This window comes from Triplophysa dalaica, chromosome 24, assembly GCF_015846415.1.
Source record: "Triplophysa dalaica isolate WHDGS20190420 chromosome 24, ASM1584641v1, whole genome shotgun sequence".
NCBI classification, from domain to species: Eukaryota; Metazoa; Chordata; class Actinopteri; order Cypriniformes; family Nemacheilidae; genus Triplophysa; species Triplophysa dalaica.
This window is the reverse complement of record NC_079565.1, coordinates 9,602,626-9,671,994: the sequence shown is the minus strand read 5'-3', so window position 1 is coordinate 9,671,994 and position 69,369 is coordinate 9,602,626. Positions and strand designations below refer to the sequence as shown.

The 69,369-nt window shown below is 37.4% G+C and overlaps 8 protein-coding genes and 1 long non-coding RNA gene across 14 annotated transcripts in view; 4 read left to right on the top strand and 5 right to left on the bottom strand.

Annotated features, from left to right (window-relative positions):
* LOC130414678 (transient receptor potential cation channel subfamily M member 1) overlaps window positions 1-1,903 on the top strand; it is a 20,281-nt gene extending 18,378 nt beyond the window's left edge. Inside the window, exons 25-26 of the mRNA XM_056740692.1 lie at window positions 1-110; window positions 187-1,903. The exon at window positions 1-110 is cut by the window's left edge and continues 23 nt beyond it. Of these exons, the coding sequence (XP_056596670.1) occupies window positions 1-110; window positions 187-1,672 (1,596 nt within the window). The 3' untranslated portion in view covers window positions 1,673-1,903. The remainder of the gene's footprint in view (window positions 111-186) is intronic.
* A 659-nt stretch (window positions 1,904-2,562) lies between these two features.
* Window positions 2,563-9,047, bottom strand: LOC130413862 (ras-related protein Rab-8B-like). The gene is made up of 7 exons (XM_056739368.1): window positions 8,682-9,047; window positions 6,535-6,595; window positions 5,894-5,954; window positions 5,724-5,801; window positions 5,460-5,549; window positions 5,233-5,349; window positions 2,563-4,320 (listed from the first exon to the last, which is right to left on the bottom strand). The coding sequence occupies exons 1-7, from the start codon at window positions 8,803-8,805 to the stop codon at window positions 4,228-4,230; spliced, it is 624 nt and encodes a 207-aa protein (XP_056595346.1). The 5' UTR covers window positions 8,806-9,047; the 3' UTR covers window positions 2,563-4,227.
* An 811-nt stretch (window positions 9,048-9,858) lies between these two features.
* On the top strand, window positions 9,859-11,390 carry rps27l (ribosomal protein S27 like). Its single transcript, XM_056739369.1, has 4 exons — window positions 9,859-10,096; window positions 10,742-10,850; window positions 10,966-11,076; window positions 11,185-11,390. The coding sequence occupies exons 1-4, from the start codon at window positions 9,992-9,994 to the stop codon at window positions 11,211-11,213; spliced, it is 354 nt and encodes a 117-aa protein (XP_056595347.1). The 5' UTR covers window positions 9,859-9,991; the 3' UTR covers window positions 11,214-11,390.
* A 349-nt stretch (window positions 11,391-11,739) lies between these two features.
* dnaja (DnaJ heat shock protein family (Hsp40) member A) lies at window positions 11,740-15,189 on the bottom strand. Of its 4 annotated transcripts, XR_008905551.1 has the most exons (9): window positions 14,918-15,139; window positions 14,612-14,798; window positions 14,120-14,300; window positions 13,803-13,907; window positions 13,461-13,688; window positions 13,141-13,371; window positions 12,959-13,059; window positions 12,347-12,840; window positions 11,740-12,240 (listed from the first exon to the last, which is right to left on the bottom strand). XR_008905551.1 is itself a non-coding variant. In XM_056739366.1 (8 exons), exons 2-8 carry the CDS (start codon window positions 14,741-14,743, stop codon window positions 12,625-12,627), a joined length of 1,194 nt encoding a protein of 397 aa, XP_056595344.1. In that variant the 5' UTR covers window positions 14,744-14,798; window positions 15,034-15,189; the 3' UTR covers window positions 11,740-12,624. The 4 variants fall into 4 exon arrangements, 3 of the variants coding, with proteins under 3 accessions (XP_056595344.1, XP_056595345.1, XP_056595343.1); XM_056739366.1 differs by having other exon boundaries at window positions 11,740-12,840; window positions 15,034-15,189; XM_056739367.1 differs by having other exon boundaries at window positions 11,740-12,840; window positions 14,922-15,140.
* A 16,497-nt stretch (window positions 15,190-31,686) lies between these two features.
* On the top strand, window positions 31,687-36,480 carry acsbg1 (acyl-CoA synthetase bubblegum family member 1). The gene is made up of 13 exons (XM_056739907.1): window positions 31,687-31,819; window positions 31,977-32,249; window positions 32,718-32,806; window positions 33,048-33,168; window positions 33,243-33,323; window positions 33,401-33,550; window positions 33,624-33,800; window positions 33,878-34,056; window positions 34,138-34,371; window positions 34,826-35,043; window positions 35,115-35,254; window positions 35,323-35,569; window positions 36,228-36,480. Exons 1-13 carry the CDS (start codon window positions 31,811-31,813, stop codon window positions 36,302-36,304), a joined length of 1,995 nt encoding a protein of 664 aa, XP_056595885.1. The 5' UTR covers window positions 31,687-31,810; the 3' UTR covers window positions 36,305-36,480.
* A 177-nt stretch (window positions 36,481-36,657) lies between these two features.
* On the bottom strand, window positions 36,658-42,696 carry idh3a (isocitrate dehydrogenase (NAD(+)) 3 catalytic subunit alpha). 2 transcript variants are annotated; one of them, XM_056739909.1, is made up of 11 exons: window positions 42,591-42,696; window positions 40,885-40,947; window positions 39,533-39,616; window positions 39,246-39,360; window positions 38,973-39,160; window positions 38,049-38,182; window positions 37,780-37,882; window positions 37,638-37,702; window positions 37,470-37,554; window positions 37,196-37,348; window positions 36,658-37,095 (listed from the first exon to the last, which is right to left on the bottom strand). In XM_056739909.1, exons 1-11 carry the CDS (start codon window positions 42,615-42,617, stop codon window positions 37,012-37,014), a joined length of 1,101 nt encoding a protein of 366 aa, XP_056595887.1. In that variant the 5' UTR covers window positions 42,618-42,696; the 3' UTR covers window positions 36,658-37,011. The 2 variants fall into 2 exon arrangements, with proteins under 2 accessions (XP_056595887.1, XP_056595888.1); XM_056739910.1 differs by lacking the exon at window positions 42,591-42,696 and adding an exon at window positions 42,078-42,132.
* Window positions 42,088-69,030, top strand: cib2 (calcium and integrin binding family member 2). Of its 2 annotated transcripts, none has more exons than XM_056739913.1 (6): window positions 42,088-42,146; window positions 51,665-51,699; window positions 63,091-63,202; window positions 66,346-66,493; window positions 66,678-66,873; window positions 68,194-69,030. In XM_056739913.1, the coding sequence occupies exons 3-6, from the start codon at window positions 63,134-63,136 to the stop codon at window positions 68,213-68,215; spliced, it is 435 nt and encodes a 144-aa protein (XP_056595891.1). In that variant the 5' UTR covers window positions 42,088-42,146; window positions 51,665-51,699; window positions 63,091-63,133; the 3' UTR covers window positions 68,216-69,030. The 2 variants fall into 2 exon arrangements, with proteins under 2 accessions (XP_056595891.1, XP_056595890.1); XM_056739912.1 differs by lacking the exon at window positions 42,088-42,146 and adding an exon at window positions 48,340-48,778.
* lrrc61 (leucine rich repeat containing 61) lies at window positions 42,869-46,799 on the bottom strand. The gene is made up of 9 exons (XM_056739911.1): window positions 46,480-46,799; window positions 45,611-45,706; window positions 45,389-45,535; window positions 45,247-45,307; window positions 45,069-45,154; window positions 44,910-44,975; window positions 44,703-44,771; window positions 44,467-44,592; window positions 42,869-43,960 (listed from the first exon to the last, which is right to left on the bottom strand). The coding sequence occupies exons 1-9, from the start codon at window positions 46,505-46,507 to the stop codon at window positions 43,854-43,856; spliced, it is 786 nt and encodes a 261-aa protein (XP_056595889.1). The 5' UTR covers window positions 46,508-46,799; the 3' UTR covers window positions 42,869-43,853.
* Window positions 56,203-58,167, bottom strand: LOC130414166 (uncharacterized). Its single transcript, XR_008905583.1, has 4 exons — window positions 57,935-58,167; window positions 56,860-57,029; window positions 56,498-56,628; window positions 56,203-56,335 (listed from the first exon to the last, which is right to left on the bottom strand). It is a non-coding gene; the product is annotated as an uncharacterized LOC130414166 (long non-coding RNA).
* Window positions 69,031-69,369: the final 339 nt, after the last annotated feature.

The following is a 69,369-nucleotide window of genomic DNA, read 5'->3' as shown; positions in this document are numbered from 1 at the left end:
CTGAAGATGCTGTACGAGTTTGAGGAGCAATGTGTGGAGGAGTATTTCAGAGAAAAAGAAGATGAGCAGATGTCCTCCAACGATGAGCGAATCAGGGTTACAAATGAAAGGTATTTCCAACTATTTTGTCCACATTTACTTTCTTTGGCAACATCAAGATCTATATTCTTCTTTATCCTTTTATAGAGTGGAGAACATGTCCATGCGACTTGAGGAGGTGAATGAAAGGGAGAACACAATGAAGGCCTCGCTGCAGACAGTGGACCTTCGTCTGTCCCAACTGGAAGACATCAATGGTCGAATGGTAAATGCACTGGAAAGACTGGTGGGAATCGACCACTCAGAACTGAACCGGACACGCTCAACAGCCTCTTCCACTTGTGACCCCTCCTCTCTCCAACGTCATAGCAGCATCAACAGCGCTGATGGGTACAGCCTCTATCGGTACTACATGGGTGCTGATGACCGTCCACTCGAGGAGAAAGAAGGGGATCTAAGTAAACCAATAAGCACTACAAACCTGAACACAAAGGAATACGGGCAAAACCTGGAAGTAGATCTTCCAGGTGTGAAAAGACGTCTTGGGTCATGTGTGGACATCCGTATATTCCCCTGTGAGAAAGGGGCTGGGAATGTCAATCAGGTTGAAGGGACACAGTCAGACTTGACAAACCCTGTAGAACCAGAGATTCAGACTGATTCTTCAAATCGTGCTCCTCTGAAAGGAGCTCTGATGATGGAGAAAGCTAAACTTGAGTCGACTTTTTCCTTCCCTCTAGAAAAGGTCCAAGCACACAAATACTATCCAGCAGAAACCCAGAGCACAACCCAGTCGTCTGTACGGAGGTGCCGGAGCACGATTTTGCTCGATCAAGCAAGAGAAAGAGATGAGGTTCAATGGGGCGAAGGACTGGATGGCTCTCCATCTAGCAGACGTTGGAGTTCAAGCTGTGATCACAAGGTGCACTCCAGTTTTTCCAATCAGACACCAAAGGTATCAACTGTTAGGCCCTTGGTGGATCAAATTGACACGTTTAGCAACAGCGCCAGGGTAGAGCAACATTTAGACCTGCCTAGGCATCAGAGCCTGAGACTGACCTCCAGATACAGCAAACAGGAGATGGGTATGCGGGATGGGGAGAGTTCAGCTGGAGTCATGGGTAACAAAAATACTCAGCCGATAATGAAAGATGGGATCTTATTAAATGAACGGCAACACTCTGAAGAGATGACTAGCGAATATCAATCTCCAGATGCAGATCAGGCACAACAGAAAAATGGGAGTGAAGAACAAAGTGAGAGGACTGAGGAGAACCAAAACCTGATAGATACAGAACCGGAGCTGACAAAGGAACCAGAATGTGGACTTGAAGAAAGTCTTGGAGAGGAGAGAAGTCAAGAGAAGAATCCTGGAGAACAGGTGGAGAGCAATGAAAACGGTACTGGTAGCCAACTGTTTCAGCCTGAAGATGCAATGTTTCTTCCTGGAAGATCCAAGAGTTGGTGCACAAAACCTTGCAAGTCTTTAGGGAACAGCTTGAAAAGATCCCACGGATCCAGCAGTGAAAGGGACCTCGCTGGAGCATGTGAAGACTCTGCTGATCCAGGAAACGTTGCACAGATGACAACAGAAGACATAACATCAAGCGAGCCACACCAGACAAAGAGCTAAAAAATATATAATAGGCTCAACAAATAAAATCTTGCTTTAGATTCCATATATGCACATGTAATACTATAGACATCCACAATGAATGTTTGCGAAGGTGTCTGAATCAATGTACCAAGTATTGTTAATGGTTTATTAATTGTGTGCGTTAAGAGTAGTTTATTAGTGTGTAAATTTAAGGTACAAAATAGTATGTATTATGAAGTATATCATAGCACTGGTCGAATATGGACATTTTTCACAAGCCTGTGATGATGCTTTCAACGGTCATGAGTATCGTAAAAACAATTTTAGTTTTTTATATTTTCGTTTTAAAAATGTATGTACATTTCTTACACTATACTTCAATTCGCATTATATTACTTTTGCATCAAATAAAAAAAAAGGTTAACTCTCTTTTGACTGCCGTTATCAGACTCTCGGAATTCTTTATTTTTAATTTTGTTGAAAGTAGTGAAAACACAATTGTTGAGTTTTTCTTTTGCTATATGAGCATATGAGAATGCCAAAAATATATTTCACCGCTATAGAAGTTTACCCAACCAAAAAGGCCTCCCGCCGCAGTAAAACCCGGAAACGTGATACATATCCATTGTTAAAAGTGCAAAATGATAATATACAAGTAAAAAAAATATGTATGTGGACAAAAGGTGTCTACCTCAAAATTATTAGCAATATCAAGCTTGGAGATGTGTGCTTTGTACACTTTTGGATAAGATAACAGCGACATCTGCTGTTCTGCAAGATGAATTGCTTAAAAGGTTAGGTAAAGAACTTAACAAAGTTGCTTAAAAGGCAACTAGACAAGCAACGAGATAACACAGCTTAAGTTTGATTGTACAAAGTATAAAATTGTACAGTTAATATAAAACCACACATTTTCTTTGTTATGCTTTACACAAGCTTTTAATAAATGGCTTTTCTTCGATAGCGCGTCCCTTTATACAGAGTCCAGTATCACACTGTTATCTAAAAAATGAGGTCATACAATCACAGATACAAAGGAAAAATGCATGAATAACAATAGTCCCATCTGAATATCAGTAATCATATGCTACATTTGTCAAGGTAAAATGACGATCATCAGAAGAACATTTTTTTAAGGTATGACAGTGACTCACCAGTCTAACTCAGATTAATGGATTAAAAGGTCCCTAATATCAGCACAAGTAGTTGGAAGAGTTTCCAAATGAAGGCATTTATTGCTGTAACCTTTTAATGTTGTCATATTTACATTTCATGTAACCATTAGTGCATTTTAAACAGGAGACCAAAATACCCAACAAAACCAAAAAAGTCCAGTCAGTGTCAACAGTGCCACCTTTTGTCATTTGACTGAAACAGCCACAAATGTTGACTGTGCAAGCAACACTACTTTTTGGCAACTGCACATGTCTTGTAACTACTTTTTGGCAACTGCACATGTCTTGTAAGAGCATCCAGTGATGTAATTTATGTAAACAGTAAATAAAGATCACTTGTACATTGAACATAAAATCCAAAGAAATAAATATCAAACAAGAAACAGTTCAGCTAATAAGGTAGTTTGTTGAATACTTTTCATAGGCATGCATTTATGACCTTCATATTCATTGAAAAGGAAAAAATTATGATAATAGATAACTGAAACAATGACCTAATCTTTATTATTCCTCACTTGATTTTCTTTAAATTAATATACTATTTGTCATAATACACAAACTGCAAAACTGCTAAATAAATATTTGATGATCTCAACTGCATCATAACACATTTAAGAATGTAACAAGTCTCAATCGATTAAAGACATTTACATAATTTGCACAAATCACTGTCACACTTTATTAAAAAGCTGTGCACTAAAAACGTTTTCTTTGTATGTTGAAATAAATTCAATGTTTTCAAAATGTTATACTAGTGTCTGTGTGGTATAAGCACAGATCTTATGTTTGACCCTCTTTTATGTGTTACCTAGCCTGTAGATGTTCCTTTACCCATCATGCTCGGCGGTCATTATGTTCTATCGTTGAAACCTTTCAGTGGGTGGACTGACCTCTGTCTGTGCTATGGACATGTGCCTGTGAGGAGAGCTCATTGAAAACACATGTAAAGTCCGTTTTGCTAAACACAGTGTAAACATAACTAAAAAAGATCATACAGACAAATTGCTGACCCACTAATTCAGGCAAGACTAACTTCCACTAATTTAGAAATACACATAAATATGTAAGCAGCAGTTTTACGACAGCATATGCAAAATCAGTATACAATCATTTAAAAACATATTAAGACAAACTCAATCATTTTTTCACATCTGTTATCTTTTGACACAATCATTTTTACAATTATCACCACACAACAAAGAAAAAGTTTCTTTTATGACTCTAACAACAGAGTGAAGCAACCTAATCTTTCAAAATGCAGCACTTCCTTTCTGGTCCGTCTTAACTCAGTCAGCCTTTGAGCCTGATATTGTGGCTGTTGCAGTGGCTCGTGTGATATATTATACCAGCAGAGCATTTGTGCCTGCCACTCAGTCACATTGAGTGAACATTTCCATTCCATTCGGCGCAAGAGAGTTACAGCAGTGAACACTTGAAGATGCTGCGCTTTTTGGAGCGTTTTTCTGAGATCTTTAACAGCCCTCCACCATCCGCATTACCACTGTCATTCTTGTGAATTTAGATACAGATGGTAGAAATGTTATTAACAGAGCATACAGTACATTTAAATTTATAAAGTACAGTACATTAGGGTACAAAAAGCAATGCTATATTGTGAGCTACAAAGCTAAAATGCATTGTTGTCAGTTTCGCAATGTGTGACAACCCTGAGGCTTAAAGCGATAGTTCAACAAAAAATTAAAATTCTGTCATTATTTACTCTTGTATCCTCTTGTCACTTGAAACCTTGACTTCCGCAGAACACAAAAGAAGATATTTTGAAAAATGTCGGGAACAGCACCCCCACTCACATCTATTGTATATATGGACAAAAACAAATGCAAGTGAATGAGGGCCAATTAAAAACATTCTTCAAAATATCTTCTTTTGTGGTCTGCGGAAGAAATCAAGTCCTACAGGTTTGTAATGAGGGTGAGTAAATAATGAAAGGTTAATAGTTTGGGCTAAAGTATCATTTTATTGCCTTTATGAAACAGTTAACATCTTATAAAAATCATAAAGAGACATACGTATAGTTATTATTTGTTGTAAAACATTTAATTAAATAGACTACGAGGAATATAGTCCAAGAGTGCATTTGGTGCACTCACCTAGATATTTGCATATTAAAAAGCTTTATTTGAAGGGTTCCATAGTAAAAACACCATATACGACCAGACAGGCCTGTATCAGGGTGGAATCAGAGTATCATATCTTAAGAAAGGAATAGCTCTGTACAAGTAAACAGTAATGTGATGTTTTAAATCAACAACTTGGGTGCTGTTCGCAGCGATGCTAATAGTAGTTTTTTGAATATGTCATAGCTGTGGTTTATCGTGTATAAAGCATGCTCACTGACCATGGTACACCCAGTCCCAGAAATCTCCATTTTATAAGATACAGTTACACAAAATGACTTACCATTTTTCTGTTGAGTCGGGCCATAATGTCCCCGCCAAGGGTGAAAAAAGACTCCTCGACATTTACACTGGATTTTGCACTTGTTTCTAAAAACTTGATCCCATAGTCAATTGCCAACTACAGAAAATATGAAGATGACAACAGTTTTACCAATAAACTCTCACACTACAAAATATAAGTACCTATTTGAAAATGTAAAGCTACAAAAACAATTAAAAAATTCTCACTTTCTCTCCTCTCTCTTTAGACACTTGTCTTCTGTCGTCCATGTCACATTTGTTCCCGAGAATCATCCTCTCCACGTCAGATGATGCGTGCTGAAATAAGCCACAGGGAAGTTCAGCATTCTTAAAGTAACACAATAAATGTCAAATCATGTTTTAATTTATATTCTGCTCCAACAAACATGTTGGCAGATTATTAACATATAACTCTAAATCAACAAAAACAAGAATCTTCAGTTCAATATTAATTAGCATGTTGTATGTTACCTCCTCGATATTACGAATCCAGTTCTTTATGTTTTCAAATGATTTCTCACTGGTGATGTCATATACCAACATAATGCCCTGAAAGCCAGCCGAGAAACATCCATGTGCTTAAAATAAAATATGATTGTATTTATATACTTTTCTAAGCAGAACTGTCAATATGGTCTTACCATAGCACCTCTGTAGTACGCAGTGGTGATTGTCCTAAATCTTTCCTGTCCTGCTGTGTCCCTGTTAAATCCAAAAGAGATCATAAAAAATAAGCCCTGCATCTCCGGTGACACGCAAATATGTATCCTCACTTCGTTCCTTCCTTCAGTAGATCATGCAGATAGAGATAGATAGAGTGGCACGGATATACAATACTACTGTCAGCACATCCTAACTTTCATTAGTCACCTAAGTGCTGGTCAGGGTGGGTGAGCATTACTGCCTACAGGAAGTTCAGACATAGTGCATAATGTCATTTCCTGCTTCACATTTGTGACAAGAAAAGGACCAACGATCTTTTAGCAATCAAATGATATTTTTTGGCCATTAGCAATATAGAGGAACCAAGAGCTAACCAACATGCAACATGAGTTTTCCAGTTTTGTCCAAAGCATGTTTGATATACCCGGCCGGAACAGTGCCCACATTCATTTATAAAAAAGTTACAAAAAGATTTCCTTAGAATATTAGCATGTTTAATATTTCTGAAAAGCAATTTAAGTGCATCGACAGTTCTGCATATCTTTAAAGTCACTGACTCGTGAACGAAATCCATCAAAAGATACACAGCACTACATAGTCATGACAAACAAACGCTTACCATATTTGGAGTTTGATTCTCTTCCCATTTAACTCAATAGTTCTGATTTTGAAATCAATTCCTGTCAACAGAAAAACAGAGTCAAATCATCGGTTAGAGAGATGTATGGCAACACATGGACCCCATGACATCATCAATATTGCACTGCAGAGAGTTCAATGTGCCATTATCAGTTTTTGGTGTTACACTGCTTCTTTTACCATTTTCTACTTAAAACTAGTTCAAATCTATTGATTCACTTCTAAAGCAGGATTTTCTAAAAGTCCTTTTATATCAGACATGTCATTGCCATGTGGTGGGGACAGATAGGTGTTTTCCTGCATTCGTCTACTATCTTGTCTCAGATTTCTCCCTGTGACTCTTTTCTTATGAACCATAAACTCACAAAGAAACGATGGTTGAAATTGTGGGTTGTTTTAAACAACAACAAAAATAATTTTATTGAAATTGTATTACTGCTACATTTGTTACTTTATTCATCAAGGTATTATTGCCAAGCAATGGTTTTGATATCGTGTCATAAGGTATTATGATGTGCAATTAAATTATATTTCATTCATACAATGATGGGAAAAATAAAAAGTTTCTTTAACTCAACTAACTCATTTTATTAGAGGTGAAAATAAAATAAAAATCATTCCAAGGCAACATTAATCTGAAATATAGTAAAATGATAGCCTAAAAGAAGCCTTTAAACTATATTAGCCTATTATTATTTTTTAAATAAATAAATTCATTGTTTGTGTGTTGACAGGTCTATAATAAACCGAGGAGTACCATTTCATATTTGGGAAAATTGCTGGGAAAAACCTTCACACACACAGTGACAGGAACTAGAGTTGGGCACCATATAAGTGCAAGGAAACATGTTGTGTGGGCTCAACTGGGTTCATGGACATCCTGCCACGAGAAACAGATGCCAGTCAAATACTCGAATACATTGGCGGAACAATGCTGAGATGGGTTGAGTGAATGTCACGAGACCGTGATTCAGTCTCAAACAGTATAGCCCTCTGTTCACAGTCAATTGTACTATGAGACTGCAGTTCTGACCCTGCAAAACAACAGTACTTCTCTCCAGCACTGCCATCAAAACATGCAAAACAACTGCGATGAAAAAAAACAATGACAGCTTTGCCGTGTGGTTTCTTTTTCCCAGAATGCACCTGCACAATGAGTTGCAAGTGAAACGAAACTCTAAAAGTCCCTCAGACCCCCATTGCAAGACACCAGCGCTTAACAAAAGCGGTGGGGGTGGTGACGTTTTAATCAGATGGAAAAGCTGACAAAGGAAATGACTAAACTCTGTGCGAGCACACTCAAATAAACATCCGTGCAATGTTCAAGACTTATTTGCTATTTTATACGCTTTTTTATTTAATAAACGTTATCATGCATGCATTTATGCATATCTTCTATTCCGTACTATGACTTGGTTAAGGTTCAACCATACACGATATTGAAAACATAACAGGCAACCACCTTTCTTTCATTCTCAGACAATGAAAACTGTCATCAAAAGGCAAACAGCATCCGGCTATGACCACCAGCCAGCTGTCAACACTTTACATACTAAAACCTCCCTCTCATCGACATTAACAGTTGCACATGAGACTTTGGTCGACAAGCAATGACAGCACAGCACACAGTATGCATAAAACCCTAAATAAAGTGTTTATGATTTCTTTTGTGTGGACTTGTGTATGAACTTTCAAGGCCATTAGTGAACAGGATTTGACAAGTTAAAATTAGATTTACCTGCGGTCACCAAAATACCACTCACACCTTCAAAAAGCCAACTGCATTGTTTTCAATGTACATATACAATTTCTAAGCACATTCTAATTTGTAAAAAAACATATGCTTTTTATTTATACATTTCCCTTTCAATTTGTATACATTAGCAACCCAAACATCTTTGGCACAAAGGCCTCTGCATTTCTAAATCCAGATGTTTTAATATTAGACAAAACCACGTGGATTTAAATAAAACCAGTTATTTGCTGATGTGCTTTTTCAATGCACACAAAATAGCAATTTTAATGTTAATATCTCAATGTCTGACTGTGAGCATCAGGACACTATTGTCCTTGCGTATAACAGGACCCCATGCGATACCTTCAAGCCCAGATTACCGGTGAACTGACCGATTGTGGAGATAAACGTGGTGTTGAAGGCGTCCTCGCTAAATCTGAAGAGGAGACATGTCTTCCCCACTCCGCTGTCTCCTATGAGCAAGAGTTTGAACAGGTAATCGTAGGTCTTCGCCATTTACGAAGCCGGTATTCCCTCTATGAATGACAGCGTGCACAGCTTCCCTTGTTCATGGTACCGAGTACTGACAGTAAGGCATCCGTTCTGCGCGGAGGCGGGGACTTGCGGACTGACGTCATATCTACACCACTTGCTTGATTGGTCAATGTAGTTTCTTGGAGGACTCGATAGTCTTTTACAGTCAGTCACACAGTAATAGTCAAATGGTGGTTACCCGTCATGTGTACAGTATTTGCATCCCAGTTGTGAAAGGCAAGGTATGGGAATATTAGATGCACAGTTTTAAATGGAGAACGTGGTTCTAAAGTATATCTTAACACTGCTTTTTTTAATAATGTTTTAATTAATTTTGCTTATGGATTCTCTTTCAAACAGTGTTTTTGCAAAAATAGTTATCGTAGTAAAAGTCAAATTTTAAAGTTGACCTGCTTTGGTAGAGAAAAGCATGGATCAAATAAGATCTCATCTCTACAGGATCTTTAAGGATACAGGACTCTTATTTTATCCTTTAAGAGTGGCCTTAAAATTGTGATAAATATCCTTTAACATTATTTTAGGTTTCACATAATTATCATTAATTTAAACAATTAATTTGAAATTTACACTTACTGCGTGCAAGTTTTTTCATTACGCCGTTCTTGCTTATCTAGCAAAGTAGCACTAGTGCCCCTAGAGGCTGCGAGGCACACAATTCTGACTGGCTCAGATTTACTAAATGTTAAATAATTAAACAAATATATAATAAAAAATAACAAAACAAATATGATAAAAAACGGTATTATATTGATTGCGTCAGCTTTAAAAAAAAAAAAAGAAGTCTACTTTCCCTCGAAGTTTGTGGGATCGTTGTAATCAAGGTTGCCAGTACTACAAAAAATAAGCAATATCCCTATTTTATTACTACTACTGCGATATTTTTTATTCAAAAGTATTATTATTTTATTATTATTGTTGTTGTAAATAATATTGTTTCTACTTTTCAAATATACGATTATTTATGGGGGGATAGGAATAATACTGACATAACGTTATTGTGTGACGTAATAAAAGCAGTCAAGGGCTGCTGTTGCTCTCAAAGCTCTTAAACACTGTATTACTGTAATAATCTAATGTAAATCCCGGTGATGATGATAGTTTACAGATAACGCATTAAGGCGTGTTTTACAGTGGATCATGCCTGGGCATGTCAGTTGTTTCCCATATGAGCGACGTGTTTGGCAACCCTGCAGTCAGTCGAGGAAAGCTGCAGAGATACGAATGCGAAAATTATCAACTTTCAACAATGCCTGTAAGTATCTGCAGTCCTTTCAGTCGTTCACTTAAACGACTTCCTCTGCTATCGTCATTTAAATCCAGTTATCTGTTATTTTATGTGTGCAGTAAGTAAGGGAAAGTTTGTGATGACACACATGGCGCTAGGCAGGAATTCAGGCCGTAATGTTTTATTTCACACGTGTAACTTTAAACTATTGCGATGCAGCATGCGACACGACAATGAAAGCCGGAGTAATGTTTTATTTGTCTTTTTGGATGAAAAACATGACGTTTTTAAGACTAACAGCTGACAATAGTGAAACTCAATATGGCTGTTCTTGGTAAACAATGTTTTACTCTCAGGCATCGTGTAGTAGTGAGTCATGATCTTAAACCGTTTATTGTAATAGTATTCTATTGTATTTTATATACATTGTTAAAATGCCATCGCGCATATTTGTACAAGACTATCTGTGAGTTGATATGTTGTGTTGTTGCTAATAGGGTAATCTTTTAACTTGCATTGTAGTTTAACTCAACGAATTGAAGATTTTTTTAAATCACTGTAATCTTACTCTTAATAGGAACATGTACATTTGCATTTTTACTTCCTGTCATCTTTTGTAATATTTTTATGATTTATCATAAAATTATCATATATTTTCTCTTGCAATAACAGCTGGCCAGAGATCTGCTCCACCCGTCCTTTGATTTTGAGAGAAGACAGCACAAAAAGAAAAGACTTGTGCAATGTCCTAACTCTTACTTTATGGATGTAAAATGTCCAGGTATGAAATCAGCACATATAGAAACAGCGTGTGGCTTACTGTGCTTCAAAGTATTTCACTTTCATTAAGCTAAATTGACTTTAACTAAAGATTGCACTTTTTTATCTCCACGCAGGTTGTTATAAAATCACAACTGTGTTTAGTCACGCACAGACAGTTGTGTTGTGTGTGGGATGTTCCACGGTGTTGTGCCAGCCCACCGGAGGGAAGGCCAGGCTGACTGAGGGTGTGTATTTATGACTGTGGATATCTGGATTACAGCTTATGTCAGTCATTTATGATTGGGGCTTTAATGTTATGAAGCGTGAAACTGACACTTTTTTATTTGATATAGGATGCTCCTTCAGAAAAAAGCAACACTGAGGAGAAGGGATGAGGAATAATGCTTTGAATACAAAGAAATTGTGCAACTTTTCAATGCCTTAGTTTTCATTGATTACAATGAATGAGCTCTAAATGTGATTATGATTGATACATGGCAGGTTCTTTCTATCATGTTATCGGTTCAGTTTAAATAATAAAGTTTCCCTCTGCATAAAACTGCTGATTTCAGTCCAATATTTTATAACGACAACAGTGGAGTAATTGTGACTCAAACTTGCAGGTTATTCACAATGGCCCCTTAAGCTTATGTAGCTACTTTTGTTTTTGTATTTGAAATATAAATTTTGTCGACATGAAGGATTAAACTTGTGTGACTCTTTTTACTGAAGAACAAAGAAATTTGGAAAAATATTGGTCCCTCTAAACATTGACACCCATTGACTTCTATAATTGTCTGGACACAAAACCAATGACATGTTAGTGGTTACCAACGTTTTTTACCAACATTCTTCAAAATATATTTTGTGTTCTTTAGAAAAAAGAAAGTGATACCAGTTACAATCCGTCATGTAAGCAAAATTTCTGTTTAATGTACAAATTGTGTTCTGCAAAAGAAAGTCAAACAGGTTTGAAATGACAAGAGTATGAGTAAATGATGACCAAATTTTGAGTTTACTATCACTTGAACACTATACTTGATATCTCTGGGATCCAGATTTTGTTTTCCAATTTTTTGTCTCAGAAAAATCTCAACATTATGGTTCTTTAATTTGGCAAATGTAAACTTGGGGAATATATATTTGTGAAAACAAAACATTTTCAGATAGCATTTGAAAGCCCATTAGGCCACGATGGGGCACCTTCTATACCACGGGTGAGGTGAGACCCTTGAGCAAGGTACTGTTCCCCGCAACTTCTCCCATTATCCACAGCAATGGCTGCTCACTTCTCTGTGTGCGAGTTACTCAGTCCTCTGTGTGTTTACTTGGACGGGAACACCATTGGCCTCGACACAGGCTAAATATGTATAGAACCATAACCTTTGTGTACAAATAGTCATGTTCAACTGGGTTGTTTGTGACAAAGGGAAACAAAAAAGAAATTGTGAACACAGCACATCTAAACATACAAAAATAAACACATTGCATACGTGCAAAAATAATTAACATTACCATTGAATTAAATTCTGTGGTACAAGTCTTTCCATTAACTTAACAATTTTTCATCTTGATAAGCTGCAAAACGGCTGACATTTCTCTTCATAGGATGCTATAAACCGAAGCACAATATTGTGTCAGAGTGGTCCATCTCCATTCAGTATTGGGGAAATCCTTGCTGTACAAATTGCTTGTTATAACCCCAATTGAACCATGGTAAAATGCAGTTTACATCTGCAGTCACGTTTGAAGAATATACGGCTACGCAAATGATCCCATTAAATATGACGTGTTTACTGAGTCTGGCACTGCACACCGCCACCTCTGGGTCGTTCGTCCTCTTCATTGGCTTCACCACTGAAGCTTCTCTTTTGGTTCTCAATGTCTATTTCACAGAGGTCAACCTCTTCCATATCATCCGTCAGCATGATATGCTCTCTGACTGGAAGTAACCTCTCCAGGTCAGGCAGCATGTGCTCAGGTAGCCAGTGTTTATCTGGGAAATCAATCTTGAGAGAACAAACACTTCTGTTAGATGTGAAGGTCTCAACACAAGAGCATTTGATCACTGACTGCTAATAAAGTCAAAATTATTCTTTTAGAAAAATTACTAAACTGAGAACGTACCTCAAACTGTACGATGAGAAGACCTTTCTCATAAGGTTCTTTGTAAACAGGCATCCCCTCATTATTAATACATTTAAGGTCATTTGGTTTAATTACTTGACCTACAAAAAAAACAATATTTTAATATCTGACCGTTAAATAAATTCCTTATCTGTGATGAATATCTAGCAGATGAGAAATACCTGGAGATGAGTGGATGATGAGTGTTCTGTCATCTAGCATACGGATAGTCTTCTTAAAACCACAGAGGGCCTCTGCTAGCTTGATATTCATCTTCATGATCAGGTTATTGTCTTGTCTTCGGAAAACAGGATGTTGTTTCAACTCCAGAACAATGATGACATCACCGTGCTCAAGTCCTGGCTCTTGATCTCCTTCTCCAAGGAATGTGATTCTCTGGCCATCCTTCATGCCTGTAAAAAAAAGTTGGTATTCTCCTCAAACACTTCTCTCTAAGTATATATACAGTTCCTGAAGTCTTTAGGCCGAAGTTTTTATTCACCTTTGTCAATGTGGACTTCAAGAATTTTCTTCTTGCGTTCTACTTTGTGTCCGTTGCAGTTCTTGCAGCGGTCCTTGGAATTGAATCGTTCGCCCTGTCCTTGGCAGTCGGAACACATGCTCTGAATCTGCTGGATCATCCCAGGTCCAACCTGTTGTACCTGGACCTGCACGCCCCTTCCTTTACAGGTTGTGCATTTTTCAAGGCCACCCTTCTTGCCTCCATACCCTGCATTACAGATCTTACATATGAGATGGATCTAATATTTTGGGACTACAACGAAACATCTCACATTAAATGTGCTTCTCATTGGAAGACCAGGAACATCTGTACGTAACATACCTTCACATTTCTCGCAGATAACATTCTTTTGAAGACCAAGTTTTCTTGTTGAGCCATTGTATAATTCCTCTAGCGTGACTGCGAGTTTGTGAACCACGTTCTTTCCTAAATAAGGGGAAAATATAACATGAGACTCATGTAATAAACGTGTAGGAAATTTGTTTCAAAAAAGTGAAACACTGCTTAAGAAAAAACAGCGATATACATTCGATTTTATTTCGTTGACCCATTTCTAAATCTATACTGTACATATAAAGTTTAAACGTTACAAAATATAACCAAAGCCCATCACCTGGTACACAACTGAAGTGGCTCACCTTTCCTTTCTTTCTCCATTCTGCCTCCGCCACCAAAGAACATGTTGAAAATGTCCATGGGAGATGAGAAGTCGCCTCCTCCCATTCCTCCCTCTTTGATAGCTTGCTCGCCACCTTGATCATAAAGCTCTCGCTTTTTAGGATCTGACAGGACCTCATAGGCTTGTGATATAAGTTTGAACTGTGGAATTGAATAGATCCATATATCACCATTAACATACAATCTCATCAAAATACAACGCAGGAATAAAAAAGCATTTTTCTCGTTTCAACATTTTATTCTTTATCCAAAGTACACACACAGTTTGAAGCCTAAACTGTTTAAATGCACGTGCATTATCAGGGGTTTTAAAATCTCAATGCAATGTAAAACAGCTTGTAGTCAACTCAAGTGCTCGGTACTCTTCCAGAAAGTTCCTGTAATTTCTGTCGCTGTCACTTACAAGGCAACGCGAAACATGATATCCGCATGTGGTCGACATATCAACTTACTTTCTCGCCTTCGTTGGGGTTTTTATCCGGGTGATATTTCAACGCCAGTTTGCGGTATGCTTTTTTAAGCTCGTCCAGTGTGGCTGTGGGGTTGACGCCGAGCAGATCGTAGTAACCGGTTTCTCGAACCATTTTCGATCGGACTCTGCTTCAATACACGGAAAAATCCTATCAATATGCCTGTCCGCTGCAAAAACACACAACAAAAGCAAAACAAAATAAACAAAACATTTATTCATGCAACCTGACCTAAGTTAAATGACACTAAGCAATATTAAAGCATTTTAAATGGTAGTTTAGCTGTACCTACGCAAGTTGTTTTAACACAGCGCTCTTCAGAACTACAAGTTATATCTATAGAAAAGTGAACGGAATACGTCTAAAAAAGCCTTAATGGGTGTCAAAAGTGTGACGATACTCACACAAATAAATAAAAAAAGGAAAGCCGGGTCGGTTCGTTTCTCGCTCTCTGTAGCTGTGGTGTTGAACGGCTGCAGCGCTCTCGTGCTCTCTCGATATTTATATATGCACATGCAGCGGCGGTCCAGAATGTTCTCGAGCGCGAGCACCGGAAGTTACGCTTCCTGAGAAACTGAGTGAACAACGATAGGTCTATTAAAAATGGGATGGGATAAAGATAAGCTGATTTACATGGCATCGAAGCCATTTTTGTCCGATGGCTGACTTAAGTAAAGCATTATAGCTGTTTTTATTCAAAGTATTGTTTTATAAGTTCTGAGTGGTTCTTGTCCCGTGTCAATGTAACATCTGTTGTTACAGTTTTGGGCCGACAATGAGTCGTTTTAGGATTAAGAAGCACACGATGTTCTGTTATCTAGCTAGGACCTGGGTTCCCGTCTGTCGGTCTCTCGACGTTGTGTCGAACCAACAGATGGGGTTCGCCCTTGAGAAACTATCAATTCGACTGGTTTTGAAAGAGGCCAATGAAATTGGCGAATTAAATTTTCATGCCAGACTCCGACGGGTGTAAAAGGGAGACGGCGCGTCACCTTATGTTCTTCGGAGCCTTTGCTTATGACTGAACAGCAGATCTACAGATAGCAAAATACTGCTGGATTCTACGACGTGATGAATGGACTGCGCCTTCCTGCAGCAACTTCCCCTGGGCGTCTCGGCAGTTCCACGACATGATGGCTGCCCTGGATCAGTTCTGCCCGCACTGCGGGCGGTTTATGATTTAGACGTTGCGTCACAGGCGGCTGTGTTCCCACGGGACTCAACCGCCACCTCGTTTTCTTCCTGTTCTATTACATCAGGGGCTACGGCGAGCACCGAGGGAGAAGTGAGGATTACTGTGAGCGCTAATCCGTCAGCCACTGGCTCGCGGACCGTTCGCACCTCGTCTTATCTGACCATTCCCCAAAAAACAGTCCGACCGTCTCGTTCCTCAACCACGTATCGTAAACGGTGCGTGATGATGAGATGTCCCTTGCAGCATAGGGGGGTGACTTACTGGCATCTGACTCCTACGATTCCTTGCACCTCCCTCCTCCGGGAATGAGCTCAGGAAGAAACGGATGTAGGAATGTCAGCCATGTTATCCCGGGCCGCACCGCCACTCCCAGTGCTCGCGGCTGTATACATGGTGCCTCGGGGTTGAGCGTGGCTCCAAGCTGCGCCTGCCCCCGGTGCAGTGTTTCCCCGGAAGTGCATGAGAAACTCAGTAAGACCTGGAAACGCCCCTTTTTTGTCGCGTGCACATCAAACTTGTTCTGCCACCCTTTCTTTCCTCGATGGTGGGGCAGCTAGAGTATACTTCAATCACCCCCATGCACCACAAACGGCTGCCACCTGGGGGGCTCGATCTAGACTCCCGTCCAAAGCATGTAGGTTGCGGCATCTCTGGTCTCGTGCTTACACTGCTGAGGGCCAAGCTGCCCCCTCTATCCACGCTATGGCCATCCTTCAGGTCCAGGCCAAGGCATTGAGGGAGCTCCACGATGGTAAGACTGCCCCATTGCTTATGCAGGAACTCCGCATCCCCATCGGTTTGACGATGTTCACACTTATGGCCCAGGGGAGAGACCTCTGGCAGAACCTTACATAGATGAGTGACGCCGAGAAGGTCCGCCTCCTCGACCCACCCATCTCACGAGAGGGTTCTGTTTGGTGTTACAGTTGAGCAGAAGTTCTACAGACAGAGGCTATCAAGCAGAGCCTCCACGCGGCGACTTGACCACCGTCTGGCTGTCGAGATCCCGTGAATCTTATGCTTCCCAGCAGCCCTGGACCTCTTCCACGCCCTCCCACTCAGGCGGCACACAGGAAGACGGAGACCATCACCCCGTCAGTAGCCACGGCGGACGCAGAAGCTGCCCTCATGGGAAGATTGTGGTGACGACCGATGCCTCCCTGCAGGGCTGGGGTGCAGCGTGTAACGGATGGGCCCCTGCCTGCGCTGGCATATCAATTGTCTAAAGTTGTTGGCTGTGCAACTTGCAATAAAGAGGCTACAAACTCTCGTGCAGGACAACCACATGCTTGTCCGGTTGGACAGCACATCTGCCGTTGCGTACATCAATCATCAGGGTGGCATACGCTCACGGCAGCTAACACGACTAGCCCGACGCCTCCTCCTGTGGAGTCACCAGGTGACCTGAACCAGACAGCCGACACGCTCTCTGATCAGTCTACGCCTGGGGGAGCGTGGAGACTCCACCCCCGTTTAGTCCAGCTCATTTGGGTGCAGTTCGGGCAGGCTCAGGTAGACCTGTTTGCCTCCCTAGACACCACCCATTGCCCGCTATGGTATTCCCTGTCCGCGGCCGCCCTCTGCACGGATGTTCTAGCGCACAGCTGGCCACGGGACAAGTAGAAGTAAGCCTTCCACCGAGTGAGCCTCTGTACAAGGTCAGGGAAGAGGAGCATCAAGTTGTCAGGGGAAGGGCACGTTGTGGCATCCCAGGCCAGACCACTGGAACCTCCATGTCTTACTCCTCGATGGTTAAGACCATTATACGCCTATAAGTGGCGCCTCTTGTGGCCAACCCTATCCGTGTTGTGTCCAGTACGCACACTGCGTCTCTACTTGAACCGCACGCAGAGCCTCAGGTCAGCTCTGATCAGATCTTTGTTTGTTTTGGAGGTCAGCAGAAGGGGAGGCTGTCTCCAAACAGATTGTAGCGCACTGGATTGTGGACGCCGTCACAACGGCGTACCAATCCCAGAATCGCCCGTGCCCGCTATCAGTGAGAGCTCACTAGTGGGCACTGGCGCAGGGCACCTCTCTGGCAGACATCTCTGGCAGACACCTTCGCAAGGTTTTACAACCTCCGCGTGGAACCAGTGTCAGCCCGCATCTTGTATGGCAACATGTGGACCTCCACCTCGCGGCTGACTACCTCAGTCCGCATATTTTTTCCGATGAGCTCTTCACTGACGGTGAGACCATGCGGGTGTCTCCACTAGAACTCCTCCCGATGGTAGGAAGTGGTCTCTGTAGTGCGTTCCCCATTCAAGGAGTGCACTTACCCAGTGGGCTTGCGGCACTGGCCGGCTTCTCGCTGTTAGGGAACTCCATCTGTCGGTTTGACACAACGTCTCGTTCCCTCCATCAGGGAACTGAGGTTACATCCATAATCGAGAAGTTTTCTATACATCGGTGGTTTCTGCAGGTTTATTGCCTGCGAAACTATATCAAATTAATCTTAAATCAGTCCTCTCTTGTGAATAAGCTGTACTGAAGCCAAGCTGATGGGTCAAGGGTTTATTTCCCACCAAATGTATACATTAAATGGAATCCAATTAAAGAGCCTGAATGCAATTTAAATTGCGTTGGATTTGCAATCAAATATTAAATGTTAAAGGGATACTTTAATAACAAATAAAAAATCCCCCATGTTTAACTTCTTGAAGAATAATGCAGTCAGAGTTATAATAACACGTATCATTTTTTTTTGCAGCTTAAGGGCGGAAGTCCCAGGGACTGCCCAAAATTATGATATGTAGTCTAGCAAAGGCTTGAGTGTTTTTATTTCAAACCCATTGTTTTGGACGTTTAATTTTCTGGTATCTAGACTACAAGGTAAATCTTAAATCGGATTGCTGATCAGAAAAGCTACTCAAAATGGTTGGTCACAGCTTTAGTTCCCACTAAATGCACATACTGGTTAAGTGCAATACAAATCCAAAATGCATTGTAGGTTGTTTTTCTTATAATGTTTATGTAAAGTACTACGAAATGTCTTTTGTTTATATAGATCTATTCCACACCAAAGGATTTTTTTTTTTTTTATTTGTTAATGCTATTTGTTAATTATGACACTAGATGGCAGTATCGTGTAAGAAACAGGACAGATAAAAACAGTGGGTGCGTCTCAATTCTTATTTGATCAACCTTGGCTGTTTCTCAAACGCAAGGTGTCCTGTGCAGGTTGACTTATTGTGTAATTTAGTGCACCTAATATGTTACTTTAAAGCATTAGATTATTATTTCAGGTTGAAGATGTTTACTATTTCTGGATAAATTAGTCTAAGAACACAAGAGGGCAATATTGGTTACGATAAATTTCACACCAAAAAGGTGAGAGGTTTGTAGTTGACCATTTTTTTAAAAGACAACAACAATCTTTTTAGAGCGTTTTCACACTTTATCAGGGGTCTGAGCACGGTTCGCTGGGTTTTTTGGCCCATATGTGAACACTGCAAAAGATCAATCCACAATTAAACGCTAGTTTCAACATTGGTAAACGCATGCTCTTATTAGTAATAGATAAAGTATTAATATTTATAAATCAAGCACAAGAAAAATAGATTCAAATATAACATCACTATATAGCAGAATCATTATGAAAAAGGTTTTAGTGAAAGATGTAAAGAGACATATAATTTTTAACATTTGTTTGATATTGTGCCATTTTAAACATTTTAAACATGTTAAACAAATTCTGAGAGACATTTTGTTTTGGAGTTGAAATTAACCAACATGGTGATCAACATTTGTCACAATGTAGACAATGTTTAGAAACTGTAATATATTTTAAGATTATTAAATATAAATACATTTTTATTATTTTGTAATGTAAAAACTAAAGGGGGGTCAGTCATCTTTCCCCAACTGGTATCACTTTCACATGATAAGGTGTTTCAAATGGCAGGATATAAGGAATTGACATGAACATTCCACTGCAGTTTGCAGCTTCGGCCCAAAGAGAATAATGACCTTTGTTGCTTCCATGTTTTCTCATGTAACACACATTTTTTTGTGCTGAAGTTTATTATAGAGATGACATTAACCGATTACATAATCATATCGAACTTGTTCAACTTCATATAAAAAGTTTTTACTGTCTAAAAATGACAAAGAGTCATTTTAAATAATATATGGCAGGTTTATAAAGTTGCATTTGAAGGTTGCTTCTGAAAGACTGTATGTGTTGGTTTGCCATATAATTCAACACTATATGGGGAAACCATAGTTGCAATTAGCTGAAACATAACCATCATATATGGGTGATATCAGTGTCATTTTACAGTTATGTAATATTTAAAGTTATAGTGTTATTAAATTATGTTATTCTTTCAAAATAGCTTTGCTTTGTCCTTCTTTTCAGAAATGTTGAATTATATCCTTCCTGCTTCATGTTTTTGCAAATAGGTAGATGTACACATCTTTCTACTGCCTGTAGTTAGTAGGATTGAAAGTAAATATTACTATTAAATGTTTGAACTTTAAACAATAAATGACAGATTGATAAAGTTTCATTAAAATAATTTTGTAACATTGTATGTGTTGGTTTGTCTCATCATACAACACTTTATGGGGAAAACATAGTTTCAATTAGCTGAACCATTATGTCACTTTTATATATTTATCAACATGAGCATAAATGTACTTGTTGATTTGCCTTAACATTCCTATACCTCTGGTAAATTGATGAGTTAAAGTAGGCTTATGTATAAAAAATGAATGACTTGTAAAGCCAAGTTATTAAAAAGGCTTGTACATTAGTGCTGTTATAAAGTGTTCTGCACTGTGGACAAAAGCTTGTAAATGTACTCCCACGTTTTAAATAAATTCTAAGAGACATTTTGCTTCAGAGTTTAAAATAAGCACCGTGGTGATCAACATTTGTCAAAATGTAGACAAAGTTTAGAAACTGTAATACATCTTAGAGAAATTAAATGCATTAAAATATTAAAGAGTTCTAAAAATCCCCTTTATGTCGAATATTACTGGGTTTGTTTTCATCATATGACTGGTTAAAATATTGTCACAACAAATATTTGAACTATGAATTACATAGAAATCATTTTTTATGTATTCTTTTTGTAAAAACTAAGGGGTCTTTCTGTCATTTTCCCCCAAACGGTATCACTTTCACATGATAAGGTGTTTCATATGGCAGGATATAAGGAATTGACATCAACAACAGTCAACATTTACTTTAATTGTCTGGAAAAGAGATTTAATGAAAATGGATTTTTTTTCTAAAATAAAATGTGTCTTTTGTCATTTGTCATTTGGGACACAACTAAAATTTTACAGCTTGTCAAATTACAACCATACTATAAAGAATGTATATTGTCACTTTGTCGTTAATCTTAAATGCTAATGTGAATCTGCAATGCTGAAGTGGTTAATGATTCAATGCAATAGATACATTTAAGCACTGACTAGCAGTCTTCGTTTGTACTTTTTTAGAAATGTTGAGACAAACAACGCCTGCTGCATGTTTTACAAAAAGGCAAATGTACACGTCATTCCACTGCAGTTTGCAGCTTCGGCCCAAAGAGAATAATGACCTTTGTTGCTTCCATGATTTCACATGTAACACACATTTTTTTGTGCTGAAGTTTATTATTGAGATGACATTACCCGATTACATTATCATATCGAACTTGTTTAACTTCATATAAAAAGTTTTTACTGTCTAAAAATAACAAAGAGTACCTGTGTACCTGAGTGTTTGGTCAGGAGTTCCTGCATCTGAGTCCCTTTGTGCACCGTGACACATAACCATCATGTTTGGGTGATATCGGTGTCATTTTTTCAGTTATTTTAAAATTATAGTATTATTATATTATTCTTTCAAAACAGCTTGGCTTTGTCGTTCTTTTCGGAAATGTTGATTTAACATTCTGCCTGTTTCATGTTTATACAAATAGACAGATGTACACGTCTTTCTGCTGCCTGTAGTTAGCTTCAACCTTTTTAAACAAATTAAATGTGCACCTTCGTTGCTTCACAATTAAATCGTTTTTACTTTGTCCAAAAATAATCTGTAGTATAGAAAGAAAATATTATAATTAAATATTTGAACTTTAAACAATGTATGACAGATTGATAAAGTTTCATTGAAATGCTTTTGTAACATTGTATTTGTTAGTTTATCATACAACACTTCATGGGGGGGAGGGAATAGTTGCAATTAGCTCAACCTTTGTATCACTTTTATATATTTATCGACATGATAAATGGCGCAGGTCCGACGCAGAACCATAGATTGAGCTTTAGTGCTCACAGCTCTCTTTTTAGAGCACTCAAATCCTCCTCATTGTAGACCTAGTTGTTATTATTCGAGCGCATGTTGCTGGTTTTCACTTTAGTTTCTAGGTCATCGTTCAACCTTAAATGTTTTTGTGTTACCGTCATTCTCATGCTCAGTGTACACGAATATATTATTGTTAGAGAGCACAACTCTCGTACACTTATAGGAACAATTTTTAAAGCGCACAGCTCTCATACAAACTGTACACGTTTACTAATATTATTTTTTAGAGCGCACAACTCTCTTACTCCGTGTACACGTTTACTAATATTATTGTAATAGCGCACGGCTCTAAAGTCAGTGCACAATGGACACGACAATATTGTTAGAGCGCACAACTCTCATACTCAGCCTAAACGAACATTACTGTTAAGTTCAGCCGTTAAAATCAAAATCCTGAAATGAAACCCTCAGTTTGAAAGTAGGCTACTGAAAAATGTAAAAATCACAAACAAAGTTTTAAATATGTCTAATTCAAATAAGACTCAGAAACGTTCACTGCTTTTAATTTGTTTTAATGTTTTCAGACTGAAAAGTTTTGACAGATTCATATTGATAATTTTGTTATCACAAAATATAAACAGAAAACGGCTAAGTTAACAAATGAAATGGCAGAAAGTCTTCCGAGAAGAGCTTGTGAAAGTTCAGGCGATACAGCCAAATGCGCCTCGACACCATATGTTCCGCCCTCCTCTTGGAATATGGCCCTGTCGCAATAACAACAAAGTCGTTATTTAGCACATTTAATTCTTTACTGTAACCAAAATAACAAACACGAGGAATTTTTTGTCACTTACAATTGTTACTTATTGCGCTCCAAAGGTGTCTCCTGCCAAAGTCTGTTCATGGTTCGCCTCCAAAGAATCTCTGAGAAAAACTTCCCAGATATCGCTGGAGGTGGCGAAGCACCGGTCCGACGACTATGCCCAGGTCTGTCGGCAAGAAATTGAAAGACCAACCAGCACCCCGTCCTTCAATATGGATGGAGAACTGAGGATACAAGTCGATTTTAACTGAAATCAGATATGGCTGAAGGTGGCGAAGCACCGGTCCGACGGCTATGCCCAGGTCCGTCGGCAAGAAATTGAAAGACCAACCAGCACCCCGTCCTTCAATATGGATGGAGAACTGAGGATACAAGTCGATTTTAACTAAAATCAGATATGGCTGAAGGTGGCGAAGCACCGGTCCGACGGCTATGCCCAGGTCTGTCGGCAAGAAATTGAAAGACCAACCAGCACCCCGTCCTTCAATATGGATGGAGAACTGAGGATACAAGTCGATTTTAACTGAAATCAGATATGGCTGAAGGTGACGAAGCACCGGTCCGACGACTATGCCCAGGTCCGTCGGCAAGAAATTGAAGGACCAACCAGCACCCCGTCCTTCAGTCTGGATGAAGAACTGAAGATACAAGACGATTTGAACTGAAATCATAGCTTCAGATTTGACAAAGTACAATATTCAATTCTATAAGGTAGATTTATGGAGCCAGAATGAATTACTCCATTCGAAATAGGTTCTCTTGTATACACTGTAGATCTCATTGTTGTCAATTTTAAAAATGAATCTTTCCTTGAAGGTTTAGCTTGCCTTACCTTTCATTGTGCTCCGATATTACACGTCCGACATCGTTGGCCATTCTTTGTCGAAAGATTGTTCTTGTCTTCCAGTTCGGGTTTGCATATGTGCTTTTCATTTGTCAGACAAAGTAAGTTCTGCATGAAAATAATAATAATAAATAATAATAACCCTTTCTCTCAACAGGTAGTGGTCTAGCTTTAGTTGAAACCAGTAACTTTGTATTGGCACCTAATGTATTATGGCTCCTGGATGACATATCGCTTGTTTCTCCCTAAACTCTTTGTAAGTCGCTTTGGATAAAAGCGTCTGCTAAATGACTAAATGTAAATGTAATGTAATGCATGTTGATGGTTGCTTCCTCTCCCCTCCCTCTCAAACATGACACCGGCTTTGAGTGTAAAGCCATCTCTCATACTCAATGTACACCTATACGAATATTTATGTCAAATATTACTGGGTTGTTTTGATCACATCAGTGGTTATAATATTGAATTACATAAATCACTTTTTCCCCCCAAACGGTATCACTTTCACACGATAAGGTGTTTCAGATGAGGATATAAGGAATTGACATTAACAACAGTCAACATTTACTTTAATTGTATGGAAAAGAGATTAAATGAATATGGAATCTTTATCTAAAATAAAATGTGTCTTGTGTCATTTTGGGACACAACTAAAATTTTACAACTTTTCAAATTACAACCATAATATTAAAAACGTATATTGTCACTTTGTCGTTAATTTAGTGACTGGATCATTGAGAGAAAAGCCTCACTCCCTTTTGTCCCGCTACATTAATCTTAAATGCTAATGTGAATCTGCAATGCTGAAGTGGTTAATGTTTTAATGCAATAGATACATTTAAGCACTGTCTTCGTTTGTCCTTTTTTAGAAATGTTGAGACAAACAACGCCTGCTGCATGTTTTGCATAAAGGCAAATGTACACGTCATTCCACTGCAGTTTGCATCTCGGCCCAAAGAGAATATGCACCCTGTGTTGCTTCCATGATTTCACATGTAACACACCCATTTTTTTGTGCTGAAGTTTATTATAGAGATAACATTACCTGATACCAACTTCTTTAACTTCATATAAAAAGTTTTTACTGTCTATAAATAACTTTAATTTTAATTTTAAATAATATATGGCTGGTTTATAAAGTTGCATTTGAAGGTTGCTTCTTAAAGACAGTATGTGTTGGTTTCAATCTCAGTGTACACTTGTACTCATTACTCAGTCATTTTTTATAGAGCTACATAAATTTCCTCTAAAGTCAACTCATCAAGTGTTTGTCTTCCTCATTCAGTTCATGTATTTTGTCTCTTATATTCATAAATAAAGAATCACAGTCAGCTTTCTCATAATTTGACTTATAAAGGTTAGGCCAACTATAGAGAAGCAAAATTTCATCCTGAATTACTTTTTGATAATCCGTTATAAAATCATTCATCTTAAAGCTTTTCTGAATACATTTCATCAGCGCCGAACAAGTTAAAACACATTTTGGAAAGTAAAACTATACCAACCGTAGGGAGAGGGAGGGAACCTTTTTGGAGTGTGCTGTGGTCACGGAAGCTGAGCTGTCCATTGATGTATTCGTTATTGTTAGAGCACGTTCGACTTCCATGCGTGCCTTGTATTTCACGTCTGGATTTCTCCAACTTTTTCACATTCTGACGTTGATTCAATGTGACTTTTGAACATCGAAACTATTTTATCACACATGAGTGTTTTGAACTAAATTGACATAGACGATGAGGAAGATGAGGATGGCAATTTGGTTGTATGTCCTGGACCCAGTTTTTCAAAAGTAATCCTGTGATATTTTCGATCACGGATTGGATCAAATCTTGGAAATGTTTTTTTTTAAAGCAAAAGAGGGATTCCGAACAAAAATCAGATCATGTAATCCGATCTAACATTTGATCTGGATCAAACCTGCCCTTTGGATTTTTCAAAACTTTTGACTCGGTTTGGGATCTATTTGATAAAAAAAAAGGATTATCCTGATCCCATCAGAAGGGTGGATTCAGTTGTGATTTTTCAAACCAAATAAAATCAGAGAGGTTTTTCTAAGTGAATGAACACAAAAGCAATGTTTACTGATGATATATACATCATATAACGTTCCTCAGCTACAAAACAGGCTGGTGACGGCTATGAGTTGCTTCTAGAAAAAAAGTGCAGATGGAAATACATCTCCTAAAGGCAGAGATGGAAAGAGCTGCTATCTGTCCTGTAAATTATTTTTGACTATTGGATAGTATTATTTTTGTTTTGTTATTTAACATTTTAACAAAATAAGGAATGTAAAATGTTCTGTTTATTACAGTGTTTCTGTTTCTCACAATTAAAAAAAACACTGGCGATTTGTGGCCACGGGTATTTTTCATGTTGTTCTTTGCTAAACCAGGTTTGATTTAAGGCTCTGGTAAACATGATTTGGTAATCCTGAAATTTGGTATTTAGATCACAGTGATCCAATCCAATGTTCCTTTAAAAAACTGGCATGAAAGCAAAATGGATCACATGATCCTGGATAGCAAAACATAGCATTTCCAAATCCGGATCAATTTGATCCAGATTACATTTTTTGAAAAACTGGGCCTTCATTTTATTATTGTTTTATTTGTTAATGAGTTTTCTTTGTGGTACTTATTGTGTCCATGTTTATATGTAAAGACTTTAAATAAAAAGTTGATTAAATATCATAAAATGTTGATGTTTATTTGAATGAAAAAAAATATTGAATACTACGTTTTTAAAGGCTTTATTCAAACGGTCGGTACAGCATGATTAGTCAAGGATCCATATACAAAGTTTGGCAAAGGTTGGAGTAGCCTAGTTCCCTCTAAATATAACCGACATGCAATATGGCAACGCAAGTGACCATTGTCATAGCGAGTGTGCTCAATAGCCTGTGTTTGGCTTGAAACACGAAGGGGCAAATGTTACGCTACACTGACAAACATTTAATTGAATCCATCATGACAATTGTTGTGTGCGGCGATGTACATGTTATAGTTATGCCACAGATTGAAAAGCGGGATGATTTGTCTTCCAATGAATCCTGGACAGTCATGATCTTCCGACTCGTGCTTCGAACTCTTTGGCAGGTTCTGAAAAGAAAGTTATTTTTCTGAGACAAAGTATGAACAAACTTTTGACAGAGGAGAGTTTAAAAGCTCATGAACACAATACATTGTGTAACACAAGAGATCAAATCAGTGGAGCCTTTGAGAAAAAATTTAGAAGAACATTAACACATTGACTGCAAAATTATTTTTTATGAAGAAAGGTTGACAAAGTAAACACCAGCAATCTTTACAACAGCAGCGGGGCGCAAAGAATGATGATCTGGCTGATCGTTTTCCGACTGAACACTGCACTTCTGTGACTGATTCAATTTGACTCTCAAACATTATAACTTTTTTATCCGGTGCTCAGGATGTTTTTGGACTCTTTTTTTTATATTACCGAGGAAGAAGATGAGCATGTTCATTTGGCCTGGACTTTCACAACCTTTCTTTTGTTTTGTTAATTCCCATGTTTTGCACAGTAAACGTAATTTTACAATCTTTGAAAACGTTTTTTGATAGGGTGTGATCTATTTGTGTGATATTGTGTTTCAGCATGAAACTGTCAAAAACCTTAATAAACCTTCAATAAAAAATGCAGCTAATGATTTGGATGTTTTGTGTGTTTCTCTTTCTCTTCAGCAAGAATCGGTCAGGAAGGCTCGGTCACACAACCTCTTTCCTATTTTATTTGGTCATTCCACTGTTATGTGTTTTCTATTTGGTATTTATTGCTTTTTCACCATGAGTTTGTCAAAACGTTTGTAGAGCGGAATGAAAGTTTCAGCAGAGCAAAATTTAGAGCGATCGACTTGTTTCGTGTAAGATCCATATCAACAAGGTTGCCAAATGCCTAATTTTATATACAAAGGTTGCCTAATATTACAATGAAATTGTCGACAGTGCGCGACAGTTTTAAAAGTTTGCACACCTACTACCGGCCCAGATCTTGTCTGTTTCTACCATATCAGTCTCTTATCCCTCTCAAAACACAGCTGCTTTTAATGCAGAAACTGCAGCCTTTTCCTTTAGATGTTTTGTCTGTTGTTTTTCATTAAATATTTGTGTTTTCTTAATGTCCTGTTGAGATTTGCAGGGGTAGGCGTATTCAGGTTACAACAAGAAACATATCGTAAACGAATTATGGTTGCGTCAGCTCTTTTTGAGAGCAACATGGCAACTTTATAGCCCATTAATTAAAGATTTTCTAAAAGCCATGAAAAGACTCCGTGGAGCTCAATAACACAATCCGTCATGGCACTACAAACCAATTCAGTAAATTAGATACCATTGAGTTGTTTAAAAAGCTCACCTAATAATCTTTAAAGTACACATTATTCCATATATTAAAAATTAAACAACATCGAATTAACTCACCAAGGATTTAAACAAAGATATTTTAAAACATATTTTTGCACGTCACAATTGTTCCTATATGTTTCTCTTATCTTCTTTGTTTTTTGTGTATCATTGCACATTGTGAAAAGAACTACAGAAATAAAACGAATTATGCTCGTGCATTCTGACAGTAGTTAAAAGTCCTCAAAATTTTACAAAACACTTGATTGTTTTAATACATAGACATGACTTTTGTACCCATATTCCGTGAAAATGTCAACCATACCATGAAGAAAATAAGGTTTATCAACAGTTTTTGCTAACAGCACAGACATCAACATTTGGTAGTTTAAATACCCATGTCTTCAAGTTTTTAAAACATTTGTTTTATTTTTAGTGCATGATTTTAACACATCCATAAAGGTACCTATTCCTCATGAATGGAAACATGAAAATAAAGTAACTATTTGATGTTCTACAAAGAGGCATCCCTTCTTCATTTGTTGGTATTATTGCTTCAGGTTTGTGCATTTTATTTCACAGAAATCCTGCAAAGTTTGTCGTGTCCCAGAACTGTGTACTGTCGGATACTGGATCAGTGTGTTCATGGTTGTTTGTCTCATGTCTCTTGCTGGTCGTTGCCCTAGCAACCAGGGAGCTGATGCGCAATCACCTTGGCGGCACCTGTTATGCATTGCCGGCTGCCCATATCTGCCCTGCAACTCCTCATGCTCATTGTCAGATGGTTGTTCATGGTTATCGGCACTCTAGTTTCTTACCAGAGCTGTTTAGGGGGCCTGTTTCAATAAGGAGGTTAAACAAACAGGTTAACCTTGAACTCAACCTTAACACTGGGTTGGTTTCCTTAGAAATTAGAAACTTTTGGTGCTTCTCAATATGCCTCCTCCGTTCTCCACCTTGTTGTGTTCTTCATTAATCTGCATGTTAACAGAAGACACATAAACACAGAGCTGTTCTCATGTTCAGACACTTTACTCGGCTTAACCTTTTACATATTCAAATAGACATAATTTAGTTTGTTTAACAATCCACTTGAATTGTGGGTACTTGGACAGCAATGTGATTTGTTATACAGTGTGAACCGATTTGAGTGTTGAGTGTCGGAAGTACCGGGAGTCTCCCGCATATTGATAGCGGCTCCCTGATGCCCGCAAATGAGTTAAAATATCCCGGAATCTAGCGCGCATGAGAGACGGAGACTGTGCTTCAACACATGGAGTGCGCGCACGGCAGAAAGGGAGCGAGGGAGCTTGCGTGTGCGTGCGTGTGCTAGTCTGCGTGTGTGCCTCATGAAGCGCATGTGATACAGAGAGCGTCCTGATTGGCCTGTTTTGGTAAGTCTACCAATCAATTGTCAGTGTGGGCGGGCTTTTATCTCCTATTCCGAGTCCCGAACTGAATATTCAGTTCAGTATATCTAGAAACAAGAGCGCCATGGCAGAGGGAGAGGGCCCCAAAAAACGAAAATATAAGACACATTTCATGTGCATATTATTCAGGTCGGTTAACAACTAGCTACATGAAAACACCTTAGACATATTTAAAATTGCAATGGAATATAAATAAAAGCAGTTTACATAATAGATAGAGAGAAAGAGAGAATTTTATTTGTCATTGTGCGGTAGTACCATACAACGAAATTTGATTGTGCATCATCTAAAAATACTCGCTTTCATATACACACTCACACAATAAATAAAGTATAAAAATTATAAAACAATAACAGGGCATCCAATATTACACTGAAGTCCCATTGCATAAAGTCCCTATCTATAAAGTGCAACTGTGCTGACTGGGTGGTAGGGGTGTATGATTGTTCAGTTCTTTGATGCCCCTTGGGATAAAAGTATAAATAGTATTTTTTGTTGGGGCGGGATCGGCAGGGGGTTGTGCTTTCGGGATACCTCCCTGAAATGCTTTTTTGCAGGTTGAGATGTCTGTATTGCATTACTATCCCTAGATCATCTCAAAAATTACACACTGGACTTTTAAAGCTACACTTTGGAACATTTGCTCAAAGGTTCCCCCATGTGGTTGATAAGCGCAATTGTTTGTTAAATTGTAAATAATAAATATTCCCATCGGCAGCGCAATTAGGGTTGGGAATCCTTCCAAAACTTTCGATACAATTTCGATACCCATACCTTGAGCTTGATATCTATTCCTATACGATACCCTTTTCGATACCATTTTTTCTTTTTTTAAATCAAATAGGAGCAGAATAACCATCGCAATATGTAAAATGTAAAAGGGTAAAGAATTTTGTGAATTGTGCCTTTAAAGCATTTAGCACTAATTTTGCTAGCTACAGTATAGCCATACATCCAAACACAATATAGCTTGATTTAGGTCTCATTAGATAGGACTTACTTAAACCGCGCACAGAAAATCAATTTATACCCCATTCACGCAAACCGCTGATTCCAGAAAATTCCCAATAATTGCCAGAGTCCCTTCTATGTGAACACAAACGTATCCCGGATTGATCTGAAAAATGATTCTAGAAGAGGTACATAGTAACATTGACAATATTTGTTTTTGAAATACGTTGTCTTGTTGAAGAAAAACATTTTATCATCAGAAATAGCAAACTTTAATTGTTGAATGAAGTTTTTACAGCTAATCCAAAATAAAATAATTAAGCTTTTCTAGTTTTCAGAACTGTAACATATTTGCATTTAAAATGTCTCAAACTCATTAATATGCATTGTGCCTCTCACAAACATTTCCCACTAAAACAATTTCTCACCAACTTTCATTGAGTCAAAAATATCTCCATCACTCTCTATTTTACAAAGGCTTAGGTTACTTTTTGCGTTGTCTAAATGTTGGACAAGTCCAGTTAACAAGTCCAAATATAATAACCTGCATGACTTTCTTCCATGTAGCAGAATATCCAAGATGCTTTTTTTTCTATTCAATTCAAGTTAATGGGGATTATGACTTTTTAAACAAGATGATAAGCTTGTGGATTTATAGTCTCTGGTCTCCATTGAGTTTTATTGCATGATAGAAAATGTGAATTTTGTACACATTTTTTTGTGGTATCAACAAATAACGGTGAAAAAGAGAGGAAATAGAACATAATGAGGTTTAAAACTGACAGACTTTTCATTTTGTGTGACCTGACTTTTGCCCTATTGTCATAGTTTCATTGAACAAATTTGTATATAATCTGAAACTTTTTGTATATTGTTAAAAAATGTGTGTATGATCTGAGAACAACAAGTCAAATGTCTTGTTTGGAAAGATTAGCAGACAAGTGAGTGGACATAACAATGTGCAACAAATAAGCAACGGAAATAATATCATTTCAGTGATATTGTCACTTTTGTTTACAATGAGGATCAAGCTGGTTATTTTGTTTAAACCAATGTCAACGTGTCCTCTGTTGGTGTAAAGACGTTTCCAAAATCAATGGGAACTGGAAATTCTCAAGTATTGAGCACTTTAACTGCCAAGACTGCCGGAGTTTTATTACTTGGTAAAAGCGACGTGTCATTTTATGAACTTGCAATGCTGCTGAGCAGTTTCACCATGTGATTCATGTGAACAGCAGAGAGAGACAGAGTCTGGTGTCCTCTAGGGCAACGTCCCCATTCTGTGTTTCAGACTGGTTACATTAGGGGCCCATGACAGACCCTTTGGAGCAGACGGTGAAATATGGATGTTGTAAGTAGATATCATTTGATTTTTGCTTTGAGTTATTGTGATGCGAGCTAGGCCATATCATAGACAGCAAAATTAAGATTTTTGAGTTTACAAATTTAATGATTGAAATGATTGAAATGTTACGTATTTTGCTGTGGTCATTTCCTATTCAATGCAGCAGAGTAAAAAGAGCGCCGATGAGGTTCTGGAATGTGCAGAATTGGCACCGGCCCAATCTCTTTGGACCACAGAGGCCAGCGGATCAGTTCAGCTGAGAATAGATGAACTCTGTCCAGAACAACCCGTTACAGTTCATCAGATGTTTATGCGCTCGGTTAAAAAGTACGGCAACCTGCCTGCCCTGGCAACCAAGAGGGGAGACAAATGGGAAAAAATTACCTTTTCGGAATATTATCACCTCTGTCGAATGGCGGCCAAAAGCTTTTTAAAGGTGATCTGGATGATAATCTCCTCATAACTAATGAATGCAACTACACACACAATGTATCTAAGAAAAAGTATAGATTCACAATATACAGGCATTGACACATTCATTTCATTTTCATTGTTTTAGAAATAAAATAAGAATTTACACAATAATTGCATTTCTTTAAGGGATAGTTCACCCAAAAATGAAATTTCTTTTATCATCAATGCTGGTAACCAAACAGTACCCATTAAATTGCTTTGATTTTGTGTCCATACATTAAAAGTGATGTCGGCACTGTTCGGATACCAACATTCTTCAAAATATCTTCTTCTGTGTTTTGCAGAAGAAATTAAGTCATACAAATTTGAAATGACAGGAGGGTGAGTAAATTATGAGAGGATTTTCATTTTTGGCTGTACTATCCCTTTAAGTTATTGTATGCATGAATGTACCAATAAGTATTACATGCATGTTCAATAATCTTTTTAGCTCGGTCTGGAGAGGTTTTTCGGTGTAGCCATCCTGGGGTTCAATTCATCCGAGTGGTTTATATCTGCTGTTGGAACTGTCTTTGCAGGGTGAGAAACACAATTAAAACGCGTCTATGCCATGGTTAACCATATATGTATATATATGTATTTAAAACGTTTATTCATTTTGCTAATGTAAAATCATGATGCCTAATGGATGCGGCGTCAATGAGTTTAGGGTATCAGGTTCAATCCAGGGAAACTTTTTAAGATTTTAAATATTTTGAAATGTGAAAGGAAACCAAATTAGAGGTAGATGTGCCGAGTAACATCATAGTTTTTTTGACAGGGGTATAATGACGGGCATCTACACCACAAACTCACCGGACGCCTGCCTCTATGTTGCAAGTGACTCCAGAGCCAATATCATTGTTGTGGAAAATCAAAAGCAGTTGGAGAAGATTTTGCAGGTAAAGTTATATAAGGTCTTTATGTTTTTCTAGAACATACTCTGAGAAACCTAATGCTTGTGTTTTCTTTATAGGTAAAGGGTCAGCTGCCGCACTTGAAAGCCATAGTACAATATTCAGGATATTTACCGGAAAAGTTACCCAATGTTTATTCGGTGAGTGTCCAATGTGAGTTCGAGCGGGTCACAATGTCACCCAAATGATTACATTGACTTTTAATGTTGTTTAACAGTGGGAGGAGCTTATGGCACTGGGGCGGGAAGTTGCAGACCAAGAACTCGATGACATCATCATAAGCCAGAGAGCCAATCAGTGCTGCGTTCTCATTTACACGTCTGGGACTACAGGTGTGCCGAAAGGAGTGATGCTCAGCCATGACAACGTAAGCATTATTGTGTCTTTCACAGAGTTCAAATGTATTTTTTTTGTTTATCGACGATTTCTCCGTTTTGCAGATCACATGGACTGCCCATCATGCCAGCAGAGCTGGAGATATGCAGCCGGCTGAGACCATGCAAGAATCTATAGTCAGCTATCTTCCATTGAGCCACATTGCCGCTCAGATATATGACCTATGGACGGGGATCCAGTGGGGTGAGCTTGTGTACTTTGCTCAGCCAGATGCACTTAAGGTAAATGTGGAATTTCAATTATTATACCGGATAAAAGTGAACTTTTATTCTGATTTAGTTTTGTTTTCACCATTAAGGGGAGTTTAATAGACACACTAAGAGAAGTGACCCCTTCGTCCCACATGGGCGTACCTCGTGTCTGGGAGAAAATCATGGAAAAGATCAAAGAGGGGATTTCACAGTTTGGATATGTGAAGAGAAAACTGGTGACATGGGCCATGTCTGTCAGCCTGGAGGCGAATCAAAGCCTCACAAAGTATGGACGGTGGAACCACACCGAAGACTTTCAGTTGTCTACATAATATTAATGATGTTCTGATCATTGTTTTCACAACAGGGATGAGGAGAAATCGTTCCTCTTTGCGCTCGCCGATAGTTTGGTCTTGCAGAAGATTCGTGCCGAGTTGGGCTTTTCTTGCTGTCAGAAGTTCTTCTCGGGGACGGCTCCTATCAGAAGCGAAACACTTCAGTTCTTCCTCGGCCTTAACTTACGGCTGTATGAAGCCTACGGCATGAGCGAAAGCTCGGGTCCACACTTCATGTCCAGTCCACATGCAAACAGATTTCAAAGGTACTTCTCTTTCAATCTTTCAGCCAAGTCAAAGATTGTAGTTCTTTATGTAGAATAAAGTTGAACTTTGTAAAACCCATTAAAGGGATAGTTCACCCCAAAATTGTAATTCTGTCATTATTTATTTTCCCTCCAGTTGTAGTTCTAAATCTGTATAATGTATTAGTTATGATGAACACAGAGAAAGATATCTGGATGAATGCTTGTAACCAAACCGTTCTTGGCAACCATTGACTATCATAGAAGGAAAAATTACAATGGTAGTCAATGGTGCCCCAGAACTGTTTGGGAACAACTATCTTCCAAATATCTTTCTCTGTTTTCATCACAACACAGTCATTTATACAGATTTGGAACAACTTGGGGATTAGTAAATGAAGACAAAATTAAATTTTGGGTGAACTTTCCCTTTAATGCTCATTTTCATAATATTTGTTTTTAACTTGTTCTGTAGTTGTGGTAAGGTGGTTCCAGGCTGTAGATATAAACTAGCAAATGTAGGTGCTGACGCCATTGGGGAGGTGTGTTTCTGGGGCCGTAATGTGTTCATGGGCTTCCTTAACATGGAGGATAAAACAAAGGAGGCTTTGGATGAAGACGGCTGGCTCAATTCTGGAGACTTGGGAAGGGTGGATGAAGATGGCTTTCTTTACATCACTGGAAGAATAAAAGGTGATATACACACATGTTTTATTTAAGGATTGAATCATATCTCGATGAAATTCTTAGGTTTTTTCATTCAGAGCTCATCATCACAGCTGGAGGAGAGAATATTCCCCCTCTTCCCATAGAAGATGCCGTCAAACAGGAACTGCCCATTATCAGCAACGCCATGCTGATTGGAGACAAGAGGAAATTTCTTTCCATGTTGCTAACACTAAAGGTAAATTTTGCCTAGCACAGACACAATCCACCCAATAAACCATTAAAACTTCTTTCTTTCTATAAAAGTGTACAGCTAATCCAAAAACAATGGAGCCCACGGATATTCTCAGTTTAGAGGCTGTGAAATATTGTGAACGGTTAGGAAGTCAGGTAACAAAAGTGTCAGACATCACCGGAGGAATAGACAAGCTGGTGTACCAGTCTATTGAAGAGGGTATCGCACGGGTCAATTCAAGAGCAACGTCAAATGCCCAGCGCATTCAGAAATGGATCATACTGGAAAAAGATTTCTCAATTTTTGGAGGAGAACTTGGTAAGTACTGTATACTCACCTTTAGGTTTACCAGATTTATATATTCATAAATATCCTCACCCAACAGATCAAAAATCATTGGCAAAATGCATTGACAATGGGTTTATGTGATTTGAAAGTGAAATGTTTACATTTAAATGTTTATACGTTTATGTTTAAAGTTGATCAAAGTCAAAATCTTAAGTGTTAATGTGAGACTCTGAAATTCTGATATAAATCAGTATTTTTGTCTGTAGGCTATATACAGAAGATACCAAAAACACGGATGCTTACATAGAAAAACTATTCACAGAAATGATCTGTAAAGCTACAAGAATATTTAGTAGCACGTTTTTACACCTTTCACAAGCTTTCTCCTATAGACAGTTTCTTAAATGTTATGTAGCCCAGACTTCACTTCCTGTAGATCTTCACAAAACATCAATAACTAAGTAGTTTTAACATAATTGAATACAATTAATACAGAACCAAATATTTATATAAATTAAAGCCGAACACAGACCAGAAATTAACTTCTGACCAAGCACTTGCAACCGATGAAACCATCTGTAGATTTCCATGGAATGTGAATATTACTGGTTGTTTTCTGTGGCTAAATATTTCTTTTCACATATATTAAAGCTAGAACAATACATCATAATATTTTATCTCTTTTCAGGACCTACAATGAAACTAAGCCGCCCTGTGGTGTTGCTGAAGTATCACAATGAAATAGAGAGTCTCTACAGAGAATGAAAAGTGTTTTCTATCATTTTATAGAAATTATATTAAAAAAATCTTCATTTTTATGGCCTTACTAAATATAATATTGGGTTGTATTTCAAAACGTTAAATTTTATATGAAGTGTAATGTGTTTGTGTTTTGTGAAATTCTAAACAAGCATAATATAATAAAATAAAGAGATACATTATTTTGCCCATGAAAATAGCTTATATTTCAACTACATTCATGTCTTTATGCATCAATTGTGAAATGATTGATACTATTAAGTCAATAGAGGGTTAAAACCCATCTGGAGCATAGAATTCAGAAATTACCTTGTAATACATTTACCATTCTTACAACCAAAGACCAGAAATCATTAAAATAACGGTTAGCATTATGTATTTGTTATTCTCATTTGCACAAGATTACTCTGTCAGAAACCACACGACAGGGTGGCAAATTACATACATCAACCCAGAAAATATCCAGTCAATAAATAGAGTATAGATTACGCAATTCCTTTTTTGACAGATTAAAACAGCTCACAAATACGGTCACCGAATGACAAGTTTAAGACAGTGCTTTGTGGTTTTGAAGAAAATACATAGACACTTAGGAGATAGTAGAATTGTGCGCTGATATGAGAATGATACGAAGATTAACTTTTTTTGAGTGTCTGTCCTTTATGGATTAGATCCAAACACAGTTGGTATTAATATTCGACAAAGCCACATTATCAGTCCATGTCCAGCACCCTTCTGCAAATATCCCCCGTGAACTCTGAGCACTTCGAGTTTCCACCAAGATCTTTAGTCAGGACCTGTGACAGAAATAATCAAAACAGTCATTCAACGTGAACGTAAAGCTTTTTCTTAAAAAGCAAATAATCTTACAATGATAAGGACTGGTGCGAATCTTACTTTCTTGTCTCGTATAGTGTCGAAACAGGAGGTCTCGATCTTTTGAGCGTGACTGTGCAGTCCCATGTGGCGCAGCATCATGACGGCGCTCAGCAACAGGGCGGTGGGGTTGGCCAAATCTTTGCCTGCAATATCAGGGGCGGTTCCGTGTACCTGTCACAACAGAGTGAAAGAGCATTAAAATGCATGTGTAATGTTGAGAGCATCACAATTATGTTATTTGACTACATTGCGGTGCCAGTTTTAAGGCTGTGTAACAAGATCAAATGCATACGGATTCAAATATAGCAACTCCATTGGCTCCGATGTTTCCACTAGGTGTGACTCCAAGACCGCCAATCAGCCCGGCACATAAATCACTAAAATACATGAATATGGAAAAATAAGATGCATTTTAAATTCAGAGCAAATCCGATATAATCTTTATATTCTGATAACTCACCTCAAGATGTCACCATAAAGGTTAGGCATGACCAGCACATCAAACTGAGAGGGATCTTGCACCATCTAGTGGAGAGTCCCAAAACACGGTTAGCGAGTCCATAACATTACTTATGAGAACCTTTAGATAAATATTTACATACATTAAGACAGACTGTATCCAGGTACATCTCTGTGAATTTTATATCCTTGAAATTCTCAGCCACCTCTCTGCACTTCCGCAAGAACAGACCATCGGACATTCTCCTATAGCACAGAACTACAATTGAAATCTTAAGCGTTTTGTTTGTCTTTGGACATGAATGACAAGATTTAAACTACAAAGAATCCTATTTGTGGCAGTATCACACAAAATCTACCATTTCGGTTTGCATCTTGAAAATCTTCGTCAATATTTTAAGGCGAAACTTACATGATGTTGGCTTTGTGAACCGCTGTGACGCTGTTTCTTTGGTTATTCCTGGCGTATTCGAAGGCGTACTCAGCGATGCGTCTGCTGGCGTCTTCTGTGATCAGCTTAATACTTTGCACAACACCATCCACAATCTAAAACACAACAGAAGTCACAAACACCACTGAGATCATATCCACCACAAATAAAACACCATAAACTATTTTGTTCAGGTTTGGAAAAGGTTAGCTCGCATATGGAAAAAATGACTCTCTACTGTAAAAATTTGTAGTACGCACAGCAAGTGTCATATTGCTGACATTAACAAGTAAATATGTTTAATATCCAATGCTCAGCCCTGAGCGTTTACGTATAGATATTGCTCATACAAAGACAAAGGAAAGATTGCATGAATGAAACACGATGAAACCAACCAAGGTCATTTTCACATGTCACGCACGATGAAGTGGGACCAGAGACATCTGATTTATGACATCAGTGTAGCACCTACCTACTAAACAAACGGCCCTGATATATGAGCCGTGTGCCCACTGAACTCCCGCTAGCGCTGCGTGAGAAACTGTTCAAAACAGCATTAGACGGCACAGGTGCTGATGACAATAACGCAACCTTTGACATTTGTGCAGCCAATCAGCTGCTGGGAAAGATCTCTCTTACTACACAAAGGTCATCCTAAGGGGGCCCGGTGCTCTAAAGAGTATAAATAAGCTTAAACAGTTGCAATAAGAAGCATGTGAACCGTGTTTCCTGAGTCAAACCAGTTTGAGAAACTTTGTTAGGACCTCAAGAGTGAGATTTATTTCATGAATAATTCTGAACCGTAAAGAGTTTGCATTGCTTTTTCGTGCAACTGTGGGGCTTTGAAATAGAATCTTAGATTTGCAAAAAACAGACATGGGATGAGAGTTAGAGCTAATACCATACCAGGTGTTCAATCCCGCTGTATTCTCCTTCTGTGTTTTCCCGAATGGTGACCAGATCGACATCAGTGTAGGGCGTCTTATAGCCTTCAATGGACACGCAAGGACGCACGTTGGCATACAGGTCAAAGGTCTTCCTCAGCAGCAGGTTCATGGACGGGTGACCGGCAGCAATGGGTGTTTTCAGGGGCCCTGCGGTAGAAAATACAGGTGAAATTTGACAGTAAGAAAATAAAGGATTTGAATGACGAAAGATGAAGGGTATCATCCAAATGACCTTTTAATCCCATTTTGTTTTTGTCCATCGACTCTTTGGCTTCAGGAGGAATCATCCATTTGCCTCCTGGCCCCTGGATGGCAGTGACATTTTTCTCCTCCCACTGAATCGGGGCCTTGGTGTGAAGCAAAGGTTACTGTACCTTTAAATATAGCTGCTCAGCTCACATTACAGGCAAACGTTGACTTAAAAACATGACGAATCTGCACAAAACAATGCTGAATTGGCTACCAAGATGATAACTTGCAGCGCGAGCTGCATTCCAAGTGCATAAAATAGAAACGTACCTTAGCTGCCTCAAATATCTTCATTACTGCAGTGGAGATCTCGGGTCCGATTCCATCTCCAGGAATTAACGTTACTGTTTGCATCTGTCATCAAAGCACAGAATAAAGGAAAAACTCAATTCAATTGGAATCTTGGTTCATCCCCCATGTTGTTTCAAACCTATGATGTTAGACAGAATGAGTTCCTATTCAATTTCATTGAAAAAAAAAAAAGACTACAACATCAACATCCCATGTGTCCCACAGAAGCAAAAAAGTCATTTTGGAGCCACATAGGAGTGAGTATATAGAGAAATAGTATGACAGAATATTAATTAATATTAACATCTCCAGAACAGCAACACTGACTAAATTTAGTCTACAACACTGGCAACAAAAAGCATGCGTGTTGAGTTATTGCTTTGTATGTCATGTGTGGGACTGACAGGTTCTGTCTTCCCCAAACAACAGACCAACGCCTTCACCCTTGAGCGTGGTAAATAAACCTGTCACACAACTACATAGTTTCTGAAAGCTGAATGTTTTGGAGTCGTATGTAAAGCCAAGGGCTGGACATTAAAGATTTTTGTCTCCAGGACAAGTAAAACTGATTGTTTACTTGTCTCTAAGCTTGTATAATTTGTCCTTAAGTGTTTTTCTATGATGCATCTAGAATAAAGTCAACTACACTGTGAATGACAAATGATTTCCTCTAAATGTAAACAGGTATATAGTAACAAATAAAAGTCTAATTAATGGAGTATATAAACAGTATAACAATTACTGAATTGCAGAATAAAAATGATAAAATAAATACTCTAAGCACTTACAATGACAGAAGGTCAGTGATAAAAATATTAATGTTTCATAAATACCTTGTTTTACAATAGCCGGGTTTCCATCACCCTCGTTTTATGTGCATTTTGAAGTTACGCATCAGAAACGAGTGATGGAAATGCCAAATTTCAAAATAAAAGCGTTAATTCGTAAACAAGATATTACGCTCGCTTGAGGTGGTTAATGCGAAAAATGGGAGATGGAAACGCATTTACTTCTTTCCTCTAAAAATGTGACTGCCCTATGAGACGGTGTAACCTGACTAACACTGATCTTGTTACACAGCATCTGAAAAGTTGTACTTGTTATGGTCGTTGCTAAATGTCAAAGTCGTCAAAAAGTGCCTCCCAGAAGGGATGTTGGTGATCTAATGTTATGGTACAAATGACCAAGGTCCATAAAAAATTGTATTAGCTTGAAATTTTCGGTTAGTCAAGTTTAACTAGCTGCTAGCCACAGTAAGTTTATGAATAAGCATTTGTTGCATCTGACAGTCACTGGTCACACGGTATGGCAGATAATCTGTTATGATTTACCCCTCTGGAGAAGGTCCGGGGCTGCGGGGTCTGACTCTTCATAGCTCCCATCACACGGGACACCTGCAAAGACCGTTACAGACAAACAGATCAATAAACTAGAAGTTATACCGAACGGAGACTGCTCGTAACACCTTAAAATGAGCTTAAAATGAGTAAGCTAGCGTTCTGCATGCAAACAAATATAACATACTGATCTTCAGAAATGCTTCCTGAATGTACTGCATTGTACTATCACCATAGCAACAAGCATGAGGAGGCTGAATTATATGAGGGACCAGTCTAAGGCCATCCTGATAAAAACAGATTATTTCAAATATTACTTTTTGACATATATTAAGTGATATATTATTAAGGACTAATACCAGGTGTAGGATGGGTCATTTCAAAAATCCCAGAAAAGCATAGAATATCATCAAAACCTATTCAAATATGAGTCTGGAACTGTAAAGGCTCTCACTAAATTGATGGAATTTTTGAAACAAACCCCTCAATAGCAGATAGCAGATCTGAAGGGGACATCTTTGATATAATACAACAAACAGTGTGATGCCAATGAGCTCGTAAGATTCTGTACAATTAATCCACACTTAAAACGTAAATGCATTTAAAGTCTCATTCATAAGACAACTTGCTGCTTGAAGATGTCACTTGGTTTGATCCTTTGTGACCTAATAACCGGATTATTTATTTTCTCTTATCAGTGTGAATACTTTTTGCGGCCACTATAACTGATACATCTTTAAACATTGTGACTCATTCTGGCTTGATGGTCTGTGAATAGCGAAATAAAATCTTCAATATTGCAAACACATTTTATATTAAGGGCTGACTTAAAGCAAAATGGCAAGGTGCTTGCTTGATATACCCCATCAGCTCTGATGATATGTAGTTTGTGCCAACATTCATCTTATAAGAGGTCAGGATAAACTAAAAAAGGGCTTTTCTGTTATCATCAACCAAATGGATAAAGCCAACATGACGAGGTGACCTTCATCCAGCAGATTCCTATTGGGAGATTGGTTAGTTGGTGTTAATGCTTCTCCAAACACAGTAAGATCACAGTTTTGCACTGGTTTCACAAAATCAATTCCTTCAAATCTATCGCATCTAAATGTCCGCGTCAGATTTGCCATCTTTGAGAACTATGGATCCAGTGCAAGCTAACGCGTTAGCGCTGATGCTTCTCTTACTTCCGTTGACCTGCTCGCTTCATTTATCCCGACGCCGCATCTCTCAAGAAGTTTTATCAGCTGGAAAAGGTAAGAATGACGTTTTAATTTCACACAACCTCATCCTATGGCTGCCTATCTTACATGAGTTAACTGAATTTTGGCTTGTTTGGGGAAAGAGTGCAGGAAAATGTTCAACATCTGCGGTAAAGCACCAGTCGTTTGACACGCGCAGGCGTCACTAAGTTAACCACGAGGTCAGTAGTCCTACAGCTACATTTCTTTCTTATTTATTAACATACATGTAGATTTGTTGACTTCAGGACGTTGAAGTTCAGTTAGTAGTGTTAAAGGTGTGAAGGCTGTTGTTGAAGGGCATGCAGCACCACCACAGGGCCGCTGTGGCATCTCTATCCCACCGCAACGTTTCAGCATAAGTGACGTATTTACATACATTCCTTATGTACCGTCATGTTAGAAATAATACAACGAAGATAAATAAGATGTTAATGTGTCATACGAAATAGTCCTTACCGTTGACCTCCACGCGTTTCCAGCCATCCTGTGCTAACCGAGATCTGGCAACTACTAAACTCAATGCAGCTATCCGGTGTCTCATTCTCCACTATGAGCATGTGGGGTTGCCAGATATTATACACCTTTAGGCGAATGTGTAGGACCATGATAAAGACAAGTTTTACTTTACGTAAGTGTGTCTTTAATAAAATGCATCCGAAGTGTTTATAAGTTTATAATTTATTTAACAATAAAACATATTTGTAAACAGCATAGAAAAGCGATACTAAGGAGATTCAAAAAGTGGGTGATTGAAATGGGTTGAATCATTTAAAAGTTGATTTATGAATGTGTATGGAGTCGTTACAATGGCTTACAACAGTTAGATCAGAAAAATATAAATATACAAATACATCTTTTAAGCTTTTACATTTTTCTCTACTTTAAAATAGGGATTACACCAAACCTGGCGACCCTTGGTGCAAGTCGGCTTTTCTACATGCGACTGTAAAGTTGGTCAACTCTTTGTCTTACTCCCCCTACTGATCTGGATGTCGCAACACACTTTCCACAAGCGTCACAATTATTTTTCAATATCACTACAATGAAACCTTTTTTTCAGTTTCTGGTGAGTGAAACGAAAAATAAATAAGAAAATAAGCATAACAAAAGACACAGAATTTTTTTTTGGGCAAGTGTTTATCCAAGTAAAAGAAAATGGAAAGATGCAAGGCAAACAAAATATCTTATTATACAATATAAATGCAGTGAAAAGGAAAACGCTGGTTGAGCAAAGAAAAACAAAGAAGCCTTAAGTATTAAACAAACAGGTGCATACAAGTTCAAAAATGCATCCACAATGAAAAGTCAAAAAACATTGTGGAAAAATGTTAATCAGCAAGTGCATCATGGGAAAGCTTTAGGAATAAACAAAACAAGTGCATCACTATTACAAAAAATACAAATAGCAGCATTGTAAGCATAATTAAGTGCATTTTAAAGCATATGTAGAATACAGTTGTGTTAGGGGTGCAGAGTGGATTTGTTTGATTCTGAACATCCTGAGACGTTGTTTAAATTGGATTAGGGATAACAACAGTGGTAGTCTCTCTCTGTTGGAAAACCAAAAAAAGACTCTAGTGTAGTCACTAACCCTCACACGGCAGGCAACATGGAGCATTTTGGATTTCTGGCACCGGTGATGTATCAAGCATATGGATGTTTAAAAAGAAAACATGTATTTTTAGCAAATGGAAACATAATGTCATTGAATCCCCAGATTCAAACAGCATACTGCTTTGGTTGGTTCTTGAGACAGATGCTTCTTTCATTTTGTGATATCACATGGGCTGCTCTGCTGTTCAGCAGTCTGCATTCATGAAGAACATCTGTTGAGAGGGAGACAGGTCGCCAAAAATTTATGGATTTCAATAACACCTATGAACAAGTAAATTCTGCTGATTTATTTAAATGGTGTTTTAATAATTGAAAAAATCTTACTTTTACCACGGAATTACACTCTAAAATGGTGCTATATTAGTGGTTCTTTGCTCAAAATAATATGGGAGACACTTTTAGTGCTACTTAGCCCCATATCTTGGTGCTTCAGTGGTTCTTGAGAGGTTCTTTGGGGTAACCAAGGTGCTATATAGCACCGTTTCCGTATAAAGAACCTATTAATCCCCTGTATAGTTCTTCAGCAGTTCTATATAGCACATCAGTCATCACAAAGAACAACTGAAGCACCAAAATATGGTTCTAGACTGCACTAAAGGTGGTTCCCCTATTATTACAATACAAGAACCACTTTAAGTGCTATATAGTACTATTTCGCTATATAGAAGTGTGGGATTAGCTGTAATATTACATTAAAATCTGTGATTTTGATCCATACCACTGAATTGTTTATAGGCTTCATCAACAATGGCATTGTTCGATCTTTTTATATCCCAAAAACCATCATCCACCCAAGGTTTGCAGTCCGGTACGTCAGGAATTTGACCATTTTTAAACAAGCCAGCTAAAACCAAAATAGAAAATTGGTTACAAATTTTTTTTTGTCTTCTAATTAATATAAAAATATAAAAACAAAGACGGTCAGTGTTTGAAAAAAAGCACAAAAATACATACCTTTAATTGTGTCATCAATATCTTTACATAGTTGATATAAGTCACTTCCTCGTCCCACAACCCTTTCACCTGAAGTGGCACAGTAAAACATTATCTGTTTAATTTCTTTGACAATTTTCATTGGGTCACCCATAGAAAACACACAAAATAAACTTAATTCCTTAAGCAAGTTGCACGTAAATCGGAAAATTTAATAAAAAAACTCACCATCTAAAACTTTGATGTTTGGGAACATTTCAAGAAAAAGGCTCCGGTATGAAGAATTCTTGCAGACTACAACAAAACCAACAAGTGAATTAAAGGAAATGCCTTACAGTTTCAAAATATTTGAGTAAGTATTAAACTGACCTAGAAATAAACGCTTACCTGGATTGGAGTAATTATAAGTGTTGTCCTTTAATCTAACGCTCTCCAGTCTCCGTAAAGACTTGAGTGCGTGGAGATTATCAATACTGTGGATGCAATGCAACAGATATGACATAAGCAATCTATTTATCACTGTATACTTTATTTATGAGCTCTTATGATTAAAAAAGATGTTTACCTCGGTATAACATTACCCGCCAAATTAAGACTCTGCAAACTTTCACAGCTAGAAAGAGAATCTGAGAAATAAAAAAATTACTTCACCGGAATCAACAGATCGCATGAAAAACTGGTCAATTGTCATTTTTATAACCGTTTACCTAAATTAGAGATCCTGTTGGCTGATAAATTAAGAACGAGAAGCCTTCGCAAGGGTGAAAGAGGACCCAAATTTGTGATGTTATTGCAAGAGAGGTCCAGCCTCTCTAGGTTTAAACACTCCCCTATACATCCAAGGTCATATATTCCTGAAATATAAAAAAGTATTTTGCTTTTTGATGTACATCTTTTATAAGAGGTCTCCTTAATTGATGTCAGTTTACCTAAATTCCTCAGTTTAAGAAACAAAATAGATTCCAAATCGAACTCCCCCGTACGGGACTTCAGAAGCACGTTGGTGATTTTTGCACATTCAGTTACTGGAAGATGAAGAGAAATGTGTGATTATTTTAAACAACACAGTGCATGCACATTACTAAACCATTTAAGTCTGGTCTATCCACAGTACTGGATAGATAAATATAACTCCATATTAAGATAAGATTCATATTGAATCCCCTGTGATGTGTTCTTTATCTGTTAAATGTGAGATTAAGCCAGCTGCTGGTTTTCTGGGTTAATGCCTGGCAACTATTCAATGTTACTACTCACCCTAACCAGGTATATACTTGTTTTCTGCTGTGATAACAGACGTACCTGGTAATTTATGATTACTGCAGCCCTATTCTAATTCAATTCTTAAAAGAAAACATTTCCTTTTGCATTACAATATACAAAAAAACATCACTCGATTATTTATGAATCGTTTACCTTGGAGTCTACTCTATTGTAGGTCTAACTTAAGGACACAATTATGTCCCTAAACTACTGCTAAGTACTTACACACACTCGGCACACAAAGCAGCAGTTGGTTTAAAAGCTGAACCCAACGCAGATGCTTAAATTACAGTGAATTCAGCACACATGGGGAGCAACAAGCGACAAATGCACTACAGGGAACCTCATGCTGGTTAAACAGAAATAATAGCCCAGTTCTGCATTTAATTTAACATCTAACATAGTAAATATATTGTATAAACGTACTAATATATTTCATAGTAAGTATTTTGTGATTCAGCACCACACTGTGTGGACAGCTACCGCTGCTAGCACGCGCTAACGCTTATAAAACATCTATTTGCGAGTAACTCACCGTTGTCCTTTTCCCTCTTGGAGTCCATTGTGCCTCAAATCATGAAGTCTATCGGTGTTTACAGCATGAGACTTATGTTTTGTTTATAAATAATATCCTGTGCATGCGTGATAAGCAAGAAGCACAGGCAGATCTGAGCAGGTGTGACGGTTAGCGCTGCAGCTATTGCGTTACTGCAATGCCTGCCCTGCCCTGTACTGATGCTTTTAATGCGTAGATTTTTTTGAAGCCATGTTGTTTGTATGGTTTATCTTTATATTCAAGAGCTCAGTTGACGCAAAAATAATAATTATGTAAAGTTCGGAACAGTCGGAAGTTTTCCTTCCTGTGTTTGCATTGGTTACTTGGATATTGTCATGGATACGGCACGGGAATGCGTGTGGCATTGAACGCAGGCAGAAGTTATTCGTTTACGTTGTAGCAAGTGACACGCGGACTTGGAAACAATCTTGAAAATCTTTTAACATTATGGCGGTAGCTTTTGTTAAAATTGCAATGTTTTGTTTTTAGGAAACCCTGAAAAAAGCAAACCATCATAAAATGCTAAAGGTTATAATGTGACTTGAGAGGAATTGTATTCGTTTTAATGAAGACTATATGGTCTCAGTGGGTTTCTACTGGTCATTTTTGGATCTTAATGGTGAAATTTTAAAGGAAACAATTCAACATCATTAAATGTCCAAAAACATACCACAATAGGGACATTTGTATTGGCAAATATCTGATTGTTGATATTTGATATTAGTATTACATCTACTAATACGAATATTGTATAGGGCTACTATAAACAAAACGATGAATACAAATAATCCACAATTAAATCATTTTAGTGTATAACAAATGAATTTTTCGTTTATCCATTTTATAATATAAACGCTAGGGGGAGCTCACAATAAAATATCAAACATATTAGACAATTTCAAAGATTTTAGCCTTTCGTTCAGAGAAAAAATTGAATCGATCGAAAGTTCAATTTCTTTTTTAAACAATAAAACAATAAAGGAAATAAAACAGGGTTTTCTTCCAGAAGGTTTACATCCCCTTTATAAAATGTTGCCACAGAAGGATCAGATTTATTATATAAGTACAATTGCTAGTATGGTAGACATTTTGATTTTCCAAAACACCAAAACGTATATGTTTCCTAAAAAACATTTGAAAAAGACCTTTGCTTTTTACACCAGAGCGATAAATCGCATCTAGAATAAAAGTGTTGTTGACATAATATGTCTGTGTAGTGTGCATATAAATTTTGTATTTATAAACAAACAGTGCACGTAAATTTAGGAGATATTTACATGTATTTATTTATATTTACCAATCATTTAATTTAAACGTTTATTATTTGCATATTTAATATTTTTCGAAAATATATGCATGTTTGTGTATGTTTTATAAATACAAAACAACTTTGCACAGTACACAGACTTTTATTCTGGATGTGATAATTGTGATAACTCGTTTGAAGTCCATCGTAATAATATCGAACTAGACAGAAGGTGTTGCTATATTATAAGAAGAATTTTTCGTTTATCCATTTTATAATATAAACGCTAGGGGGAGCTCACAATAAAATATCAAACATATTAGACAATTTCAAAGATTTTAGCCTTTTGTTCAGAGAAAAAATTGAATCGATCGAAAGTTCAATTTCTTTTTTAAAAGGAAATAAAACAGGGTTTTCTTCCAGAAGGTTTACATCCCCTTTATAAAATGTTGCCACAGAAGGATCAGATTCATTATATAAATACAATTGCTAGTATGGTAGACTTTTCGATTTTCCAAAACACCAAAAAGTATATGTTTCCTAAATAAAACAAAATCACCATCAATAATGACGACATAACCTGTCGATCTAACGCTGTGTAGTCAATCACGCCCTCTAGTGGTGTAAACGCGTAAGTTAGTTAGTTGAAGACTCGTTTTCATTGAGAATACTGTCATAGTGAGTGCGGACAGCGGTCGGTGCTTAATCCGACAATACGATTTTATTGCGCGTGCCAGGATCCGTCCTCGAGGAAACGTTACGCATCAGAAAGTATAGCGTTTCTTCAGCTGATAAAGTATTCATGGAGAGTGTCGCCTTTACCTTCAGCAGGCGTCGGTTACTTCGAGACGGACTGAAATTTCATGCCTGGTCCCAATTTTCTCGACTGACCAAACCGTGAACATAAATGCATAGAACAGAGAAGACGCCACGAACTTCCAATGTGATGCATCTTTACGATAGGAAAATTACTCGATTAAGATGGGTAATAAGCAAACGATATTTACTGATGAACAGCTAGATGCCTATCAGGTAAGAGACTTTGTTTTTTCATCGCTTACAGACACTTATGCTACATTTACAGTTGAACTGATGAATAGACAACGTCAAGTCTTGCGTTAAATGCAATGTTGTTTCCTTTTTTTTCATTCTTTACAAATATGATTGGTTTAAAATATGATTGGTTTATGTTATCCCATCACATATGTGGATGCAAAAGAGAAGGCATTTAAATAGATTGTACATTACGAAAAACATTTGTTTCAAGGAAAGAAAAATATTGATAACCAAAAAGACTGTAGAAAAAAATGATAAAACAGAATATCAGTTCTTTTTCTGCGTCATATACGATTAATTTTTTTCTTTTACAGTACTCAGATTGTGGGATGCCCTTTTGTCTGTAAATAAATGCTATAGACAGTTTTAAGCATACATTCGACCGACGTATATGTGCTTAATCCCTATTCTGTGCATCTTGTATAGATTTTCTCAAAACCAATTCGCCCACTGCATGTAAACTATAAAAGAAAAATGCAATTTTATTTCTTATAACACTGAACGGATTCTGTAATGTTTCCTATAATGCAGATTTCACGATCAGTAATACTTGCTCCTTTTGTGATGCTGAGGGTCTGACCATTGAGGCATATCTGCGAGGACATCTGATCATTATGTTCTAAAGCGCTAATCCTCCCTGTGTGTATGTGAGAAGATCTTGCTTTTGTCTTCTGTAACATTAGTCTGTCATGCTTTGGCGAAACATCTTCTTAGCATGTTACACAAAGCTGTACTCTAAGAAGCTTAAATATTAATAGGCTACTAAGATACCCAGATATCTACTTCTGGTTAGTCGGCTGTAGGATTTTCTGGTTGCTTTTACTAGCGAACGCTTATTCTGTTTTGTTAATATAGCAGTATGAGGACACATTGACACCTGCAGAAAAATTCTGTAAAACGTAATGGCATTCGTTCATGGAGTCAGATATCCATGTGCATTTCCCATCTGTCAATGATCAAAGTGCATTGTACAGATCAATGACGGTTGGCAACAATGGGACTTGTTGTGCTCTTTAATCACTGGGTTGTAGTACCTGGATCAGTGGAGCTTGGCCATTTGGCTGAAAGATCAGTTCCTCAGAACAGCCAAGTGTTATCAAATCATTTCACCATGTCATGCATATCAAAGAAAAAGCTTCCTTTGTAATCATTTTAAAGCCAGTTTTTATATTGCTTTGTTTTTGTTAAAGTAACTTTTTTATTATTTTATCCATCTTCTATTAATGTAGATTTACTCACCCTCATGTTGTTAGCCACCCCTTCAGAATAGAATAGAATAGAATGTCTTTATTGTCACTGTACGCATGTACATTCAACTCCATTTCAGTGCAGTCAAACATGGCAACAAACAGTGTAAAGAATAAAAAATATAAACAATATAACGTAGCCAAACATATGAAGGTAAAGTTCACAGTCTTGATGAGTGTGTACATTTGTAAATATAAATATGGTACTATATACAATGTTAAATATATGGATAAAAATTGCACATTATATATATTGCCCATTTTGATATGAAATATTGCACATTGTTAGGAAACTCACCTTCTGTGCAATACCATACAGTGTTTAATAGTGACTGAAAAGAGTCCGGGGGTTGGGATGGTTGGACCCACCCTTTAAGTTTTTTTATTCACTGAAACACACAAATTTCATATAATGCCTATTTCTATAATGTCAACTCAGCAATAAAAGCTCCCTTAACATGTTCCATACAGCTCTTGCACTGTATAACACAATATTTTTTGAAACCTTGTGTGAAAACCATGTTGAAATCTACATTTGTATTCATCCAAAAATTCAGTCTTGGCTTCAGTTATTTTTGTGTCTTGCCAATAACATCGAGCGAAGTTATTTTTTCATTTTATATATTCATATAAAGACCTTTGCTTTTTACACCAGAGCGATTAATCGCATCTAGAATAAAAGTGTTGTTGACATAATATGTCTGTGTACTGTGCATATAAATTTTGTATTTATAAACAAACAGTGCATGTAAATTTAGGAGATATTTACATGTATTTATTTATATTTACCAATCATTTAATTTAAATGTTTATTATTTGCATATTTAATATTTTTCGGAAATATATGCATGTTTGTGTATGTTTTATAAATACAAAACAACTTTGCACAGTACACAGACTTTTATTCTGGGTGTGATAATTGTGATAACTCGTTTGAAAGCCATCGTAATAATATCGAACTAGACAGAAGGTGTTGCTATATTATAAGAAGTGAGTCGCAATTTTGGCTAAGCAGTCATTTATTTTTTCAAACATGTAATGTCCTTATTAGATATTAGGTATGTTCTGTCTAGTAATAATATACAATTGGCTCATCTATCTCGTAGCTCAGGCCTTACCTCACATCACAGATTCAAGCATCAATATTTCATATTAATGAGCAATTAACAGCACTCAAAGGCTAATGCGCGTAAATCACGAGACGCTCTTCTGTGTGGCTCCAGTGATTTGGAGGAATCATAATTTTTTTGAGCAGAAAGCTGGCCGGTTGTTCAGCGGCGAGCAAGGTAAGCATCATAAAGTAGAGATAAATCATGAGCTAATGAATGCATTGGCACTCCAACAGCAAAGAAAGGATTCACAGGTCTGGGAGTAGCCAAAGAAGGGGTTTGCAGTGACCTTAATGCATGTAGTCCAGCCAAAAAAATGTAGATTAATATTCTTTCATTACATTAAACACTGAAATTGTGAACTCCAAGTGGTTGTGTTCCAAATCAGTCACTTCAGTTTGGGATGGTGTCCATCTATGTTGGCAGTAGACGGCAGAGCTGCTTGTCTCCATTTAATGAATTTCTCGAAAGTTGATCAAGCTCATTTTCTCTTTTCTGTTTTCTAGGATTGCACTTTCTTTACCCGCAAGGAAATCCTTCGGTGAGTACTGTAAAGATCACCCTGTGACTCTTATCATTATTTAAAATATATACACACATTAGTTTTTTATTGTTAAACGTGCCTTATAAAACAGTCGGTTCTGGTCCTTGATTCTGATTGGTTGAGCAGAGTTCTAAGCCGTTATAAAATACCCGATTTATAATGGTTGACGGCATTACATAGCCTAAATATCACTTTATTTACTTTATTTTATGAAACCTTGCTACGCATATGGAATAAACGTTTTATAAAAGCAATAAGCCCCGCGAAGCAGTCAGTTACAGTGCATTTTATAATGGCTTAGAGCGTTGTGGCACCACGTGAAGCAATAAGCAATAAGCTTCTTGGGGCTTATTGCTTTATTTTGCAGCTACAGCGGTTTTGTTACGGTACTGTGTGTTCTACCGGTTCTCTCACCTCTGTCTCACCCTCACTGTCCCACTTCACTGGCTCTCACTAACCACGTCTATAAAACCTATATATCTTTCGCTCCTGTCACTCCATTCATACAACTCATTTTCCCCTCTCAGCATTTTAGCTCCAGTGATATTCATCCATGCTCATTCATTCAGTACAGTCCACTGGCTGCATTAGTATTCCATTCACATGGCGTACACCATTTATTTGAAATGCATATGCTTGCCTACATCAGACCGGAGGTCTAATAAAGACAACTTTATCATTGTTAAACGTTCAGTTTATTAGACTTGTCCTTTTTATGTAAGACATCTTTTTTATGCGGATATAGGAGCAGTCAAGCCGTCCCACACCTCAACCCTGTTCCAAAACATAGTGACCTGCCTTATGTATGCTGCCTATATTGTCAGCTTCCTTCTGAGGGGACAAATGCTGATGAATGTAGCAACTGATCAATCAGAATGATTAAAAGCCATGTGTTAGTGTTCATCATTAGATGGAATTTATGTATATTTGTAGCTTTTGGCAATTGTGGATAAAAAAGCTGCAGTCTGTAAGTTTTGGCTTCTCTATCGCCATCTTTGTTTGAAACATGAAATTGCAGGTTACATTATCTTTATGTGGGTTGAACCAAAATCGTACACTTTAAAAAAAAAGTTTTTTCATGTAAAATTACGTATTTTGCATATTTTAAAAATGCATGGAAAATCTGTAAAAAAATGTGTTTTAAGGTGTACCTGACAGCTAATCTGACACTCACTTTAAAAATAATAATAAAAAAAAACAATTTGTTTGCCTTATTTTATGTTTGGAAATGTTTAAAAAACAGCTCTTTCTCACCATACATCTCAGATCAATAGCACATGACATCCTATTTAACCACCAATACCCCCAAAATAACAGAAAATGCTCAAGTCTTCTGAGCCTAAAACCATTGTTCGTAGCCAAAAAGCATTTGTCCTGGTAAAGAGGGCGATATTACATCCCATCCAACCAAAATTTATAGCTTTGCTCTATCTGCAAGAATGTGATTTCTTCCCTGCTTTTTGTATCAGGCCATACAGCAAGCAGCAGAGCGTGTAATTGTCTCTGGCCGCTATCATGACATCTCCTCGGTTATAAGCTTATTGTGTTATTGCAAACGCTGAAATGGCCAGCAGTCTCTGAGAAGCATTCCCTTGGTGTCTGCCCGCCATATCACTACATTACATATATAAAGCAGTAACGTTGTCCCAACACAGGCCGTGCTAAACAGCTTTCAATCAGCAATGTTTGTACATACGATTAATCAACACGAGCTCTGGTCTAAAACTGGAAGCTATCACTCAATTTCTCTGCCAGATGTAATTAGACCATGTGGCTGCTCTCCAAAGCTGTGATTTTCTGCATGTAGCCGTTTTTCACCTCAGGAATTACAGACTGCGAGAATGACGCGCAGCATCTGTGTTTTTTGCTATTATTTTCATGTATTATTCATTCACAATATTTCAGATTAAAGTAGAACATTTGGAAGTTTAGCAAAATTGTTCATGCATAACATTTTAAGCAACAATGCAATTCATTTTTATAATATTGGTTTATATAGATTTTTTTTATTTGGCATAAATTATACATCTTTTTTATAACATTATTTTCTGTTAATATAATTGTTTTGTCATTACGTTATTGGGAAACACTTTAGTATAGGGACCAATTCTCACTATTAACTAGTTGCTTATTAGATGCCTATTTTTAGCATATTGGCTGTTTATTGGTACTTATTCAACATGCTCATATTCTACTTCCCTAATCCTACCTAAACCTAACAACTATTAATAAGCAACAAATTAGTAGTTTACTGAGGCAAAAGTCATAGTTAATGGTTTATCAATACCTAGAATTTGACCTTAAAATAAAGTGTTACCCACTGAATCAAGCATGAGTAAGTTAGTAGATTAAAATGCATTTTATATAAGAGCTTCTGCAGCAAGCACTCAGTTATTGTTAAAGTGTGGATCAATCCAATGGTGTGACATTTTTCAACTTTACTAGTAAACAGACTAATCATGTTGTTTATGAGGCAGGGTTTATGTCAGCAGGGCCGTTGATGTTGTCTGTAATGGAATTATTGGTCATAAACTGTGGCAAGGTTCCACATAACTGTACTCTGAATTACAAGTGGGAGGTCAAACCAGCAGAAATATTTTATGTTCCCCTTTGTATGTGAGGAGAATGTGAAAAAGGTTTCGTCCCTGTTTTCGACACTTTCTATTCACCTTAAAAAGGGTCAAACCACAAGAAATCAAACTTTCAATGATCATTTAAAATAAATACAATTATATTCTGCTTTGTGAATCCTTCCTAGGTGAATTTTATAATTAGTTCCAGTCCTTGGTTCTGATTGGTCAATAGTTGTGCAATAAAACACAGTTATGACCACTTCATCAGTAGCTGAATCTCAATTCAATGGCTGCGTCCCCTGGTGGTCGCATTTGTCGACTGCATATGTAATCGAGAATGTCTCATTTCTGCTACTTTCAGCTTTTTAAAATGAAAAATCCAGGGGTCAGGAAAAGATCAAAACTGGTTGAAAAAGACAACACCAACAACAAAATATATTTTACAACTTAAATACCTTAAATAGCATTAAACATACAAGAAATATATTAAGAAGCACATAAGAAGATACTGTATGATATCATGTTTTACTTTCGATACACAATGCTGCCTATAACAAGACCCCTCTTATTTTAAAATGTAAGTTGCAAACAAATAAAATAAAATAATGTTAATGTTATACAAAAAACATTCCACACCACAGCAACAAGGGATTTTCCAGAGCAATCCCTGACTGTTGTTTGGCAACCAGACTATCTTTGAGTTCTTACTTTTTGCTTCAGTGGTCCTGTAAACACAAATAGGCTCAGTCACGGATATTGACTCGGCTATATTTTACAGCTCCGCCTCAACAGGCCAGCCATTAGTTATAGCTACTAAAATCCAACCACTTCTCCTGTTACTATGCTTTTTCACTCTTTTTGTCCTACTTGTGTTTTCCTTGATTTAAAAATATATATATAATATTTACATTTCTATTTCAAAATATACGTGCTCCTATGCTTGAATGTTCTCATGCTGCGAACAGGTCTCTTTCACTCCTACGTTGATTTCTATGCATGCTAACAAGAGTCAAGCATTATCAGTCCCATGCAGAGTTTATGTTTGTTATTTGACCTGTTGTCCGTTCGCTTTATGCATAAGGTATAAATTAAACAAATAGCTTGTTTTCTTTTCTAATTGGATTGGCGTTATTGCTCTCAGGTTTCAGGATATGCTGTTAATGTCGCTGCCGTTTGAAGATCGAGTGACTACTTTAAGAAATTAAATGCAGATACACGAGAAAGAGGCACAGGGTCGGGTTGCAGTCAAACGACCCAATTACGGTAATACATGGGCTCAACGGCGAGCTCTGATTGGCTGAGCTGTAGCTATAGTGTACTTCCCCCCCATTCTGACTCATGGGCAGGACGTTTCCAGAGTCAAGGGTTACATTTTGTATTAGTTTGTTGTCACATGTCTGTTTTGGGAATTCTGTAGGTATCTTCCTATGACAGTTTCCTCCTAGATTATGGCTCGATTTGTTTATTTCATTTTTTTTAAAGAATTTGAATAAGATTAGAATTTTAGTGTTGTTGGCATAGCATTCATGCATTCATAAATATAAGTATACACTGTAAAAAAAATCCTGTAAAATTTACAGTAAACTACTGGCAGCAGGGTTGCCAGCCAGATACTGTAAATTCTACAGCTACAGTTCTGTAATTTAATTTACAGCCATTTTCTGTAATTACATAATACAGGAAAAAAACTGTAATTTTGAATAGAAACAGTATAATGCTGTATTTTTTACAGCCAATTGCTTGATTTTAATTTACTTTATTTAGAAGAAATACATAATCACTGTATATCCAGTATGTTTTGCATACTGGATTTACACTGTTTATTTATGTTTTAATTGATACAAAAATAAATTACAGACAAATTTTGTACCTTGTTGTACATGAAATATTTTTATTCAGTTACAACTTCATAGTTGCCAACATGGCTCTTTAAACAAGGAATGTTTAAACAATACCTTAACCAACATATCCATCATGTAACAATATCGCATAACAAAGCCCAAGTGAGTCTGTAAAACGTTCCACATCTTGATCCATCAGAGCACAACAAGTAGCTGGAACTATGGAAAAGAAAAAAGAGAATAATTTTAGATATTTATACTCAGAGGAAAAACAGAGGACAACATATACAGTCAGAGACAGAGAATAATACAATGATGAGATCTGTGTGTGTGTGTGTGTGTGTGTGTGTGTGTGTATGTGCGTTCGTACGTGCTTCTTACTTTTCATCGATTTCACTGAAAATTCATCATTGTGTTTAGAAGAGCGGCAACATGTGGTTTCACTGCAACCTGTTTCTTCTGTATGCTGGCATTTTAGATGACGCTTCTTGTTCCACTCTCTGGATTAATATCTACAAAGAGTCAGGAAAAACAAAATGTTATATATTAAATATACAAAATATATTATATTAAAACACATGAATTAAATGATCAGCTTGCTAGTGTTAAATAGGGCAGACTTCTAAATAATTTGCACTAAAAAAATCCATCTCTCGTTGAGAAATATTGTTTTAAAGTTCTAAACAGGTATATAACATTAACATATCTATAAAATGCAGGTAAGGAAGTGGTTCAACTAATACCTTTCTGTGGACTCCAAGATAGACGCTGCCCCATCCTGGTACTGAAGATTGAATATTTAACATGCTATGATCAGAGTGGCAAGGCCAGACATGAAGCTGTGCTGAGCACCGTCACACACAACCTAACCTTCAGTAGTCAGCATCCAGTGGCCTGCATGGCAAAGTGTGTCCTAAAACAAACAATTATACATGTGACAATAGTTAATAGATACAATACAATTTTATCTTTAAGCTTTTCACATTTAAACTACATTTAAGTATAAGTGACTCTACAAACAAACTCTAAGCAAATTACACAGAGTAACTTACACTTAAAACCGTACTTATACAGAAATGTAAGCCATTTCTAAGGGATGTAAGGGATGTCACGATCAACAAATTGTCACACTGTTATTTGTAACGGGCTGTCTCACTCCCACCATCCAACGGTCCTATTTGGGAGACAGTCCTGCTCTAACGATAAGGGTGTCGCTAACGTCTTTTGCTCAAGCTCTCATCTGGCCTCCGTTACATAAACTGAATATCTATGGTTACGTACATTAATCACTTTACCGGGCTATCCTCCGTGAACATCGATTTACCTCAAGCTTTGGTGACTCGTTTTAATTTGGGCGCTCGGTTTAACGGATAACTGCATTTGCAAATTTGAATTACACCACAAAATAATCACGACCGAGTGTGGTATTCAATAGTAAATTCCCGTGAATCCCAACAGTCGAAGCATGTAACATTTACCGTGTCTACGGCGGGCGCGATGTTCAATATTAAACAAACAACCGTCAATGTACTAATACAATGAACCGTAGCTCGTCACATACCGCCTTCGCACCTGCTGTGTACGAAAACTCGAAATAACGTGAACAACTTCTGTCCTCAGGTGCTATAGCGACGGAGAATGTTTGAAATCTTACCGCGACGGCGCTGATGAAACCCCGCGCAAGACTCCTTCGGTCCCCGCGGATGGAGGTTGAATCCGGGGTTACCAATATGAAACGCGACTGTAGATACTTCTATATAATGTTACCAGTATGATAGTTAACAAATATGGAGAAAATAAACGTAATAAATCACTTACCCCAGGTGTGAATCACTCATTTTGCGCACTTCACCAATCTCGACTGTTGAAGATAATCCCGCCATTGTAGATTTGAAATTTACAGCATTATTCTGTACATTTGAGTTAATCCGTCACGTGACCCCACAATGCCTTGCACTTTACAGCAATATTCTGTATTATTTAAAATACAGTCAGCTTCTGTAAAATAACGCTGTAGTTTTTACAGCAATTCGTTACAGTGTATTGAATTAAGCTTGACAGATCGGCCGGCTACACCTCATGATGCGTTTCCAGGTGTGTGAGCTTTTAAGGGATGGTTGGGTGTGATTCGGGGCGTTATGCTGCGTTATGTAGAGAGGATTTACTGCATGTCTGTTTGAGTTCTTGGTTATGGACGCGATGACGGTTAAATGAGATTTTATTGCGACTGTGATGGACGTTTTTGTGGATGCTCTTCTATAACACAGGCTTGACATTTCTTTGAAAAAAGAGAGTTCATACAGTACAGGCAAAACTCCCTATTACTGTATGCCACAGTATTTCTGTGAGGTCTGAGGTCGATAAGTACGCAGGTGTGCCAATTGGTCATTATTGGCATGCAAGTGTTATGTGTGAGCCAAAGAAGCGTAATGTTATTTTGATTTAGTAGCTTAAGAAATGGTGAAGTGTGGGTGCCAAATTATCTCTTATATGCGTTCCGTTTGCTCACAAGTAAATTGTAATGAAGGCACATGACTCGGCTGCACTGCAAAGTGCAACCTTTTGTGCATTATGTAGAACTGAATTGAGAATGCCATATGATTTCTGGAATTAGATAGATGTCGCTCAGAGACTTCAGGAGTTAAAAGTTGAGGATAAGTCTTTAAAAGGACCTTTTCAGATCATCACAATTGTTTGTGACGCTATGGGTTCTCAATGTAAATCATATAAATTTATTTTTTTAACTCTATCTATCATATGTGGTATCATGTAACTATCGTATGTGAGTCTCAAGTGCACCATTTTGGCATTTATCGTACATAAAATATCTTATTTAGGCTGCAATTCGTTATATGGCCATGTCAAAGTCCCTTTAAAATCATGTTTTTTTATGATCATGAACATTTTTCATAACGCTCATAATATGTCCAACATATTCAAGTTATTTATCAAATGAAAGCTCTTATTCTACAGAACATTGATCTCCAGTTGGATTTATTGATTTTTATAAGACAGATCGAATGCAAGTCAAATGATATATGTAATATATATACATATTGTAAACAAACAACGCATCCATCGAATATCAAAGCTAATATCTGCATTCAACCAGTACACTTACCCCCCAAATGCTACATAATCTTTTTGTAAGGTTTTTTCTACAAAATAAGTAAATTTCTACCTTTTTTGTGGTTTTAAATATGCGCTTCCAATATCTCCGTGTCAACATCTCTTCAAATCAACATGCTGCATCAGCAACGTGACAACAGCTTGGATAGTTAAAAATTCAGTAAAATATTTGAACCTCTGTCTATCCACATGAGATACATATTAAACAGAAGCTTAGACTCCTATGTAGGCGAATTAGAGGCTGAGATATGGCAATGCGCAACAGGGAGGCGGACCAAAACACCACGAGCAAACTCAATACCAAGTTTCGCTTGTTACATGCAATTTTAAGACGTTTACTGTAAAATTACACACATATATGACATTTTTTATACCACTGTATATAGTTATGGGGTCTGTTTAATATTGTGTATGCCAAATACAGGCGGAAGTTATGTAAAAAGGACACTTGAGTTGCTTTAGAATATTAATTGAATACCACATGATAGAAAAAAAACATTTTCCTTTATCGGTTGAGACCTGTTGGAATCAAGAACAATTGTCTAGTGGTTTCTGGGCCCCTCAGACTCAGAGAAATAGACGTTCAATAACAGACTGTAGGAAGAAAAAAGCGCCATATCTTTTTCATAGGACTTGACAACACATACAATAACCTTTATCACTTTCAGCAGTGTTTTATGAAATTTGGAGGAATATGACACCAAATTTTGTATCCATGCCACTGCATGCGGATATGGTTTGCATTTAAAATTGGGAATGCCAAATTCAGGCGGAAATCCAAAAAATGCCGTTGATATAACTTTTGCTTTATAGACGGAAGAACACCTTTCTTACAGTGTGATGGACCTTTTGAATTTTAATTCACTGCATTCCACTTCAGTGATTAACAACAAAAATTAAAATTGGCACCTTGTGTTACTTGGGTTGCCAGTTCCTGGTTTATATTACCCTTCCTGTTTAATTTGGCAAAATCCCATCGCTTGTTTGTGAGCAACTGTAATGAAAGGCCTTAGTTATCATAATGAAACCCATCCTACTGCTTTAAAGTCCCCTGGTGACTCAACGCGGGTCATGGACTTTCCTGTGACAGTGAATAAGCCTCTCTGTTGCACGTGGGTGTCACACATTCAGACAGCTGCTTGCTTTTAACAGAATGTTTCTTGGCTTGAAAGCATATCAAGTGACCTGACTAACACACATAACCTGCGTGCTGACAAGCGGTCGCCCCTCTAAACTGGATTTGCAATGGGGAGGAAAATTCATTTTTGTATTAACAGGGCTTTCACACAACGCAAAGGGGTTTATAACATGTTTAATGCATTTGTTTCTAATGGCCATTATTGGCTCTGCAATGATGCGATGAAGGCCTTTATCTTCCATCCCCAGAGCGCTTTGTCACTTTCTGCATCCATTACCCCACTAAAGCCCGTACGCCGCATGCTGTAATGCATCAGGATGCTTATAGAAAGCTGTGTTGCGTTCCAGATGTGCAATGAATAAGACTGCATTTATGGAAAAGGATGGGTGCTTTTGGATGATTTTTACTACCATCATTTTTATAGGTATATCATGGTTAAAATAGGGTTACTGCTGTTAAACCATGGTTAATTGGTTTATTTGTTTAAACGTTATTGCAATGTTGTGAAGGTGTTTCTAGGGTTTTCAAGCTGCCATCCAAACCATACAATTTTATTGACTATTTTTCATAATGTTGTGTTTCATATTTGTCTCTTATTTATTTGTCTTCATTGGTCAAATAAAAAATTAGGCAATTGTTCACAGTCAGTAAAAGTATATCTTAATCTGAATAGTATTTGCCTGATAACTTGCATATTCAAGAAGCCTAGTGTTTGGAAATTAAGATCTCTTCTGAAACTTTGTGAGAGGCACATATGAGATTAATGTATGAAAAGCAGAAAAAGTCGTCATTTGGTTTGCTTATATTTTATTTAATGTTTTTGTAGGAAAAGAACGTTTAAGAAAGTAAGTTTTTCTGAACTAGAGTTATTATAGTTTTATTTTTGTTTAATTGCAATTTTATTAATGTTTGGAATTTTTGGTTTTCATGTTAATTGTAGTGTATTTTTTACACTACAGTGCTTTTATTATTTGTCTAGCTTTTATATCGCTACAGTATACTGTTGATTTATTTATATTTATATTTCAGTTTTGGTTTAGTTTTTATTTTCACTTCTAATTTTCATATATTTTAAATTTTTCAAAAAGGTTAATATTCAGGCCTGTATTTTATTCATTTGTAATCAACAAAACTGTTTGAATAGTTTTAGTTAACTCTAATAACCTTTTTTACAACAGATGAGTGGAAATACTCATTAGTGTTTTCTTTTTTAATTCATTTCAAAGAATAAGACGTAATGCTTTCCCTTAGCAAGCACCACTTGATATATCTGCCCATCTTGGTTCAAGATTCTCAAACATCTAGAGCCTTGATTTGCATAGCAACTGTAACACCTACTCCCGACCTGGCTCTCCGTAATGTTATTTTTCATTTCAATAATGTCGTGCTGTCATCCGGTGTTCTGTAAGTGGTTCCGGCTCTTATGTAAGACGCGCTAAACCGTTTTGATTAATGTGGATGAATTGTCCCACTGCAATGACACTGAGATTGGTTTTGATAACAGGTCCACTGGAGCACGGGAAACAAAATGAACAATCACCGGCAAACCTAATGGAGTCTTATACTTTATCACCTACATAAAACACTCTGTTTCTCGTGTTTGCAGCGCACACTGGCGCAATCCTCTACACTGCTATACAAGGTTAGAGAAGGGTTATCGGCAATCATTATGGATTGGCTTGTATTTCCTTGCATCCTGATTGGATGCCTGTGGTGCAACATGAGATTTCTCTCTAACAGCAGAAACACGAGACAACCTTTCTTTCTTACTTTCTTTCTTCTCACAGTCACATAAACTGTCATTTCATCCCATCCTCTTCCGTGTCCCTACAGCCCTGGATTTTACTGAACATCTGCTATCTCATCTCTGGGTGTTTTTTTTCTCTTGCTGCACTGTTACAGTGTCCGCTTCCTTGTGTCTAGTTGCCATGCTCAGAATGAGTCATCAATTCACCGCTGGCTGGACACAGTCCAGCTCTCTCGGTGCAGAACAGATAGACAAAATGGCATTGTGAAATCTGCATGGTTATAGCTAGCAGCACTACTTCCCTTAATACCGAGTGGTTGGTGGTTTCAATTTTTGAGAGTCTCAGTTTTTCTCTGTCTTATCAGCTAAAGTGTAAAACACTGGCGGTGTACTGTAATAATTTGTATTAAAAAACAAATAAACAATAAATTGTTTGTCAGGTTTTTTGTTTGTTTGTGTTTTGCTTCGTGCATTAACAAACTAATAATCAATAAATGCCTTGTCAGCTTTGTTATATTTTCTTTTTTATATGTAAGATTTCCTGTTTTGTGTTGTTGCCTTTTGATGTTTTTTATTTTGTTTTGCATAATAAAAAGAAAAATTGGGTTGCCCGGTTTGGTTTTGTTTCTTTATTGCAACAACCTGTTTTCTTTTGTCACATCCTGTTTTGTTGTTTGTTTTGCATTAGCAAATAAAACAATAAACAAGTTGTCTGTTTTGCTGTATTTTCTTATTAAATAAGTTCTAACAGTCGAGCCTCATGCTGTCTTGTTTCCTTTTTCTTAGTAAATAAGCCGATTCACATTCACACAGAGATTGGTCTACTTTTTTACATTTCAAATGGTCCTTTTTGTTGTACTCTCATTTTTCATAAGTTGTGAATAAAATGAATGAGGTCTGATTGAAAGGACGTGTCGAGAGCAACCGCAGTTAACACATCTGCATTTCTCTGCATTGCAGTTTGCATGGACGATACCACGAGCTGGCTCCACATTTGGTTCCCATGGACTACACCAACGACCCCGATGTTAAAGTCCCTTTAGCTCTCATAGTCAACATGCCAGAACTAAAGGTAATGCTTTACCTTATTATTTTCGTTTTTTACATTCTCTTTCTTGTTAAAGCAACAGGATGCTTGTGCAATGACCTTCACTGCACTTTTAGTTTGATATCAAATATAATAGAGCGAAAAAGTTTTTATAGAGCAAAATGGGTTTTTAATGGGGGATTATATGATATGGCACAACCAATGGGGGCAAGACATATTATTATATCACTATGCTTATGAAAGTTAACGCCCCATGAGACATTGCCATTTCATCATTTATTGTGTTGCATACTTTTAATCCCCAAGCAAGTTAGAGGGGAACAATACAATCATATTTGAATATAAAAACTTCACCTCACAATACAATTACATATTATTTTATGCATTTGCCAGATACTTTAAAACAAATCAACTTGCATTCAAAATATATATTTTCTCTTTCTAGTTTATGCATTCCTTGGGAATCTGATGTCAACATTGTTAGAGCCGTGCGTCACTGTTTGAGCTATATATTTTAGTCTTTACACTATATATTAGCTTTATTTAATACACTTGCTGTTAATTCTTTCAACTGTTTGTCTGTAAGTAATTTATAGATAAGTATACTGGTAGACATAGCTGAAAGTTAAAACAGAAGGCGTGAAAGAAATGATCTACACATGTAAAGTATGGCCAAGGTTGCATGTTCTTTTAAGCATAGATCATTTTGTGCAGTTTGCTGATGTTGATACTATATATATTCATAACAAAATGAACAGAGGTGCAGAAATATTTCCTGTCCCTGTTAAAACAACAGAATGCTTGTGCAGTGACTCTCACTACACTTGTAGTTTGATATCAAATATAATAGGCACTTGTTTTTATAGGTCGGAATTGGTTTTTAATGGGTGCTGTGGCTATCCAAAGAGAGCATTAATCCAATGAGGGTATTAGTTGGTATATTATGCTACCATTAAAGTCATAATGATGTCACTACATAGAGGAAGCAGTTTATTAGTTCCATTTCTCATCTGGTCACGGCAAAGCTGTTTTAGATGATTCATCAAATGTCTTTATCAAGTATATTTCTGCAGGCCATTTATGCCTATACATCTCTGTTCCACAATATTTATTGTGATGTCATCGCAACATATCTCTGACACTTCTCTGTAAAAGAATCTCCGTATCTATCATCATGGCCATATCGCAGATCCGATCTCACCTTTCCCCAATAATTGTAAGCCAACCCTTATCCAGCCTGAATTTGTTTGATGTTACAGTTTCAAGATGAGCATTGTTACGCTTGGGTGCCAGAGATATCATTTCTCCATTCCTAAAGACTTCACATGGGCAGAGGAGCTATAAACCCCCCTCTCAGAGGTGGATGGTGCTGATGGAGAGCAGTCATGTTGGGATTGATGAGGCCATGACAGCTTCCAGTTTTCAAATGTCCTCTCAACCTTCATAAACATAAATCTCCGTCTACTTCCCCCCCAAGCCTGTCTGATAATTAGCCTTTATGTGCAAAAGTGAAGTAATTCACAGCGCCTCAGACTACCAGAGGCCTGTTTACCTGTTTAGACCTGCCAATAATGACACCTCAGTATCTTGTCCTTTTACAAGAATCAACTATATAGGACAAAATAGAATATGGAACAGAAAAGAAAAGAACAGATTTTAATAGAATAATGAATGGAATGGAATAGAATAGAATATGGAACAGAACAGAATAGTAAATGAAACGGAACAAAACGGAACAGAATTGAATATGGAATGTAATGGAATATGAAATTTAATAGAATATGAAATGGAATAGAACAAAAGAGAACAGAACAGAAAAGAGTAGAATATAGAATAGAGTAGAATAGGATGGAACAATCCTCTTCAATTGGCGTACCGCGGTCCGGATCTGGACCTTTGCTTCTTTCCATCCGGACCCCGAGACATGGCCTAATAAACCATTTAAAACTTTTGACTATTAAAGTTGTTTAGCCTAAATTGAGCCGTGCCTCTTCACAACGGAGAATCCCATCACACACGCTCTCAGGAACATTTATGTTATTGATATTTTGCCGCTATATCCTCTAATATCTTTATCTAGCGCCAAACAAACTTTATTTTATCCCTTTCTGCTCGGTCGCGTTGCTTCTCTGCCGCCAAATACACACTGCATGAAGAGCAGCAAACAAATGCTTGTTTTAATAAAAGTACTGAAGACACGCAGAGCAGGTAAATGTTAAAACATTGAAAAACATTAATTTCAAGCCTAATGTGGATATACAAATATAAAATAAATGGCCTGATAAAAGATCATATCTTTTAATATACAGTATATCCAACTTGGCTAAATTGATTACATATTTATTTATTTTCAAAAAACATATTGTCCGGACCTCCGTTTGGAAGAAAATATAAAGACCGGACCTCTTGAAACTTTAATTGAATACCCCTGGAATAGAATACTGAATTGAATATTGAGTTGAGTAGAGTTGTAGAATAGAAGGCATTATTGTAACTAACAACACAATAGCATCATAGCATACATAGGTTTTTGTTTGTGCAAACACTCAAATTGTCTTTATATATAAAACATTTGTTTTAGTGACTTTTTTCAAACAGATCTGAAATCTCAGGCTTGCCCCTTTATTGCTTTGTTCATGCAACAGTACTGTTTCTAGAGCTGTCGAGTCAGCTGTTGTAGGGCATAACAATTATTTTAGGCCAGAGGCAGTAAGAAATATATGGGCGTGAGTTTGGGTAGTCAGCCTTTCTTCATTTTCGACATGACTCGCTCAGCAAAACCAAATCTGCGGCATGCATGCTTGTGTACAGCCACCAGGTTTCACCAATGGTTTGCATACAAAAGTACCATGTGGAATATTTACCACTACCATATTCAAATACTAAATTAGTGCAAATTCTTTGTACACTAAATAATGCTATTTTTATGTATCTTTATTTTTTATGTATTTTCTATTTTTTTTATTTAATTTAGGATATTATATGACATTTTTCTTTACTGTTTGTTGGTGACTCAATAATCTTTTTCAATCTATTTAAAAAAAATCTTTATATTAAAAGAATTCCGATTTCACAAACTGTAAATTGTTGTGGGCCCCAACGTACCAGCTACAATTTCTGGGTGTGTTACTTTATATATTCTAAAACAATCTATTTCTGTTTTCCAGGAGAACCCTTTCAGAAATCGGATTGTGGAATCGTTCTCCGAGGACGGCCAGGGGAACCTCAGCTTCAATGATTTTGTGGACATGTTTTCGGTTCTCAGCGAAATGGCCCCCAGAGAACTAAAGGCCATTTACGCTTTCAAAATATACGGTAACAGTCATTTTTCATTGCCTCACGTCCTGTCCACAAAAATCAAATAATATAAACAAAGTTTTACAATCTGTCTATCACAAACTACGGCCTTACAGTTAATAATAAACATTTATAAGCAACTTTCATAAACAGGACAGTAAACTCGTAACAAGTTTTTGTTGTCAACTCTCTTGTTTTTTAGACTTTAATGTGGATAATTACATCTGCAAGGAGGACTTAGAAAAAACTTTAAACAGGCTAACAAAGGAGGAGTTGACACCAGAGGAGGTTGTTCTGGTGTGTGAGAAGGCCATCGAGGAGGCCGACCTGGATGGAGATAACAAACTCTCCTTCGCTGACTTTGAGAACATGATTTCCAGGGCTCCTGACTTTTTAAGGTTAGAATATTGGGTCGCTGTAGTAAAGCGATTTGTTTTTTTAATGAATGCTGATCTGAGTTCAGTTTTGCGGTCGCATTATTGTAAATGGTCGTTTGAGGTTCACTTTTTGGCAGGAGTTGGGAAAGCGAATGTGATTGGCTGTAACTTCACAGCTGTTTATAGGTCCACTGATAAAATAAAGGTAGTACTTCAACAGAAATTGATTGAAGTTTGACAAATGTATGACACTAAAACACTAAATATGGGTAGCAGTAGTGGACTTGATATTACACAAACATTAAATTGAATCGTGCCTTGATTGCTTTCCCATCACTGCCTGAAAGACCAAACCTGTGACTCAGCATTCGAGCACATTAAGAAGATGTTGTAGCTGTAAATCAGAGCTCACAGGCACATTCATTATGGGCTTTAAGGATAAATGTAATTTATAAATTGTGAGCGCTACAAGAAACAGTTTTTATGTTGTTTTTAATCTTGTTTCAACTTGTTTTAATCTGTTGTTCTCTGAAAGATTTATCCGCTGTACCGCTGCATATTGATCGAATGTCGTACACATTAATTGAAAGGAGATTAAAGTAGGGTAAAACTTCGTTTTTTGGAGAATGATGCGGCACTTTCCTCGAGTGAAACATGCACAGGTGGTAAACGTCTGATGTTCGAAGATCTGTGACAAGATGAACTCGATGAACCAAATTCTTTCTGCTATTCCGCTGATAGATTCATAGAAGTTTAATGTTAACATCACTTCTGATTTTATGATCTAAATGCCATCAAAAGCCATCTGCTCCTTCTTTTCGAACACTTTTTAATATATCTTTATGCTTGGTTTTCATTCTCATGCTGAGACAGTTCAGCGAGACTCCACAACGACTCCAGTAGGGTTGAGGCTATAAAACCTATCCTTGGATCTATTGACAAAAAATCCATTATAATATACATAACTATGTCTTCATAGACGTACAACGACCTTAATAATGAAGTGTCATGTTTTTTTTTACCTTAGAATTAGTCATTTCTATCTACATACGCCGCGGGTCCCCTTACATGGAATTCACCATGTTGTTTCTACAGTAGCCCTAAATGGACAAACTGCTCTACAGAGCGCATTTCGTAAATATGTTATGTCCTTCGGCAAAGAAGCAAATCGTGACGACATCTTAGTTCTGTGTCATCTACTGTAGTGCTTCGAAAGGAAGGGGTGGAGTGAGCCGTTGGTTGCAATTCGCAACCTCACCACTAGATGTCACAATATTTCTTAAACAAATATATGTGCTTATATTTCAAATCTAATTCACGTATCCTCTTTTTCTATCACAGCACCTTCCATATACGAATCTAAATGGAAGATACTGTCGGCGAGGTCGATAACCACAAACTGAATAGATGGATCCACATTAAAGGATTTATAGCCTATCTACAATTGTTTTCCTTGCGTTGTTGAAACCGGAAGCACACTTGATTGGATTACCGTCAAATGCATGGCTGTTTTATCACCAGTGGAAAACTTTAAACGTTGGTTCAGAAATCCTGACACTTTCTCAGAGAGAGGATGTGGCGGAACGGCGAGGCCTTTTCCAGGTTCGACCCGCTTTTGGATTAAAACTACGGAGCATAAAATCGCTTATATGGGCTTCTACAAATGTTCTTCTCAGTCTGTGGCACATCGGACACAACTTCGAATGACTCGTGTTTGGGATGCAGGAGATCACAGGACATTGTTTATCCAGGAATGGATGGAGGACAAACCAGAGAGTGAGAGAGGGCTACAAGCACAGCACTGGCATTACCGTAAACAAGTGTTTTTTACAGCTATGCAATCTTTATCCATCGAGTGCATGAATTAGATTATGTTCCCCACCTTTGTGTCCTCGTAACAACAGCTTTGCCATTTCAACCTCTTTAAGTATGCTTATCGAACTGGAGCATGACGACAATCATATCTAAATGTTCTCCAGTTGAATGAAGGGCTCCGTTATCTTTCTCTTGTCGTCTTATATGTATTTGTTTTGTCCGCAGATCCCTTGTGTTCCCTGTCCGAACTTGAGGTATTAGCGTCAAACTGTCTCTTAACTCTGACTTTTTTTCAGTATTTGATGTGATAGAGGGCATTTGACTTAACTTTTAATAAAAGTTTTCTGTTGATTGTTCACTGCATCTGTCTCTCATGTACTTGGTGTGAGTGGAATAATAATGAAATTGCCTACAACAAGAGCGTAGAAACAGAGCTTGTTCTAACAGGAAGGAAAAGACAGGAAAAAAAATTAGATTACATTCATAAATTCTTTTGATGCGTCTTTTATGAATATGAGCCATAGCCACAAAATTAATCTACAATTACCAGACAGACAAATCGCATCTAAATGGCTTTAATTCTCTCCTCATGGCCATATGATTTGATCAGTTCCTACTGTGGTTTTAGCTGGAAACCAACCAGCCTTAATAATAAAGATGAGCCAACAATTATTTTTCAGGCCGTCATGTCGTATTCCGCTT

Excerpts from the sequence above, each read along its gene's own strand:
- idh3a (XM_056739909.1), bottom strand. The coding sequence starts at position 42,617 with ATGGCTGGAAACGCGTGGAGGTCAACG. Across the intron at positions 37,703-37,779 it reads TGGATACAGTCTGTCTTAAT|ATGGTGCAAGATCCCTCTCA; the intron begins GTATGTAAATAT and ends ACTCTCCACTAG. Across the intron at positions 37,349-37,469 it reads GAGTTGCTATATTTGAATCC|GTACACGGAACCGCCCCTGA; the intron begins GTATGCATTTGA and ends CTGTTGTGACAG.
- cib2 (XM_056739912.1), top strand. The coding sequence starts at position 48,728 with ATGGGTAATAAGCAAACGATATTTACTGATGAACAGCTAGATGCCTAT. Across the intron at positions 51,700-63,090 it reads ACCCGCAAGGAAATCCTTCG|TTTGCATGGACGATACCACG; the intron begins GTGAGTACTGTA and ends TCTGCATTGCAG. Across the intron at positions 66,874-68,193 it reads AGGGCTCCTGACTTTTTAAG|CACCTTCCATATACGAATCT; the intron begins GTTAGAATATTG and ends TTTCTATCACAG.
- rps27l (XM_056739369.1), top strand. The coding sequence starts at position 9,992 with ATGTCAGTTGTTTCCCATATGAGCGACGTGTTTGGCAACCCTGCAGTC. Across the intron at positions 10,851-10,965 it reads TATGGATGTAAAATGTCCAG|GTTGTTATAAAATCACAACT; the intron begins GTATGAAATCAG and ends ATCTCCACGCAG. Across the intron at positions 11,077-11,184 it reads GAAGGCCAGGCTGACTGAGG|GATGCTCCTTCAGAAAAAAG; the intron begins GTGTGTATTTAT and ends TATTTGATATAG.
- dnaja (XM_056739366.1), bottom strand. The coding sequence starts at position 14,743 with ATGGTTCGAGAAACCGGTTACTACGATCTGCTCGGCGTCAACCCCACA. Across the intron at positions 13,908-14,119 it reads AATGGAGAAAGAAAGGAAAG|GAAAGAACGTGGTTCACAAA; the intron begins GTGAGCCACTTC and ends CCCCTTATTTAG. Across the intron at positions 13,689-13,802 it reads TATCTGCGAGAAATGTGAAG|GGTATGGAGGCAAGAAGGGT; the intron begins GTATGTTACGTA and ends TCTGTAATGCAG.
- LOC130413862 (XM_056739368.1), bottom strand. The coding sequence starts at position 8,805 with ATGGCGAAGACCTACGATTACCTGTTCAAACTCTTGCTCATAGGAGAC. Across the intron at positions 5,550-5,723 it reads GGATTCGTAATATCGAGGAG|CACGCATCATCTGACGTGGA; the intron begins GTAACATACAAC and ends GGCTTATTTCAG. Across the intron at positions 5,350-5,459 it reads CTAAAGAGAGAGGAGAGAAA|TTGGCAATTGACTATGGGAT; the intron begins GTGAGAATTTTT and ends TATTTTCTGTAG.
- acsbg1 (XM_056739907.1), top strand. Across the intron at positions 33,324-33,400 it reads AGTTACCCAATGTTTATTCG|TGGGAGGAGCTTATGGCACT; the intron begins GTGAGTGTCCAA and ends GTTGTTTAACAG. Across the intron at positions 35,570-36,227 it reads AATTTTTGGAGGAGAACTTG|GACCTACAATGAAACTAAGC; the intron begins GTAAGTACTGTA and ends ATCTCTTTTCAG.
- lrrc61 (XM_056739911.1), bottom strand. The coding sequence starts at position 46,507 with ATGGACTCCAAGAGGGAAAAGGACAACG. Across the intron at positions 45,308-45,388 it reads CAACAGGATCTCTAATTTAG|ATTCTCTTTCTAGCTGTGAA; the intron begins GTAAACGGTTAT and ends TTTATTTCTCAG. Across the intron at positions 45,155-45,246 it reads GCGGGTAATGTTATACCGAG|TATTGATAATCTCCACGCAC; the intron begins GTAAACATCTTT and ends TTGCATCCACAG.